The sequence below is a fragment of the Prionailurus viverrinus genome, chromosome B4, assembly GCF_022837055.1.
Source record: "Prionailurus viverrinus isolate Anna chromosome B4, UM_Priviv_1.0, whole genome shotgun sequence".
NCBI classification, from domain to species: domain Eukaryota; kingdom Metazoa; phylum Chordata; class Mammalia; order Carnivora; family Felidae; genus Prionailurus; species Prionailurus viverrinus.
In genome coordinates this window covers 114,466,037-114,538,125 of record NC_062567.1, presented here as the reverse complement: position 1 = coordinate 114,538,125, position 72,089 = coordinate 114,466,037, and the positions used below count along the sequence as shown (strand labels likewise).

General features: G+C 41.6%; 2 protein-coding genes and 1 non-coding gene across 3 annotated transcripts; 2 read left to right on the top strand and 1 right to left on the bottom strand.

Annotated features, from left to right (window-relative positions):
- Window positions 1–18,037: 18,037 nt before the first annotated feature.
- Window positions 18,038–18,358, top strand: LOC125170770 (40S ribosomal protein S24-like). Its single transcript, XM_047867520.1, has one exon. It carries the CDS (start codon window positions 18,038–18,040, stop codon window positions 18,356–18,358), a length of 321 nt encoding a protein of 106 aa, XP_047723476.1.
- An 11,464-nt stretch (window positions 18,359–29,822) lies between these two features.
- Window positions 29,823–29,894, bottom strand: TRNAD-GUC (transfer RNA aspartic acid (anticodon GUC)). Its single transcript has one exon. It is a non-coding gene; the product is annotated as a tRNA-Asp (tRNA).
- A 415-nt stretch (window positions 29,895–30,309) lies between these two features.
- LTA4H (leukotriene A4 hydrolase) lies at window positions 30,310–65,547 on the top strand. The gene is made up of 19 exons (XM_047867980.1): window positions 30,310–30,557; window positions 37,184–37,314; window positions 38,821–38,941; window positions 42,154–42,222; window positions 43,843–43,947; window positions 45,220–45,272; window positions 47,159–47,231; window positions 47,500–47,640; window positions 48,424–48,447; window positions 49,136–49,206; window positions 49,882–49,993; window positions 50,543–50,687; window positions 52,050–52,153; window positions 52,508–52,578; window positions 54,689–54,743; window positions 61,716–61,811; window positions 63,760–63,842; window positions 64,520–64,624; window positions 65,316–65,547. The coding sequence occupies exons 1-19, from the start codon at window positions 30,399–30,401 to the stop codon at window positions 65,431–65,433; spliced, it is 1,836 nt and encodes a 611-aa protein (XP_047723936.1). The 5' UTR covers window positions 30,310–30,398; the 3' UTR covers window positions 65,434–65,547.
- Window positions 65,548–72,089: the final 6,542 nt, after the last annotated feature.

The following is a 72,089-nucleotide window of genomic DNA, read 5'->3' as shown; positions in this document are numbered from 1 at the left end:
TGAGAGAAACATATCATATTTACAAGATTTCTGGATTAGCGAACATCGATTTGAGGGTACGATTTCAGTCAGTTGCCGCTGGAATCATTGTGAGTTTTCAGCAAAACACTGTTTAGTGAGCAAACCTCTGAAAGTATGCTTTTATACTTTCCACTCACCCCCCAGAAAGTCTCCAAAACCCAGCTATCCTAAAGGGAGTTAAGACTTCCTGAAGCAGTAGACAAAGAATTGAGTGTTAGCTTCTTGGCCAGGTTTGGATTACCTCCGAAGGCAACTGGGCCATCGTACGTGGCATATATTTTTAGAGTTAGATGGGGAGAAGGGGAGGGCCTGTTGTCCCGGGAAAGGCTGTGCTGTGGCTGGGTGTGGTAGGAAGTCACCCTCCCTCTTTGGGGACAAAGTGTCCCACCCTAAGCCGGATTGTGACATATCACAGCTCAGCCTCCCAATTTCACCCACTGGCCTCTTTCCCATATCATCCAAGGTCAGAGAGACCCAAACCAACAGAGGTGACTCCACAGCCCACAGGAAGCTGAAGCTGTGAGAATAAGGATGTGCCACACCGTGCACGTCCCCAAGGAACTGTCTGTGCACTGGGCCGGGGCTGCTTCCAGGCCGGCGTCCAGGTCTACTGCTGAGGGCCAGGTGGTGTTGGAGTTGACCCATTACCCCTCCTCCATCACATTTTCCAGGAAGGGGTGGGTAGGGACTGGTGGTAGGTGGGGACATTGTCGGCAATGAATGTTGGTGTTTTTTGAGTGGGAGCCAAAGCATTGTGTGTTTCTGGGGGTCTGGCAGACTGCCTCCATTGAGGGAGACACACATGACAAGATCGCCACCTCGGCCTCTAGCAGATTTGTTTGAACTTTGCAGGGTAAGACGGACACTGGGGTGAGTTCCATCATGAGGGTCAAGCCTTTCTCCCCCTTCAATCTTCAAGCAAATGAAGGAAAGGGGCTGGATGATGGGCTTGATGAAGTGGGAGGGTGCTGTTTACTACCAGCCCTGTCAATTATTTCCAGGGGTTAGATATTGACACAGAGTTCTTCTCCTTCTATTGCCCTATACGTGAGTCTAGATCTTAGCTGAAGCAAGTGGGCATTAATAGTGGTCCAGGGCCACGTGAGTGTCTCAGTTGGTTAAGCGTCCAACTTCGGCTCAGGTCATGATCTCGCAGTTCATGGGTTCAAGCCCCACGTCGGGCTCTCTGCTGACAGCTCAGAGGCTGGAGCCTGCTTTGGATTCTGTGTCTCCCTCTCTCTCTGCCCCTCCCCTGCACTCGCTTCCTTGCTCTCTCTCTCTCTCTCTCTCAAAATAAGTAAACATCAAAAAATATATTTTTTAAATAATGGTCATCCAGCCCACAGCCAGGGTAGCATAATCAAGCTGTGTTGAGTTCCTAATTGTTTGTCAAGCCACTTTCCCACTGTGATTAGACTTCTTTCTCACATAGACTTCAGTGGCCTAAGAATAACTCAGGAGAACAAAAGCAGGAGAAGAATGTCAAAGTCCAGAATGGCCAGCTTCTAGCAACTCTCCAGGATTTTTTCTTTTTTATTTTTTTTTAAGTTTATTTATTTATTTTGAGAGAGAGAGAGAGAGAGAGAGAGAGAGAGAGAGAGAGAGCATGCATGCACATGCACCCAGTGGAGGAGGGGCAGAGAGAAGGAGACGCTAAATCCCAAGCGGGTTCCACACTGTCAGTGCAGAGCCCGATGCAGGATGCAAACTCAGGGACAGTGAGATAATGACCTGAGCCAAGACTAAGAGTCAGACGCTTAACCCACTAAGCCACCCAGGCGCCCCTCTAGGAAATTTTCTACCAGAAGTGGGTCTTGCCAGCACAGAATGTTCTTCAGGAGCTAGGTTGCTGTGGGATTTGATTGGCCCCTTCTACACTCTGCCTGATCACAGCTTGTTTGCATTTGGAAGCTTCAATGCTGCAGGCTGTTGCCCACCTGATGTACATCACAGGGGCTACTACTGCCACCAGGCCTGGCATTTGTTACAAATTTGAGGCTTGTGGTCTTTGAAGCCAGACAATCATTTGGGAGACTGAATATTCATGGAGTGGAGGTGGGGTTTGGTGAGGGAGACTGATGTCGTAGTACAAGCCCCAGAGGAGACCGTCCCTGCTCTGAACTCCCGGTCTGAGCATAGCCTACAACCCTATCAGTCAGAATTTCAGAGAGTCCTTCAGAGGTTGCCAGATGTAACAAATAAAAATATAGGACATCCCAGTAAATTTGAATTACAAACAGGCAACGAACACATTTTCAATATAAGTATGGCCCAAATATCACATGGGATATACTTACGCTTAAAAAAGTATTTGTCCTTTATCTGAAATTCAAATTGAACAGGGCACCCTTATTTTCTCTGAAAACCCTAACCCAGGTGCAGGATGCCTCCAGAAGCTTCTACTAAAGGCGGAAGTGAAAGGAAACTCTGTGAATGCTGGCTTTTTAAAAATTTGATAATTAGCCTTTAGAGGCTAAAATTAACCAGCTTAGAGGCTGTTGTCAGACTCCAGCAGTGTTTGCTTATGGGATGAACAACTTCATGCAGAGAACCTGAATGGCCAGTTATCACCAACGCAGCCAAAGGGACTGTCACAGAAAAAGAAATGTTGTTGCCCTTGTAGAAAAGTTAAACCTTCAGGTGTTTTAGCTTTATCTCAATGGCTGGCTGAGGCCTTGGCAAGGAACTGCCTCAGCCCACGCCCTGGGGCACCTGGGCTTGTCTTCTCTTTTTTCTTTGCCCTCTTGGCCTCTGGCTGTGAGGAAGGCAAGCCCTTGGGTGTCTCTCCTCATTCCTCCACGTACAGTATTTCCCTAACCCTGGTTACCCGAGAATCTGAACCATTACTTGGCCGGAAAAGTAATTTAAGTTTTGTAGCGAGGTGAAATGCACATAACATTAACCACTTTAAAGTGTATGACTCCACAACATTTAGTACCTTCACAATACTGTGCAACCACCCACCTCCATCGGGTCCCAAAACATTTTCATCACCCCAAAAGAAAACCCCATCCCCATTAAGGAATCTCCAGCGACTTACTTCTGGTTTCTTCGAAAAACAGAGTGCTTCCCGCTGCGAGGCTGGAGTAAGGGAATGAGAGAAAAGCAGGCAGCACAGCACGGCTGTTAGGAGCCTAATCACACACCTTTAATTGGTTTGTAAAATGGAAGATTTCACAGTTAAAGGGCCCCAGAAAGACAGGTGTGAGAGCAAGTGAGGCTGTGGTTGACAGGAGAGGGTGTGATGCAGGGCAGGGCTTCCCAGGGAGAGTTTGGAGAAGTTGCCAGCCTGTGAAACAATGGGAAGGGAGCCTTCCGGCAAGAAAGGGTGTGAAAGGTATAAATCTGCTCACGGACCACATTCTTGGGGGATAGAGTAAGGGAAGGGGCACCACAAAGGTGTAGAAATGGGCCTGACTTTCCGGGCTCCGCGGGAGTAAATGACTCACTTTGGGGAGGTGCCGGGCCTTCCCTTGGACCGTCAGTACTTTGACGTTTCCTGATTTACAGAAGTTGGTTCCTTCTTGAAGGAACCCTTGACTGTCTCCTCTCCAGAGGGACCAGCCCTCCCTATTATATATAAAATCTGGTGCAATGGCATTTTTGGAGCCAGCTGCTACTTCCTGCAGTGACTTGCGGCAGTTTTATTATCCAGATGCTTCCAGTTTCCTTTATTCTTTTGCTGCCAACAGGGGTCCCCAGCTTACTGCAAAGTCAGAAGCTTCCTCGCTTTGAACAGAGCTGCAAGGGGAGCCCTTTGTTCAAGATTTAGCTCAGGTATTGAGCAAATGCCCCTTTTGTTAAGGGAGGCAAGAAAAAGAACCAACCGATCTCCCAAAAGGGAGATCTTCTGAGACAGTTCAAGCCACCAGGGTGCACAGAGTGGAACGTCCATCCACTCGGCAAACACCTGTCGAGTGCATGTTTGCATAAGGCACTGGAGGAGAGGAACGAAGGCAAGGGAACGGTGTTGCATTCTTAGGTGTTAGGTGTTGCATTCTGTGTACCAGGCACCGTTCTGAGTGCCTCACTGATATTCACTCACTGAAGTACAACTATCCTGTGATTATTGACACGAAAATGAGCTCGTCTCAGGGTGGGGGTTGTCCTCAGTGTGGTTCACCCTATGTCCAGGCCTTAACCACCACCCCAGCCACCAAGAGGAATTCAAACCCCCTCCTCTCCCATCTGAGGTAATTACAGGACCCAAAGAAGTTGCAATAATGACAGAGAAGGGGAGGAACAGAATACTCCCACCCTTGTGTGCACAGAGTTTGCCCTACAAATATCTTTACCCCGTCCCCTTGCCCCTGTGTCCGTGGAGTTGAAACAGTTGCCCACTCTGTACAGCCTATGGACACTTTGCTCAGGTATCAGAGAAGTAACAATATTCAAATAGATGCCCTAGATAACTGAACCAGGAGAATCTCTGGCCCACTCTACAAGGTAACCAATCATTCATCCTGGGTTTGGGGAATGAGAGATGTAATTATACTTTGAAATTAAGAACTAGAGGAGGATTTAGTAGTAAATTGAGAATAGAGAGCTCAATTGAATTGGGCCACTTATTTCTAATAATTTATTAAACGTATAACAAGTTGAGGGGTGCCTGGGTGGCTCGCTTGGCTAGCATCCAACTTCGACTCAGGTCATGATCTCACAGTTTAGTTCCTGAGCTCAAGCCCCACGTCGAGCTCTGTGCTGACAGCAAAGAGTCTGGAGCCTACTTTGGATTCTGTGTCTCCCTCTCTCTCTGTCCCTCCCTCTCTCGTGCTCTCTCTCTCTCTCAAAAATAAATAAACATTCACAAAATTTTCAATGTATATAACAAGTTGATTTTATGCCCTTATACAATTTCTTTCATACTAACATCCATAAATTAGGAAAAAGTCTTTATCGTGCCCAGTAGTGCAGATCAAGAAATATAGTCGCTATGTTTTGCCTTCCACACTGTATTTAGGCAGAATTGTGACTTCTCAAAAGTACATTCCAACTGAAATTAAGTCTCACTTTCAAATGTACTCTTGAATGCTGCATACTCTTACCTTGTTTTCCTACCTCGGATCAGGGTATAGATGCTGTGTGTGTGTGTGTGTGTGTGTGTGTGTATGAAAGAGAGACACAGAGAGAGAGAGAGAGAGATTGAAGTCTTTCAAGGAAGGGTTAAAGAATATGTGCATATCAGCTTCTTTCTCATGGTGGACACTTGGAATCACAGTGCTTAGAAGAAGTGGGATAATGAGGGAGTTGCTGGTTGTGGAATTGCTTCCCTGGGAAGCTTCAGGAAGGGTGAAGAGACTAATTGGCTGGTCTGGCAAACAATTCAAGATGAGTCCAAAAGGAGGAGCCAGCTGCTGTTAGGAAGTGAATGGAAATTCATCTTCCCACTGGCCCTTCAGTGGTGGGTACGCAGATGTGAAAAGCAGAGCACTTAGGGAGAGAGCAAAGACCCTTCTCTAAATCACCTGCCAAGAGGAAAGCAAAGAGGATTTGTCATTGCCTCCGGGGAACAGCCTTTGCTGTCATTTCAAGATCACCTAAGGAGTTTGCCTACATTGCAAGCCCGTTAGCATGAGCTTGATGGCTTCAAGGGAGTCTCAAGGCAGCATAACTAGGGAAGGGTTATGAGTGAGGCTTTAGTGGCAGCAAAATAGATGGATGTAATTAGTTTAAAATACTGGACATGGGGGACGCCTGGGTGGCTCAGTCAGCTAAGCATCCAATTCTTGATTTCAGCTCAGGTCATGATCTCACGGTTAGTGAGTTCGAGCCCCACGTTGGGCTCTGTGCTGACAGTGTGGAGCCTGCTTGGGATCTCTCTCCCTCTCTCCCTGCCCCTCCCCCGCCTGTGCTCTCCCAAAATAAATAAATAAAAACTTTTAAAAATTAAAAAAAAAATAATGGACATGGGCACCCTCTAATCTGGGATGACCTAGGGTAGTTACACAGGTCGTGCACTACAGAACACTAGGGGGCACCGTTGACATGGAACCGGCATTCCCTAAAACACCCCACCCCACCCCAATCCTCCCTGCTGCAGCTCACAGCCTACACAATTTCCTGTGGCAGTCCTACTCTTGACTGCTTGGAAGCTGAGTCTCTTATTCAATTTCATTCTACCTGCTCAAAGTGGCTCTTCTAGTTTCCAACCAGGAAGCATTTTCAGGGGCAATGCTGTCCGTATCCTCATTTCCTCAAGGGACTGACTGGTAGTGTATGTTTTTCCAACATATTCACCTCCAGCAAAGAAATCTCACAGATTCAGATTAACTTGAGAGTGGATAGAAAATAAGGAAGAAGGCAATAGAAGTTAACCAAAAAACATCTGAGTACTTATAATGACATGTAATATCTTTATGCTTGAGTACATAAAGGGAATTAATTAGGACAGGGCTATAATTTTTTTTTAAAAGTTTAAATAGTTTAAATGATATTGAGAATGTACTATGTTGCTTAAGAAGAAGTCTTGTGGTAGGGCAGAAGCGAAGTTAGTTAATTTAATGCTTCAACAATGTCTAGAAAGATGGGTTTTTTACAACCATCCCATACCATTCTCACTTGGAAGGTCAGCTTTGTCCCTCTGGCTACCTTACCTCATGGTAACAAGATGGCATTCATGGTTCCAGACATTCTGCACAAACCCCACCCACATCGTCTTTTGGACAGAGTCATTTCCTGTGTGTGTGCAGGTGTGTGTGTGTGTGTGTGTGTGTGTAGGTACATGTGTGTCTTTTATCAGAGCGGAAAAGCTTAGTCAGAAGCACTCCATATTAGAATACAAGTCAAGCTGCTAAAACAGAAAGTCTCAAAAATATGATGGTTTGAATAAGAGAGAAGCGTGTTTATCTCTCATGTACCAATCCCAATACGAGTAAGTCTGTCTTATTACTCTTGAAGTCACGCTGTGTCTTCAAGTTGAATCACCAATATCACCTCCCAGTCTGCGGTAAGTGGAAAAGAGAAAAAGTGAAGCACAGCAATCCCCTTTTAAACACACGATCTGGAAATGAGACTCAACACTTCTTCTCATATCCCCTTGGCCAAAACAGCCACATGGCCATACCCTGCAGCTAGGGAGGCTGAGCAGTATGGTTTTGTGGATGGGCATATGCCTAGCTCACACTGAAGGGGTGTTACTACTAAAAAGGAAAAATGAATAAGGGCAGGTAATCAATATTCTCTGCCCCATTCCCCTCATGGATTTCTGCTCATGTCTTATTGACCAGAATTACTTCACATGATCAGATCTAAAGCACTCACTGCATGAGAAATGGAAACGCCGCGATTAGCTTCGACCAGGGTTTCTCAACCTCAGCACCGCTGACATTTTGGATTTGATGATTCATTATTGGAGGAAGCTATCCTAGACTCTGCGAAATGTTTAGCAGAATCTCCGAGCTTTACCCACTAGATGTCAGAAGCACAACCGTCCCCCTATTATGACAACCAAGAGTGTCTCCAGACACTGCCGAATGACATTTACTTGAAAATCCCTGGCTTAGAGCAGGAATAGGATGCCTCTTCCTTGAGTCATATTTGAGCAAGATGGACACAATATCAGAGCTATTCCAACTGGAGTGATGGAAGAAATAGCAACTGACAGTGCCTGTGATTGTCAGTAACACAACAAATGTCAAACAACATGTTACCAAGTGGATGTCCTGTCAGATCATTTTAATTAAATAATTTATTTATACTACATATATATGTCTTAAGAGCATACATGGTGGCAAAGTGTTCCAGGTACACTCTTGGCTCTGGAAATACAGTAATAACAAAGCAAAGTATAAAATCCCTGCCTTTGTAGATCTTGAATTTTAGCACATAGCTACCTAATAGTTACAAGTCAGCTCTGGGGGCAGTATAGGGTAGTATGGCATTGGAATTAAACACTCCTGCACCCAAATTCTGATTCTGCCACTTATCAGATACGTGACCCTGGTCAAGTTACTTTCAGCCCCCTGAGTTACACTTTAGAAGAGACTTATACTATCACCTCTTAGCATTATTTGGAAGATTAGTTGAGATATACTTTGTAGCCCAGCACCTAACACAAGTCTTAGATGTGTGATAGCAGAAGAGCACTGGACTGGGAGTCAGAAGTCTTTCATTCAACAAACATTTATTGAGCAGCTACTATGTGCCAAGCTCAGTTCTAGATACGGGGCATTCTGAGAGTCAGGTAGCTAAGACATACACTCTGTGCTTAAAGGGCCCTCCAGGTTTAATACCTACTGGGATGACACGGTGGGGGTGGTGGTGGTAAGAGGATGAATATAACCTGTTTATAGGTCCCAGTTTAATCAGACCATTTTCTTTCTAGCACCTGGAGCAATGCTTGGCACATAGGAGGTGCTCAATAAAATATTTATTAAATGAAGAAATGAATGAATGTCTCTATACAGTGAGAACAAAAATTCTGACTCACAGAAATGTTTTGTAGACTTACAAAGTCCAACGTAGATATCAGTGAAGTCAGGAACCTTGATAGTCATTTGTCAAAGTCATTTGTCAAAGTAAATGACTTACATGCAAATTGAAAATGTCAAAGCTTTTTCAAGTACTTGGAAGGCATTTGACTTCTTAAATAGATTGAAATCATATTTATATTATTTTCCTAGTAAACCCTTTCCCCCAGTAACTGGAAAAGTAAACTTTAAACCAACTTGTATCCAAATCATGGCAAACATGGGCGAAATCCAAATGAATGGGATTTCACTACATAATTTATCTGGATTTAAAAGTTTTAAAAAATGATCATGTTAAATTCATTGACTTCATCTATAAAAATACATTCAAATGTGCTTAGAACTTGTTTTGGCTGGAGATGTGGAAACAGAGAGTAATAACAAATGACACTCTACAAATTCTAAAAATTATTGGTGACAAAATTGAGTCTGTTCTTCCAATTTGCTTATAATTATTTTACTCTGATTTTTATTATTTTTTATTTAGAGAATCAAGCTGTTTCCACTTAGATTACCTCTAAGTCTTCAAATGTAGGTATATTTAATATAAATCAGGGGGCAATTCCAAAGTTTGAGTGAAAACAGAGGTCCAAATTAATGTCATGCTGTGGGGAAGGGCTGCAGGAACTGTTATCACATGCTTCATTTCTCTAAAACATTGTATTTAAATCTAGACAATTAAAAAGGTAAGGTGTTTGTTGGCTGGGGGCAGAGGTGGAAAAAGAAAAGATAAGTTTTACAGAGAACTAAAGTTGGCAGGAAATTGCAAGATGAGATTCGGCTTGAAATATAAATTTATTTACCAAGAAGGAAACTATGAAAAGATCAAAGTACCCACGTCCCCTTGCACATTCCCCCAATTGATTCTAGGTATGACTTGCAAGATCAGGGTAGCCACTACCTATGCACTATATTAAAACTAGAGACACTTGAAATATTCCCCTTGCTACTTTGCTTGAAATATGGGTCACTGCCCCAAGGTGCACGGAGGTACTCAGCTTACAGCTTTGGCCAATGAGCTAAGCTTTTGCATGCATGGATAACTGCATTTCTTTTTATACCCTATAATCCATTTATATATATTTTTTTTTCCACTAAAAGGATGTATTGAAATAAGAAGCATAAGTCATAATCACTAAAGGCATTTTTACATATGCAAGACAAAGAATAGGCTAGAACAAGAATGAAAGACATAAAAATAAGGGAGTCTAATGGAGAACCTTCCTCATTAAGTGAACTCTAATATTGTCTGATTTGACCTCAGAGATTGAGGAATTCATTGTGAATCTTTTCTTAGGGACAAAAGAATTCTTTGCCGTCAGAGCTTACTGTACCTAACAGACACCTTTGGTAGATGTGCCCAACCCACAGCCCAGCCCATGTGGCCTCAGCTTCTTCTTGGGTGTCTTCTCCATGGCTCTAGTTCTGCCGGTCTTCAGTGATGCCCTTCTTTCTTCCATGCCCTTCAGGCCTCAGGATGGTACTGGTTTCCTGCTGTTGTTAATCTCTTGGTGCTTCTCCATCACTTTGTGGTGCCCTTGACCTCCATAAAACTATTACTTACAGTCTGTTCATGTGCCACTTGTGTCTCTCAGGGACCCAGACAACCACACTCCTTGTATAAGTAGTTCCTATTGCTAAAAAAAGTACCACAAGGTTGGTGGTTTGAAAAAATGTATTATCTCACAGTTCTGGAGGTCAGAAGTCCAAAATGGGCTTGACTTGGCTAAAATCAAGATGTTGGCATGGCCTCATTCTTCTGGAGGCTCTGGGGGAGAATTTTCCTTGGTTCATGGCTCCTTCCTTCCTCTTCAAAGCCACAGTGTACCATCTTCAAATCTCTCTTTCTCTGACCTCTGCTTCTGTCATCCTCTTGGCTTCTCTGACTCTCCCTCTCCTGCCTCCCTCTTTCCCTTATGAGGCCCCCTGAGCGTAGACTGGGTCCACCCAAATAATCCAGGATAATCTCTCTAACTCAAGATCCTTCATTTACCAAATCCCTTTTGTAGTGTAATTTACTCACAGTTCCAGGGATTGGGACATGGATGTCTTTGGAGGGTGGGTGGGTATTACTCTGTCTACCACACCTTCTTTCAAGGCAAAGGATTCTTCTGTTTCCTTCCTGGACTCTCTGTTCTCCCATGCTCTATTTTACCCGCCTCCCTTGTGGCATTCCATTAAATTTTGTGTGTCCATTGCTAGGAATTTACCCAAGGGATACAGGAGTACTGATGCATAGGGGCACTTGTACCCCAATGTTTATAGCAGCACTCTCAACAATAGCCAAATTATGGAAAGAGCCTAAATGTCCATCAACTGATGAATGGATAAAAAAATTGTGGTTTATATACACAATGGAGTACTATTTGGCAATGAGAAAGAATGAAATATGGCCCTTTGTAGCAACATGGATGGAACTGGAGAGTGTTATGCAAGTGAAATAAGCCATGCAGAGAAAGACAGATACCATATGGTTTCACTCTTATGTGGATCCTGAGAAACTTAACAGAAACCCATGGGGGAGGGGAAGGAAAAAAAAAAGAGGTTAGAGTGGAAGAGAGCCAAAGCATAAGAGACTCTTAAAAACTGAGAACAAACTGAGGGTTGATGGGGGGTGGGAGGGAGGGGAGGGTGGGTGATGGTATTGAGGAGGGCACCTTTTGGGATGAGCACCGGGTGTTGTATGGAAACCAATTTAACAATAAACTTCATATATTGAAAAAAAAATTTTTGCGTGTCCATTATCCCTTTCTGTCTCAACCTTGACAAGTCAGATAGCATGAGGAATTACCTAGTACCAAGAGTTCCATGGTTATAATGGATTTTTGTGTTGCCCCTCCCACATTGTGTTTACATTTTAACCAGATCTCTACTGCCCCAAAGAAGGGAATGATCATGGGGTTTCCAGGTATTCAATGAAAAGATTATACAGTTTGTGTTTTACAGCCCATTTGACTGTCCTTCAAAGCCCAATACAAGGGGTGGTCTTGCCTGGAGATTATGAACTTTTGGAGGAATAAGATCTTATTATACAGTTAGTGGTTAAGCTTAGGCTTTGGATTATTGTACAATTAGCTTGGGTTCTGGATTCAAATCATTACCTGAGTTAAAATCCTTTTGCTGTCATTTATTACCTTTGTGATCTTGGGCATGTTACTTAACTTCTCCATTTTAGTGAAAGAACATGCTAAGATGCTGTAATAAAGACACCCAAACTATAGTGATTCAAACAAGACAAGTTTACTTCTTGTTCACATAATAATCTAAAGATAGATTTAGGGTCAGCATGTACATGGCTTTGTCCCATAAGCTCATCTACAGACCAGGTTCCTTCTATGGCGTTGCTCTTCTCTTCTTCATCCTATGCTCCTTGTTTCCATGGTCAAAGCTGGCTCACTACTGTCCAAGCATGGGGACAAGGAAAAGAGGACAGAGAGAGCAAGAAGCTTCCTTTCAAGGATGGAACACTGAAATTGCAGCCCTCTTTTCTATTCACATCCAACTGGCCCAAATTAAGTAATGTGGCCACATCAAACTGCAAGGGAGGCTGAGAAATGTGGCCATTCTTGGGCACCCCTGGGTCTAGCCAAAATCCATCAGCTTCAATTACTTAAAGAAAAATAGAGAAGACAGAAATTAGGGAACAATTAGGAGTCTCTGCCCGTTGTCTACAGCTTAGTTTTCTCATCTAGAAAATGAGAGCATGGTTTTGATGATTAAATGTAATACGCAGAGAGAATTAGAACTGTGTGCAGCGCATGGTAAGTGTTCAATAAATGCTAATTTACATTACAATACTACATGTCTCCTCTTCCCTTCCCTACCTGGGTCCTAATGTCTGTACAAGGGAAAGGCAGACAGTGAATGATCCAAGGACTGTTGGAGGCTCATTCCATTGGGTGTTGTCCTGCTGGGTGTGGATGGACTGGCTGGTTAAAGGTGCAAGGGTAGGGTGCACCATTTGGTATCCACAAGACAGCCTGGCCCTAAGGTACTGAATAATGTGTGCCGTGATAAATTAATCTCTTTATGAACATGGAGCAGCTTCAGCCTAAAGAGGAGAGTAAGGAAGGAGAGAAGCTGAAGCAACAATGATGAGAAGGACAGGAACACAGTGGAGGGGGCCAGCACCTTTGTGTGAATTTGAAAAAGACTCCTCTTCTTCAACACATCTTACTGCCATCTGCCTCAATGCTGCCATAATATGCAAATGTACGCTATGATATGAACGATGCCCCCTAGAGTTGTTCAGCTACAACCTGTACAAGTCCTAGAAAAGCCATATAAAGATTCAAGGATGGGTGAATAACAGGAAGTAAGAAAGAAAAGCTACATTAGTAAGAAGTATGAGAACAGAGTTTATAAATAAAAGTGGTATTATGGACTGAATTGGGTCTCCCCAAACTCATATGCTGAAGTCTTAATACCCAATGTGATTGTACTTGGAGATAAGGTCTTTAGGGAAGTAATTAAGGTTAAGTGAAATCATAAGGGTAGGGCCCTAATCTAATATGGACTGGTGACCTTACTAGAAGAGGAAGAAATACCAAAGCGCTCTCTCTGCATGTGCCTAGGGAAGAATCACGTTAGGATATAGTGAGAAGGTAGCCATCTACAAGCCAAGAGAGGGGCCTCACCCAAACCAACCCTGAAGATATCTTGATCTGGAACTTCTAGCCTCCAAAACTGTGAGAAAATGTCTGCTGTTTAAGCCATCCAGTCTTTTGTACGGTAGCCCTAGCAGGTTAATACACGGGTGGGGCGGGGGGCAAGGGGAAGGAAAGGTTTATCACAGTAGAGAGAGGGCAGATATTAGAGGAAAAGGAAGGAAGGACAGAAGAGGAAAGGGGTTCAGTTCCTCATACCGCATCTGGGACTTCATGAAGGAGGGAGTTTCCCCGACTCCAATGAAGTCTTCTGGTGGTTTGGTTAGTCCTTATAAGTGAGGCACTACTGCCACCTGGCGGCAACACACTTAATCCAGTCCTTATTCTCTCAAACTTCTTTTGAGCACCTGCTCTGTGCAAAGAAGGTTGCCAAGAAGAGGGAATAATATTAGTAAATGTTGATTGACACCTGCTATGTGCTGATCTCTGTCCTATGTGCTTTACACACACACACACACACACACACACACACAATTTAAGATTCACCACAACCCACCACAATAATATAGCAATATTATTATTGCTATTTTACAGAGGAGGAAACTGAGATACTAAGAAATTCAGTAAGTTGCCTAAGAGTCTACAGCTAATAAGTGAGAGAGTCAGATCTTAAACCAGGAAGTCTGGCTCCAGAACTCTTTACAGGCATCTTTCCTGCTCTTATAGTTTCTTCCTAATAAGAAGTAAATAACCAGCTAAGGGAGTTGTGTAAAATACTAACAATTTGAAATGATAGCATACCATTTTATTTTTTATGTTTTTGAGTCATGATCAAGAATCCTCAGGGTGCCTGGGTGGCTCAGTCGGTTAAGCCTCCGACTTCGGCTCAGGTCATGATCTCGCAGTTTGTGAGTTCAAGCCCCACGTCAGGCTCTGTGCTGACAGCTCGGAGCCTGGAGCCTGCTTCAGATTCTGTGTCTCCCTCTCTCTGGCCCTCCCCCTCTCACGCTCTGTCTCACTCTCTCTCTCAAAAATAAATAAACATTAAAAAAAAAGAATCCTCCTCTTTAGCTAAAAGACTGACTGACTCATTGTGTATCCCCTGGGTTAGGGCACTGGCCCAGAATGTGAAAGTCCATATCCCACAGAAGCTATTTCAGCAGAAGGGAGAGGGACGGGTGAAGAAATAGGTAGAAGAGGCAAACCAAGAGAGAGGAGAGAGAAAGAAACTATAGAGCTGTGCTATCCAATACGGCAACCACTGGTCCTTGTTTAAATTTTCATTTTAAACATTAAATTAAAAATTTTAATGCTTCAATTGCACTAGCCATCAATTCATCTCAAGTGCCCAGTAGCCACTGTGGCTGATGCTGTCATAATGCACTGCATACAGAACATTTCCATCATCACAGAATGGTCCATCTGTACTGCTATAGATCCTTTATCCCGGAGAATGGAGTCTTCTCCATGGCTGATCTGGGCATAAGTTATCCAGAATCCACCTTGCAGCTGGCAGTCTGCAGGTCAGTGACAAAGTAGGAGGCCAAAAGTACAATAATCCCAGAGCAAAACGGATGGTACCTCCCTTGCCCTCTGGCCTGTCCTGGGGCAGGCTGAGAGTGAAGATGTTGAGGCTAAGTAGGACTTAGCTCCTTTTTTAGGTGAGCTGATGGGAAGCAAAGAGGCGCCTTGTTCCTCCCTTCCGCTGGGTCCTGGAGCTGGCTGTAGGGTGCTGTTGCACATAACTCTCAGGGTCTCTTACTGGATGTCCTCTTAGCTGGTGGTTAGGGAAGGCAAAGACGTCTTCACCACCCAGTTTCCATTTTACTCAGGGCCTTTGCTCTTAGCTGATGCTCCATTACATTGTCCAGGAGCTGCCTATCACCACACGCTGAGTTGTGTGGGCCTCTCAACTCCCAATCCTATCTCTAGGAAGACCTGAATGTTGTTTAATAAAGCTCCTTTTTTTGTGATAATCACGGTTATTGGCTCATACGTGAACCTCTGTCTAACATTAATTTTTCTACTGTGACAAACTGGCAGAGATGGGTAATTTAGACAGGCAATAACCAGCTAGCAGTATGAAATTTAATTTAGTTGGCTGCTCAAGAGAAGTCTACTAAAACACACACAGAATGGTACATAAATACACAGAATGGGGTAGCACTCGAGCTTCAATGTAACTACTGTGCACCCCATTCTGTACCACTGCCTGGTTCTTTCTTTGATTCCTGTCCCTTTTCTTCAATCCCACTCTTCAGTCCCTCGATTTTATTTTGTACCAGCTAAGTTCATTAGCCTCCATAAAGATGTCCCCGCTCTAGGCTCAGTTCCCTCCAAAACACTCCTCAACTAAATTCATTCAACAAATATTTATTCAGCATCTACTGCCCCCAAAGAATTATGGTCTAGTTCACATTGGTACAGTCAGATAGTTATAGATACATGGTAGAATACATCTACTGGTTAGTATTCCTCTGGTTGCAAATGAGTGAAAATTCCATCTGGAGTAAGCTGAAAAAGGGAAGTCTAGCTCATCGAGTCCAAAGGTGTATCTTGAATTTAGGTGGGGTTTGACCCAGAGGTTCAAACAATGTCTCCAGCAGGCTTTTTCACTCTCCTTCCTTTCTCCCTGTCTTCAGTTTGGCTTCATTCTCGGGCACAGTGTGAAGACAGAAGGCTGCCGGCAGCTCTAGACTTACAATGGAATCATGTGTTTCTCTCCACCAGCTCCTGTCATGTCCCAGGATTCGATTGGATTAGACCAACCTGGTTCACATGGTTGCCTCTGAATTGTGGCATTAAGGAAAGCCTCAGGTCACACGGACCACCCCTAAAATGGGGGAGAGGCGCATCACAGAACTGGTAACAGAGAAGGCAGACAAGAAGCCGAGTAGATTAAAAAATAGCCCATGTCTCAATAAAATGATCAAAGCATATTAAGAACACAAAGAAATAGGTGCATAAATCTTTATGACTTCCAAGTCATGGAAGGCTTCATAGTAGAGGGTAAACATGAATTGACTCTTAGGGGAAAAAAAAAAGCGCAGAAATTGCTGGTCAGGCAAGAGAAGGGGTGAGAATGGGAGGGAGGGGATGCTAGTGGCAAGAAGGGCCTATGAGGTCACAAAAGAGAATGACCGAGGCATCCATATTTTGTTCCAGGCAAAAAGCTTGACTAAACGCCAGGCTCTGCAGCTCTAGTGCCTGGTTGGAACCCAGTCTCGATTCTGAAACTTACTAGCTGTGTAATCTTGGCTGGTTACTTAACCTTAGGTTATTTTGTAACTTGTGTAATGTGGAACTTAACCAGGACAGCGCTTGTGCCTCAGGTTCCCCGTCTATAAAATGGGAAAAGTAATCATACCTACCTCTCAGGGTCGTTGTCAGGATTAATAGAAATATGTAAAACAGTAAAGGTCTCTATGATAAGCCCACAGCTAACATCCTACTCAATGGTGAAAAGCTGGAAGCTTTTCATTTAAGATCAGGAATGAGACAAGGATGACCATTCTAACCACTTTTATTCAACATAGTATCAGAATTAAAATCTTTGAAACCTCTGTACTGTCCAAGGCAAGCTACAAATTCAATGAAATCCCCATCAAAATTCCAATTGTATTTTTCATAGAAACAGAACAAACTATTCTAAAATTTGCACGGAACCACAAGAGACTCCAAGTTAGCCAAAGCAATCTTCAGAGAGACGAACAAAACTGGGGGCATCATGCTCCCTGATTTCAAACTACATCACAAAGTATAGTAATAAAAATAGTATGGCACCGGCACAAAAACAGACACATAGATCAATGGAACAGAATGAAGACCTAGAAGTGAGCCCAAGTATATATGGTCAATTAATTTGTGGCAAAAGGAGCCAAGAATGTACAATGAGGAATGGACAGTCTCTTCAATAAATGGTATTGGGAAAACTGAACAGCCACATGCAAAAGAAGGAAACTGGACCACCATCTTATACCATATACAAAAATAAACTCAAAATGGATTAGACTTAAATGTAGAACCTGAAACCATGAACTCCTAGAAGAAAGCATAGGCAGTTAGCTCCTTGACTTCAGTCCTGATGATGATTTTTTTTTTCAACGTTTATTTATTTTTGGGACAGAGAGGGACAGAGCATGAACAGGGGAGGGGCAGAGAGAGGGAGACACAGAATCAGAAACAGGCTCCAGGCTCTGAGCCATCAGCCCAGAGCCTGATGCGGGGCTCGAACTCACGGACCGCGAGATCGTGACCTGGCTGAAGTCGGACGCTTAACCGACTGTGCCACCCAGGCACCCCAGATTTTTTTAAATTGGACACCAAAAGCAAAGACAACAAAAGCAAAAATAAACAAGTAGGACTATACCAAACAAAAAAGCTCCTGCACAGCAAAGGAAACCATCACCAAGATGAAAAGGCAACCTGCCAGATGGGAGAAAACATTTGCAAATCATGTATCTGATAAGAGGTTAATATCCAAAATATATAAAGAATGTATTCAACTCAATAGCAAAAAAAAAATCTGACTAAAAAAATGGGCAAAGGATCTGAAAATCCGTTTTTCCAAGGAAGACATCCTGATGGCCAGCAGACACATGAAAAGACGCTTAACATCACTAATCATCAGAGAAATGCAAATCAAAATCAAAATCAAATGCAAATCAAAACCACAATGAGATATTACCTTACACCTGTTAGGATGGCTATTATCAAAAAGACAAGACATAACAAGTGTTGGTGAGGATGTGAAGAAGAGGGAAACCTTGTGCACCGTTGGTGGGAATATAAATATGATGCAGCCATTATGGAACACAGTCTGGAGGATCCTCAAAAAACTAAAGATAGAACTACCATATAGTCATTCTCTTTTCCTCCCTGGCTGCTTGAAGCTCAGCCACCATCAAGAAGGACACAGTACCTATCTGGGCCAGGAAGTTCATGACCAACCAACTACTTCAGAGGAAGCAACTGCTCATTGATGTTCTTCACCCTGGAAAGGCAACAGTACTTAAGACAGAAATTCAGGGAAAACTAGCCAGAACGGACAAGACCACACCAGATGCCATCTTTGTATTTGGATTCAGAACCCATTTTGGTGGTGGCGAGACAACTGGCTTTGGCATGATTTATGGTTCCTTGGATGATGCACAGAAAAATGAACCCAAACATAGACTTGCAAGACATGGCCTGTGTGAGAAGAAAAAGACCTCCAGAAAACAGGGAAAGGACCATAAGAACAGAATGAAGAAGTCAGGGTGACTGCAGAAGCCAATGTTGGTATGGGCAACAAATGAGCCGGAGATTGGAAAACAGAAGGAATAAAGGTTCTGCAGTGACTTTATCTGTGGTGATGGTGCATATTTTTCATGAGAGGATTAATCAGCTAAGAACTTAAAAATATATATGGGGCGCCTGGGTGGCTCAGTCGGTTAAGCACCTGACTTTGGCTCAGGTCATGATCTCATGGTTCAGATAGTAAGTTTGAGCCCCACATCAGGCTCTGTGCTGACAGCTCAGAGCCTGGAGCCTGCTTTGAATTCTGTGCCTCCTTCTCTCTCTGCCCCTCCCCTGCTCTCTCTCTCTCTCTCTCAAAAATAAATAAACATTAAAAAAAAAAAAGAAAGAACTTAAAAAAAATAGAACTACCATATGATCCAGCAATTCCACTCTGGGTATTTATCTGAAGAAAATGAAAACACTACCTTGAAAAGATATATGTACCCCCATGTGCATTACAGCATTATTTATAATAGCCAGGATATGAAAACAACCCAAATGTCCATCAGTGGAAGAATGAAAAAGAAAATACAGTGTGTATGTCTGTGTGTGTGTATATATGTATACATACAGTTATACACACATATATACACATATACCTACACTTACACACACACACACACACACACACACACACGCACGCACACACACATGGTTCAGCCATAAAAACAATCCTGCCATTTGCAACAACAGGAATGGACCTTGAGGGCATTATGATAAGTGAAATAAGTCAGGAAGAGAAAGGTAAGTATATACCTACATACCATATGATCTCACTTATATATAGAATTAAAAACAAAATCAACCTGAGAGTTACAGAGAACAGATTCGTGGTTGCCAGAGGTTGGAGGCAGGGGGAGTGGACAAAATACATGAAGAGGGTCAAAAGGTAGAGACTTCCAGTCATAAATAAATAAGTCACGGAAATATAATGTGCAGCATGGTGACTGCAGTTAATAATACTCTTGCATATTTTAAAGTTGCTAAAAGAGTACATCTTAAAAGTTCTCATCACAAGAAAATAAAATCTGTAGGTATGGTGACAGATGTTAACTAGACTTATTGTGGTGATCATTTTGCAATCTACACAAATATCAGATCTTTTTTTTTTTATTTTTTAAAAAAATTTTTTTTCAACATTTATTTATTTTTGGGACAGAGAGAGACAGAGCATGAACGGGGGAGGGGCAGAGAGAGAGGGAGACACAGAGTCGGAAACAGGCTCCAGGCTCTGAGCCATCAGCCCAGAGCCCGACGCGGGGCTCGAACTCACGGACCGCGAGATCGTGACCTGGCTGAAGTTGGACGCTTAACCGACTGAGCCATCCAGGCGCCTCCTCAAATATCAGATCTTTATGCTGTATGCCTCAAATTGTTGTAAAAAAGAAGTTTAAAAATTATGTTAATATGTCTAAAGCACTTAGAATAGGGCCTGACATAGAGAAAATGCTAACATAAATTACTAAATAAAACAAAATGTGTGTATTGATGAATGCCGTGCCATATCTAGTTTAAAATGATGGCCTACAATTCAGCGCAACTACAGATTTGGTTAAGAAAAGATCATAACAAAAGAACAACAAAACTTTACCTTTCTCATGATCACTTATACAGATAACATTAAACATCATATATAGTCCTACTCCTTCTCACACATAGATCGCCCTCTATCCAGTCATACTGTTGGCAAGATGTTATCCAATAGTTCCACTTTTTATAGGAAATGTAGTTTCTCTTTCCGGCTTTTGTTTCCTAAGGTCTAATATTGCAGACTTATTTTAGCAAAATGTTGCTCAATTTAGCCCACCCAGACTCGTGAGACAACCTGACCGAAACAACCAGGAAGGGAGAAATGGAACAGGATGTACACACAACCCACTACCTTGTGATCATTTTGTAAATGTCAGATTCTGAAATCGGGTCAATGGTCTTGTTATTCTCAGTCTCTGGATGACATTTTCTTAGTTAATTAATTAACGTGTACATGTTAGGGACTTTGGCCAGATATTCTCATTGTATTTCCTTCTTTGGAAACCCTCCAACCTCCACCCTTAAGAAACAATGACTTTTGAAATGGTCTAAGCAAAAGGAAATCTATCTCATTTGCAATGTTTCATGCAGTGGGGTGAAGAAAGGAAGTTAGAAAAAGGCCTGCGGTGAGATCAGGCTACAGTGCTGTGCTCAAAAAGGATGTGCTCTGGGGTCACACTCCCTGGTTGGAACCCACGGTCTGCTTTTTCCAAGCTAGTGACTTGAGCAAATTACTTATTTATCAGGCCCTCGGTTTCTTCCTTTGTAAAATGGGGATGATAATAATGCCTACCTCGTGGTAGTAGCCAGCTCCAACAAGGCTCCCAATGTCCTCTACCTCCTTGTATTCATGTCTTTGTGTAGTTCCCTCCTATGGTATCAGGGTTGGTCTTGTGTGACCAATCAAATATGGCAGAGGTGAAGGTACGTCACTTTTCAAGGCTCAGTGATGCTAGTTTAACCTGGAAAGGTAAGTTTCCAGTGGCTGTGATTTCTTCCGGTTCTAGGGGACAGAAAACCTCAGTGAATCCCTGCCCTGATCACTAGGCCAGGGTGGAATGCACAGCCCCAGTGCACATAGGCATCACAAGTAAAATGTGATGGATTCGTCCTTTGGAAATACATCTGGGGGTTCAAGAAGTGTGAGCTATTTTTCTGAATTTGCATTTGGTTTCTGACTATGCTCTTAACCATTAATGTCTTAGGAATTACTGTCCCTTTCAGTTACCCATCCAAACTTTACACATTCACTCAGGAGAGGTTTCCAAAGCAGGATAGACAATGCATGCAGCAATCATTTGGGTACAGGCAGGAAATACTAAACCTCTAATTTTATTTATGAAAGTGGTCTGCTTCACAGATACGACTTGTGAGATGTAATCATAAACAACTGTATTTTGTTCTTCTACTGTTCCTTTAACTTTTCTCAGTGGGCTGGCATTATTTCTGTTGCCCCTGGCCAAACCACTATGCAGGCTCATGACTTTTCTGGAGGCTCAGGTAATTGGAAATGCTATGCTTAGGTTTCACAGATTGCAGCCTCAATGCAGAAGTTACCGTGTAAGTATAAGTAAGCAAACGAAAATGGCAGAACTTATGCTTCTATTCCAAGATAAGGTAGGTTACCTCGATTTAACGAACAAAATGAAACAATGATGATCAAATCAAATCTGACAGGAAGGTAGCTCTATATGATGCAAAGCAAAATTATGAAGATGATTATTTAAAATTAAGGATTTATATTCACTATCATTGACCATGACCCTTCCTCCAATGTATTTTGTTTCATGAGATATTCATTAGTTACATTAGCACATGTAAGGAATTTATAAACAAGCAAAAAACCCCACATTTTTTGAGGGTGTGCCCCCCCAAATTTTTATTGATATTGGTTAGCAATTTAAAAAAAATGAGACCTCTGCTTTATGTTTCCATGCATGCCTCACTGCTTCCAGAAAGATGCCCACAGACCTCTCCACTGAACTCCTACAGCATTTGTGGACCGGTCCACCTGAATACCCTTTAATTATTCAGTCACCCACTCTGTTCTCTAGCGGTTTCATTTTATGGTCTTCATTTGCCCAATAAGGTAATGAACTTCCCAAGGACAAGCCAATATCCATGCTGCTTGCTACCCATGAAAGGTGTCTGGTAATATCTCAGAGTTGTATTTAAGCCTGCCTTGAGTACAGTTCCTTTTGGCCTAGAGTTGGGGAATTACAGGGCTTTCCTGCTCCAAGTGAACAATGGGTGAAGAGTGGGTAGAAGGAGGAAAAGGAAACATTTTTTTAAAATTCCAAAGAATCTGGAAGATTTGCTCTGTGTGATTCCTTAAAGAGCAGAAATAAAAGCCAAAGCCATCACAAAATAGCACTTAATTTCTAATTTTATGTTATTCTAGTTCAATGATTCCTCTCGGAAATAAAGAGGAAGCATTTGAGGACTGTGAAATTCCGGGAATCCAAGCTCTCTTTGACAAGCAATAATCTCAGCTTCCACTGTTCCTTCCTTCCCCCCACCCCCACCCCTCCTTCCTTTGTCCCATCCTCCCTCCCCTCCTTCTTGGATTCCTTTCCCATCTACGGAGGACCCATCTACCACATTGTACTGAGCTGGGTGCTCTGAGAGAGTAAGGTATCCCCAGGGAAAGCTTGCCACCTTAACTGCTTTGGGAACAGAGAGAGGTTGAAAGAAACAAATGTGAACTGACTGGAAGGGCAAGAACATGTACAGTTGACTCTCCTTACTTGCTGTGGTTGTGCTCTATATAAAGTTGCAGTGAGCACTGAATTAGTGAAACCTGAACCACTGCTCCCAGGGGAAACACAGTGGGGTTCTGTGAACTTTTGGGGGCATTTTTCAATCAATACGTAACTTGTTTTAATTTTTTTTAATGTTTATTTTTGAGAGAGAGAGGGAGGGGGGGAGAGTGCAAGTAGGGGAGGGGCAGAGAGAGAGGGAGACACAGAATCTGAAGCAGGCTCCAGGCTCTGAGCTGTCAGCACAGAGCCCGACACGGGGCTCAAACCCATGAACCATGGGATGATGACCTGAGCTGAAGTTGGACGCCTAACTGACTGAGCTACCCAGGAGCGCCTTAATACATAACCTTGTTTTATGTGTGCTTCTGTCCAAAGACACCTTATCTAATACAGGGTTGATTCATTAATATCAAACTCATAGCCCCCAGCAATGTGAGTCATGCCTGAACTAAGCTTCTCTAACACATGTATGTTCTCCATGGGGCACATCATAGCCTTCCTGTGCTTCGGAAAACAAGACAGCACTTCAGCATGTGCTTGGAGGATATTTAGAACAGTGAAATAACCCCCCGCCCCCAAAAGCACAAAAATGTGAAAAACATGACACTAAACACCACGAAAAGGACACTTGTTTACAGTGTAAGCTGTAGGCAGAAACAAGAAGGCTCAGCTTTGCCTTGTTCAGCTTCAGCTGAGAATGTGAGCCTCAGGCAACTCAATTTTTTCACTGCTCTGCATGTGTCCACAAAGGACCATGAAAGGGCTTCAAGTATTGATTTGGGGTAACAACTAAATTTTAGTGAGTGGATGAACTCACAAATATGAAATCTGCAAATAATGAGGGTTAACTCTGTGTGTTGTGTGTGTGTGTGTGTGTGTGTGTGTGTATAAAGTTCCTATTCAGAAAACTTCAGGACCAACAAGGGAAGGACAATACATTGGGAAGATATTTCTGGAGAAGGGGGCCAGCAAACAGGGGAGAGAGGAGTGAGCAGGGAATCAGTCCAGCACCTTGGCCTGGGGGAGAACAGTGGGGTGCACCCCTGGGAAAGAGTAGAGTCTGTCTGGAGAAGGGTCTGTGTTGGATGCCCAGAGGAGGCAGCACTTGGAAGGGAAGTGGAAAGCAGGGTGGGAGGTGAGGGGACGTGCATGGCTCAGCTGGAGAAGTACTAAGGCACACACCTGCCGGAGAACGTGAGAAGTCAACTATATGAGCCTCTTACTTGGGTTTGCTCAATTCCAAATACAAAGCACAAGAGGCCTTTTATAAGAAATGACAAAATACTAGTTAGTTCTTCAAACACAAATTTGTAAAGGAGAAGAATGTTTAGAAGGAAAGACTTTTAGGTAGGTCTTTGCTGCAAACGTATTTTACAAGCAAATAGCAATCACCCCTGCTCTGCAGGCAAACAAGAGAAACTGGGCTCAACGCCAACCAACCTGAGACAGAAATACTGTTTTTGAAACCAGTAATGACACTTGTCAAACCCCACACATGCTTTAAGCCATCAGAACAAAAGGTGTAAGTACCTACTTTGATGAAATACCACTGGCTACTTAGCAGGAAAAATGTAAGTAGAGCCGGAATCTCTGAGTCAGAAAAAACCCCAGTGCGGCTGAATCTTGCAATCAGGTGCACCTAGAAAAGAAACGGTAGGGACTGAGAAGAAAATAAAGTATGATTTAGATCAGTATTTGGGAAGAATTTTTTTAAGTTTATTTATTTATTTTTGAGAGGGGGAGAGAGCGAGCAAGAACACACACTGGGGAGAGGCAGAGAGAGAGGGAGAGACAATCCCAAGCAGGCTCTGTGCTATCAGTGCAGAGCCCCGTGCAGGGCTTGAACTCATGTGAGGCTTGAACTCATGCGGGGCTTGAACCCAAGAACCGTGAGATCATGACCAGAGCTGAAACCAAGAGCCAGCTTAACTGACTAAGCCACCCAGGCGTCCCTGTGAAGAAAATTTTTTTCTTGTAACTTGAAAACAGCCTCCCTTCCTGCTTGATCCACCTTTCCCTACTCCAGCTGGGAGCTTGTTGGGTTTGAGTCCATAATGAGAGAGCCTGGGTTGCTGCAATGAATGAGTTTTGGCTTGGTGCAGAGGTCCCAAAGGAACGGGACCTGGCATGGGTCAAAGCAGCACATCAAAACCTGGCGGCAATATGTCCACCAAAAGACATGTTCTGGAATGTGCTATAGCAGCACCATTCACAGTAATGCAGAAATGAAAATTATCCTAATGTCCATCCACACTAGGACAGATAAATATATCGTGGTCTACCCACACATGTAACACTACACAGCAGTGAGGACACATAACCCAGAACTATACACAACAATATGGAAGAATCTTACAAATATAAGAGCTAAAGAATCCAGGCATGAGAGTACCTACTGTACATTTCTTTTTAAGTAAAGGAAATATAAATAACAAAACAGGTAGAAATAATATGTTGTTAGCAATCAAGCAGTGATTACCTCCAGGGAGCGAGGCTTATAAAGAATAGGAGAGAATTTGAGGGGGCCATCTAGTGGGGTGGTGGTGATGCTCTGTATCTAATCTGGGTACTGATTGCACTGGTGTGTGTTCAGTTTATAAAGCTCAGTGAGCTATGCACTTATGATATGTGCACTTTTATGAGTAGATTCTATGGTTCAATGAAAATATTTGTAAAGGGTTTACCATTTACAAGAGGACAGTAAGTGCATTTTCTGTTGCAAGCAAACATATTGCCTGGTGACATCAGAGGACAAGAAAGAGTTCAAGAAGCAGCTTTTTCTTTGCTTCAAAGCCAACAAAGAGTAAAGCACTGAATAAAAGTATCCCTGGAACCTCATATGAAAGCTTCATTCATTTGTACATTTATTCATCCATCCAACAAACATGGTCAGAGATGGAAAATATACCATCTGGAAATTCAGGACACTCCATTGAGTGGGGAAAAAGGACAAATAAACTGATATTTATGCTGTATTGGGGATGACATTAGACTATTAGAGGAGTACCGATTTGAGGATCCAGGGCCAGGACTCCAAGAGAAGGAGTCCTGATATGTTTGATAACTCTTGAACTGAATTTCCTCCAATCCCAAAAGTATCCTTTGAGTCTCTAAGGCAGTGGTTTAATTTAATGTTCATACTGATCCCTGGGAGTATCTTATTAAGATGCAGATTCTGAGCCAGCAAGCCAGGGCCAGGGCCTGAGATCTGTATTTCTGGTGAGGCTTTTAAGAGACACTGATACTGCTGGTCTTGGAACCCTACTTGGTGTGGGGGAAACAGAGAAGGTCATGTGACCAGCAGTCCCACCCAGCACAGCTTGACAATCTATCCTGTTCTGGCCAGTCCCTCCTGTGGGCACAAACAGAGAAGCAAATGGCAAATCTGTGTGAGAGGCTCTCCAGACCCAGCCTGCTTTCAACCAGGGATAGGGGCCAGGGAGGAGGTAGAAGGAGTCAGGGCAGGTGGAGAGGGTCGCTTATGCTATTTTACTAACTGGGAAGAACTTTGTCTTGTGCTCCCTTCATTTCTGGCCTCCCCAGCTGCCCTCACCTTTTCTTGGCATGACCAGACTAGAGATGTGAATATTAAGTATAAAATTCTTGAACACACAAAAACAGATTTCATAGAAAAATGCAGAAATGGGTCAGGGCTGCCTCAACCATTTTGTGAACTAAACATGAAAAAAAAAAGTAGCTAAAATAATTTCTTCCACTTTCTCACCCACTGGAAGGAGAACAGGAAGGGCGTCACGTACACTTCTGTTCTGTCAGGAAAAGAGATTCTGCTAGACTCCTGTCCAGATTAGAGGGACGGGAGAGAGCTCCTGGGAGAGAACTCTTTCTAGGAGCCCTAGGGACGGGTGGAGGTCAAGTCTTAAGGAAGAGCTCCAGAGAGCTGAGATCTTTCTTGCACAAGCTACTCTGAGCTTGGCTGAAGTTTGGCGTGTGAAGGTGACCCTGAAGAGCTCGACATGATGGAAATAGGAAGTCATGTGTTAATACACCTATTGCGATTTTCCCAAATTTCCTAAGTGTAAATATATTTCAAAAACAGGTGATCATCACTAATGTTGGGAACTCTCTTTAGAGGTCTCTTTTGGCACTATCTGCTGATTTCCCATGTCTTGGTTGCTTCTCATTTTCCAGGTCTTCCTAAAAACTCTTGCTAACAAAATAAGGAAAAACACATATTAACATGACCAAAATGGACAAAATAAAAACCAATAAAAATAATAGCAGCAAACATGTAACAAATGATCACTATGCCAAGTACAATGCTTAGCACTTCACATGCATTATTTCATTTCATCCTTCCAACAACCCCATGAGGCACAGGTATCTCAATTTTCCCGAAAGGATTGAGGATTCTAGGGATTAAGTAATTTTTCCAGGTGAGCAGTAGAGCTAAAATACTCCCTGTTCAAATGGCTCTGTAAATATATTTACTACTTCTTTTAATAAAACTTTACATTTAGGGGCCCCCAGGTGGCTCAGTCGGTGGAGCGTCCGACTTCGGCTCGGGTCATGATCTCACTGTTTGTGAGTTCGAACCCCACATTGGGCTCTGTGCTGACAGCCTGGAGCCTGCTTCCGATTCTGTGTCTCCCTCTCTCTGCTCATGCTCTGTCTCTCAAAGATGAATAAATGTTAAAAAAAAAATTTTTTTTAAATAAATAAATAAATAAAATTTTACATTCATCCTTAATAAAGTCTCCTTTTGTATATCATTCTTATTGTTATCATTCTTTTATAGAAGCAATGGAAAAGTTCATGTTTTTATTTTTTTAATGTTTATTTATTTTTGAGAGAGAGAGAGAGAGAGACAGAGCGTGAGTGGGTTAGGGACAGAAAGAGAAGGAGACACAGAATCCAAAGCAGGCTCCAGGCTCTGAGCTGTCAGCACAGAGCCCAATGCAGGGCTGAAACCCATGAACCATGAGATAGTGACCTGAGCTAAAGTTGGATGCATAACTGACTGAGCCACCCATGTGGTCCAAGCTTCATGTTTTTAAACCTTCCCAATCCACCACTGGATATGAAGAAAACTTCTATTGTTTGTGAATTGCTAATTTTGGACACTGTATTTGGGGTCAGTGGTATCTTAGAAGGTAATTGCGACTGAATATCTTTTGACTAATCTATTAATCAATTCGAGGAATGCATTTGTGGTTGCCTGTGACTCCCTCTTTTTGCACACATTGGCATAAACCCTGTGGGCTCCTGGTAATCGATAATAGAAGATGATGATATTGACATTCTTTTATTAAAACAAACTATCCTTTCTCCATGAGGAAGATCATTTGATCTTCAAATGTATGCAAATGTCAAAAAATGCAAACCTCAAAAAAATGTGTGCAAATGTCAACTATGTCACAGATTCTTAGGTCCTATGAAATTCAGACTTTTGCACGTGTAAAATATTGGATTTCATAGTTTTGGATGTTTTTATTTTATTTTGTTTTCCTTTGGCTTGCTTAAGCCAACACCAACCACACTTGGTGGTGTGACTTGCTTAAGCCACAACCTCCCACACTTTTTAAATCTTCAATTTCTTCTTCTCTAGAAACCCGTTCACATCTATATCTAAGCATGTTAAGGAATCTCTTTCCCTAAAAAAATAAAACACGCTCTCAATGCCACATTCTTCTCTATTCCTTTTGTCTTCCTTTCTCAACTTGGCCAAACGTCTTGACACGTTCTATCTCCCTGTTCTCTTTAATTGCTCAACCTATTGCTCTCCGGCATCCACCTTCCACGAAATTACAAACCTCAATAAAACCACCATCCTGCCTACTTCCACCCCGTTGCTGAATCCAAAGGAGGCTTTTTATTTTTTATTTTAATGGCCCTCCAGGCTGCATTTGACATTGCTGGTTGGCTCTTCCTAGTTTGTTTCATGAGTTCTTACTCTCCTTGACCCTCAAATTTCAGCTTTATTGAGATATAATTGACAAATAAAACTGTAATATATTTAAAGTGTACATTGTGGTGATTTGATATATGCATACATTGTGAAAGGATTCCCTCCTTCCTTTAGCCTTTTTTTGTTAAAACCTGCTGTTCTCCCAGCTTTCAACCTGTTTTCACTGCTGTTCCCTTTACACACTCTACTTGGACTGAGCTCATTCACTGCCAGAGCTTCACCTGCCACATTCCCGGATGTTCTGATATCTGCCATAAACTTCCCCAGATCTATGGATTTAAATATCCAAGGGATTCACAGACATCTCCACTCTGACTCCTATACATTCTAAAACTCTGAGTGTCCAAAATTAAAATTAGATCATCCCGCCTAAATCTGTCCTCTTAATATGGTTGCTCACCTTAATGATTGCTCACACACTGAAGCCAAAAATCTGAGAAACACTTTAGGCTGCTTCTTAGTCTGTGAATCCGTTTATCTCTTAAGTATTCCTTCTTTTCTATCTTTACTTATTCTCTTTTGTTAGGCCCCCTGCATCCTCTTCCTGGACTATTCTAATAGTTTCCTAACTCACCTGCCTCTGTTTTTGATAACTCATAGCCATTCTCTGAATAACCACCAGCGTTCTCTCCATGACGTGAATCTGACCATGTCCCTCACTTGTTTAAAATTCTTCAATGCCCCACCTCCCCCCCCAGCCCCCCCCCCCAACCCCGCTCCATGAATTCAGGATTAAAGAACCAGCTATTTAAAGTCCTCTGAATCCTATCGTCTCCCAGTTTTTCCAGCTTCAACTCTGAGGTCCCATCCCAAAGGAAATCATCCTTCAATCTTTCCTCACCTTCTGGAAGAGCCCCAGAGCCGAGCTAGATGTCCCAGCTCCAAATACTCAACATCACAGAATTCTCTCATTACAGTATATTGAAATGACCTTCCTAAATTTCTAAAACGGGAATATTGGCTTATTCTGTTTTTGCTCTCCAGGGCTTGGAAATGTACCTAAGAAGCACTAAAGAAAATCCTGTTGAACTGATACAATATTTAGCTCACGTGTATTGGGTTGCCGACACGGCAAGCCAGCAACCAAACAACTCTTAAAAAGTAACGCTTACAGGTAATTTGACATTGGTTATTTCTTCCGTACTAACTTTTAAAATGTTTGAAGGTGCACTTTTATCACAGTTGTTGTAAAGGTAATAAAAGAAGACGAAAAAAAACCTCTCTGCGCCTCCCCGTCGGGGAATCGAACCCCGGTCTCCCGCGTGACAGGCGGGGATACTCACCACCATACTAACGAGGAACTGCACGAAGGCAGGCCTTCTGCTAGGCCTCTTATTGCTTCTGACCCTGCCCTATCTTTACTGCCCGCTACTACCAACAGGTCTGACATTCTTCAATTGCCATTGCAATTTCTACCGAAGTTGGACGAAACTAAAATGGAAGCATTCACTTGATCTCCCCACTACACTTGGGATCATTTCCGTCGGCCCACCCCTCCACCGGCTGCTCCCACTCCCCTCCTCTTCCTCCTCTCCTTTCAGGAATGTCCCCAGTCCTTTCAGCACCCCCCCACACACACTCCCAGGGAGCATAGCGCACGCCTCCTCGCTCTGCATCACGGAACTTGTAGTTCCAGCCACGGGGCAACCTACTCTTCTCTCACTCTGAGAAACTTCCCTTCCCGGCGGGCGCCACGAGTCCTTCAGCTCTTCTTTACCTCCCTCCCTCCTCTCGCTCTCAGTCGAGTAGTCTGGCAGCTGGGTTTTGGGGTGCAGATCGGCGTGCGGAGGGACTCCCCAGAGCCATGCCCGAGGTAGTGGATACGTGCTCCTTGGCCTCTCCGGCTTCGGTGTGCCGGACCAAGCACCTGCACCTACGCTGCAGCGTCGACTTTACCCGCCGGGTGTTGACCGGCACCGCCGCGCTCACCGTGCAGTCTCAGGAGGACAATCTGCGCAGCCTGGTACGGTGGGACGAGCGCCCAGTGTCCGCCTCTCTCCGGCCGCCCGCGTCGCGTCCCTTTCCCCGCTGCCGCCCCTTCCCAGCCCCGCACCTCGGTCCGTCTGCAGCCCTCAACTCATATTCCACACCTCCCCTTCAGCCCTCACTCATTTCTCAGCCTCCACTTCCTCAGCCCCCACTCACCCTATATCTCCTCCTCCCAGACCCACTTATGTCTCTGCATCCCTCCGTCAGCCCCTGAATATACCTAAGTGTCTCTTCCTGCGCGCCTCTCCCCAGACTCCTCTTCCCAGTCCCTGGGCACATCCTAGCGCCCCATCCGCGCCCTGCTCCTCACCCAGCGCTCAGGCTTCATTTTAGCACGAACCCTCCCTCCCCTGTAATCCTAGTTTCTGGCGCTAACCCCCTTGTGGCCTCCCCATTTCCTCGGCCTGCAGCCCAGAACTCCCTCCTCGGGCCCCAGATTTCTTCCAGTCCCCCAGCGCACCTTCCTCAGTCCACAGTCTCATCTAAGTCTCACACCCGATGTCCTGCGGATGCTGATCCTTTGCTCCCAGGCACCTTATTTCAACCTGCACGTCTGCAGGACGGGACCCATCGACCTATCGTAGTCTTTCCTCAGCCTCCCTACCAGTGTTTCTCAAATCCCTTAGGATTTCCAGCTCCAGACCCGTCTATCCCTACTGCTTTGGTATTTCCAGTCTCTGCTAACTCTAGATGCAGCTCTTTTTCTCCAGGGTCATGGTCCTTCTACCTTTGATTCTTATTGCCCTTCTCTTCAAATAATTTAAGGACCGTTGGGCCATTCAGGCTTTCCAAGCGTATCTCAATGCAGTGTATTATAGTTGGTTCCAAGGAGCGAGTAATTATTGCGCTTCTTAGAAAGTAATGTACTTTCACAAGATCGCTAGCCACTTGAGTGATGAAAAGTCTGTTTAGATTTATGGAGCATGATTAAATTATTTTATGTGTACAACGTAACTTGTTTTCAGTGTTCTTACTCAAAGTGATAGTATTTGGATTGTGCCTTCCGCCTGAAGAATTTCATAGGTGAGCATTTTAGAAATAAGAGGGACAAGGGTTTAAAATGCCAGGCCCAGTGTATTTTGCATAGAGTATTGTGGCATCTACTAAAGCACAGCATTAAGCAACCTGATCACCATACGTTGTAGGCTTGATGGTGGGAAATTAGTGGGGTCAATTAGTTGGGTATAAGTTTAGATAAGAATTGGTGGTTCTCATGACTCCTGTTTGTGTAATAGGCCTGTGTTTTGAGTTTATTAATATGAACTAATGTAGCAGGTAACCTACTCTTTGCCCTTTACCATCTTGCTAGACTGATTCTGATTTGAAAAGTAGGTGGACTCCTCTATATATTGATATTTAGTCACCAAAAATACTACAAGGAAGAAAATTAATATCACAGGCAAGAAGATATCTATTTCCTTGTAGGTTGTACTTTGTTCTGCCTGAAGAACCATGCTATCTTTTATTGCAGGCAGCTTTGCCCTGGTAGGATTGGCCACTTCAATGCAATCTCTCTTTTTATTAAAAGAAAGTCGATTTTGATAGTTTATCGCTGCTTAATACGACCTTGCACTCTCACCTGTTTTGTAAAAATAAAGACTGAACTCTGATCCTTGAGGAAGCACAAGACAGGATGCTTCAATTTGGAAAAGAATGTACATTCAGTGTTCCAATCTAAAAACTTGCCCATTGTTTTCTTCATTCCCCAAATCTTGAGAGAGGTAAGGTTTTTAAATCAGGATGTCTGGCTGGCATGTCTGTTTAGTAAATTAGAGCCGAGAATTATAACGTTAGATTTTATGCAAGGAAGTCTAGTTGTATACAGTGGCATCTGTTTGTAATTTGCTTATTTATCACAACAACTTGAGGCCAAGAGTTTGGTTTTATTTATTCAACATTAGCATCTTTCCTCCGCTAGATTACAGGCTCTTGAAGGTAGTTCTGTGTTTCATGGCTCTTTGTATCTCAGGTTCTTAGTATAGCACCTGGCAGGTAGAGGACGTGTTGTTAGTTTGATGAACCAATGGACGTGTTGTTAGTTAGAAAGCAGTGCCTAAAGTTTACATGGGCTGCACTAAAAATGTGCTAAGTGTATCTTGAAGGTGAGAGGACCTCATCCTCACCACCAACCACCAATAGAGAGGACCCAGTGGCAGTGCTGGGTGAGGACATCAAGTGTCCTTTCTCACTTCATTCTCGGAGTCCTTGATCCTGGGAATGTTGAAGGAACCCTGCTAGGACTAAATCCCAGCTTTTCTGAAAATCCTTCTGAAGTTTTGGGTTATTTGCACTGAAGTTTAATACTCATTTGTGATAACTTCCAAGCATTTGTTTCTTGTATTAAAATTTTCAATTTTTTTAGGTGTTCTGTCAGTTGATGGCTCAAAGAGTTTTTAATGTCTTGACCAAGATCATTCACTAGTAAGTTGCAGAAGCCAGGATGTGAACACAGATCTTTCTGACTGCAAACCCTTAGTCTTCACTAAGTAAATAGCTGAGCTGGGAATCAAATCAAGGTGTTGTTTTAGTTTTGGTTTTAACAATAACCCCATGCTTTTTTCGTTATAGCATCCTGCAAATAACAAATAGAAAATGTAGAGACATAATACTGAGGCATAAAGCTTTTTAACTTAATTTTTTTCATGTTTATTCATTTTTGAGAGAGAGAAAGAACATGTGCGTGAGCAGGGGAAGGGAAGAGAGAGAGAGAGACACAGAATCCAAAGCAGCCTCTGAACTGTTAGCAGAGAGCCTGCTGAGGGGCTCAAATCCACAAACTATGAGATCATGACCTGAGCCAAAGTCCGGTGCTTAACCAACTGAGCCACCCAGGCGCCCCATAAAGCTTTTTAATTTAGAGCCATGCTTTGTTGAAGAAAGAATTTGAGCTTGCTTTAAAAAAAATATACAGTATTATAAGATTAAAAATACTTTAAGAATTTGGAGGAAGAGAGGGGCACGTGGGTGGCTCAGTTAGTTAAGCATGAGACTTCAGCTCAGGTCATGATCTCGCGGTTTGTAGGTTTGGGCCCCCCATCGGGCTGTGTGCTGACAGCTCAGAGCCTGAAGCCTGCTTTGGATTCTGTGTCTCCTTCTCTCTCTGCCCCTTCCCTACTCACGCTCTGTCTCTCTCTCTCAAATAAACAAACATTAAAAAAATTTTTTTAAAGAATTTGGAGGAAGAGAGAATAAGGGTAGGGAAACCAAATGTATGGCACAAAGTCCTAAAAAAAGAGAAGTGGGTTGCGAGGTTTAACATGGAGCTTCCCAGCAGCCTGTGCAAAAGGGAATTGGTTATATATTCCATGGCATCTAGCCAGCTGGTTTTGGGGGTGTTATTCAAAGAGGATACTGTGAGATATAGTAAATCAGTAACTTCATAGTAACTTCCTACCATTAGTAGGTCTGTTTCTTACAACTGCATGTGGGTATCTTGGTCTTATACACAGTTGGTGTTCAGTAAAACTTTATTGAAAAGTACTATTTCCAGCTTTTCAACTATCCAGTTTCCTTTTTGTCCTATTACTATTTTTGATCAATTGTTTAATAACATTTATTAGTGAAATTTGAAGGGGAATTTCTTAATTTGAGAATGATAGCTGAGGTTAAGACTTGAGATACATAGCTTAACCACTGTGTTTTGTATTGTCTCTTGGCTCAGCACTTGCTTCATGCTGATATCAACTGATACCTACTACTTTTCAGGTACTGTGCTGAACTCTGGGAATGCAAACCTAAGAAGGTTTCTGTCTTTTTAAGAACCCTCAAGCTAGTAGAGAAAACATAGCAATATAATATGGTACAATAAATGCTATAGGAGAGATTTGGACCAACTACTGTATTAAGTTCAGAGGATATGAAAAAGATTAAAAAAATAGTCATAACAGTAATCTGACTCTCTGATTCTGAATAGATTTGAAAAGTTTAGGCGATACAGACAATAGAGTATGTTCCTCTGGGAAATGAGCCAGTTGAGTCATCCTTTTGGTTATGAAAGTCATGTAAACATGAGTAGTTATATACATAGATATTCAAATTAAGTTTTTAAAATAAATCAGATAGCCAGAAATAGGTACTGGAATAGGAAGGCACAAAGGAGTAACCCTCTCATTCTCAATAAGATATAAATCTAATAAAACCAAATATTCTGAATATGCAAGTGCAAGAAGATAAGTCAGTTCTACTAATTTAGAGTAAGGGAGATGGTTGAGGTGCCCCCAGAAGAAAGTAACCCAAAAGGAATAATTACCTATTAGCAGGAAAACAGGTGGCTCCCCTAACAAATATGGCTGCTTTAAAAAAAAGATCAAACCAGAATGGAGATTTTTTCCAACCAAGTATCATTGACTCTAGAAAGGTAGACTGCCTCTTGTGACTTTTCCTGAGTTTATAGTTCAGTTAACCAACTTGAAAGAGAAGCAGCTGGTCCTCCAACTCCCCATGCCACTGCAGCCAGATTTCAGTAAAAAGATGCCAGAGGTAGGGAGATCAGACCTCAGGTGGTTCTAAGGCAGGGTCTGGCCTACAGTGGTGATAGAAGGACAGAGAAGAAAGTATGAGGATGGCGTGAAAGAAAAATTTGTTAATTGGCTGTGGGGGATTGGGAAGTGGGATCAATTGTGGATTATTTGAATGTCTCAAGCCTTAGGTACCTTGAGGATTCTGTTAACAGAACAGAAATAAAGGGAGAGAGCTGATTTCAGGGACATCCAGGTAGCTTCATTTTTGGAATTTTGAGAAGCCCACTGACTATGAGGCAATATTTCCCATGGAAATGTCAAGCAGACAACTCAGAAACCCGGCAGCAGTCCTGGGGAAGAGGTAACAACTGTAGAAACAGACTGTAGTCATCAGCACAGAGGTATTGGTTGATGACACGGGATGAGTGAGAATGAGAGAGTGACGAATATGGTAAGAAAATGTAGGGATCAAAGCTAGAACATTGGGACATATCCATTTTTAGGAGCTAGAAAGGAGGTGGAGGAAATGGCATTAGACAAGGAGGAAAACCATTCATGTTTAAACTCAAAGAAGCCAAGGAAAGGACATCGAACAGATGAGGTGGCCCATAAGGGCTATGAGTGGATGGGGGTCCAGATTACAGAGCAGAAAAGACCCCTCGATCAGGAGGAGTGCCCTGCCCTCTCAGTAGCAGAGGATGGAGAAGCCAGACTGAAGAGGGAGAAAGGAAAAAAGGAGGAGAGATTGATGAGGAAGAGGAAATAGCAGCCGTAGGTTGCCCATAGAGTTTAAGAATGGAAGGAGAGGGGCGCCTGGGTGGCGCAGTCGGTTAAGCGTCCGACTTCAGCCAGGTCACGATCTCACGGTCCGTGAGTTCGAGCCCCGCGTCGGGCTCTGGGCTGATGGCTCGGAGCCTGGAGCCTGGTTCCGATTCTGTGTCTCCCTCTCTCTCTGCCCCTCCCCCGTTCATGCTCTGTCTCTCTCTGTCCCAAAAGTAAATAAACGTTGAAAAAAAAATTAAAAAAAAAAAAAAAAAAGAATGGAAGGAGACAGGGGTGCCTGGGTGGCTCGGTAGGTTGTGTCCGACTCACGATTTCAGCTCAGGTCATGATCTCAGGGTCTGTGAGTTTGAGCCCCATGTCAGGCTGTGTGCTGACAACGCGGAGCCTGCTTAGGATTCTGTCTCTCTCTCTCTGTCTTCCCCTGCTCATGCTCTCGCCTGTGGGTGTGCATGCTCTTTGCCGATCTCTCTTCCTCTCAAAATAAATAAACTTTAAAAAAAGAAAGGAAGGAGACAAGGTATCAGGGCAGATTGATCAAGTGAAGTTTAAAAAGTAACATTGGGAGACTTGTTCAGGTTGTTTGGAAACAGTCTTGTGGCATAGGAAGGTTGAAGATTCTAGAGCAAGAGAGAGATGATGAAAGGTATGGTCTCTAGGGCTCGGATGGAGGATTATGGGGATGGAAAGCACTCAGACACCTGCTGCCACTCCCTTCCTGCCCCACGCAGTTGTCCTTGATGGGCCATGGCAAGTAGACACCCTTTCCCAGTCCTTGGTAGGTCATGTGGTAGGAGCTGTCCCCCACCCCACCCCCCCGCCGCCCAGGTTGGGCTTTTTCAAGGTACATAATGGCAGTATACAGCCTGCGTATTTGCCCAGCAAGTGCCAGGGTTTCTTTTAATTTGGGGATAGATGCAAGTACATAGGAGTTGGAATTTCAGGAAGAAATACATGGTGAGATACATCAAGGAGTGGTGATGAAAGAAACTTTTAAGTTCGAGGTGAATTTTGTTCATAACAGGGAAGTTAAGTTTTAGGAGATAGGAACAAAGGCATTTTAAATTAGATTTGACTTCCACTTAAAACCTCAAATTTGTGGGACTATCCCGGAATTACCTAATGATATATATGCAAACTTTAGAACCAAAAATTTTTCAGGAAGCTTAGAGCCCCAAGAGACGAGACCTACACTAACTTTTGACTTCTTTAATTCTTGTAATTTCACTCTGTATTTTACTCTCTATGAGCAACTAGTTCTACTCTGTAATCATTATAGTTAACCCATAACTAATATTAGTTTTCTCTGGTGCATATAAAACAATTTTCTTATCACTTAAAAACACTAATTTAATTCTAGATTTTGGATACAAAGGACCTCACGATAGAAAAAGTGGTCATCAATGGACAAGACGTTAAATATGCTCTTGGAGAAAGACAAAGTTACAGAGGATCACCAATGGAAATCTCTCTTCCTATTGCTCTGAGCAAGTATGCATGTTATTATCTTTCTCTTTTACGTAGCTAAATAATAGAGAAAAAGTATTTTTAATGTAAACAATTTTCCTTTCCTATTTCTAGTTTGACTATAGGTAGTAACTGGTGCTCTTACTGATCTCCTCAGATTGAAGTTTATGGTAAAAGTTATATGTTCTTAAGATACTAAAGAAATTCATTGTACAAAATCCTGAAGAATAGGAGTTTTGCTAACTGTTACTTCTTTACTGATCATTTTACTAATACCTAGAGTGATGATGGGAGCATGCCATCTTAAGGAGGCATTTCAGGATCACCTGGGAAACTTTTACAAGCTGCACATTTTTCACCTTTTCCCCAGAGGCCAGCCACTTTTATTAATGGAATAATGGCAATGACAAACATAGAACCGTTTCTGTATACCAGTCTTGAGATAATGCTTTAAATACATTTATCTAACTTACCGAATTTACATAATTTATCTAATCCTTACAATAACCGTTGTGGTGTGATTTCCATTTTACAAATGAGGAAAGGGAACCTCAGAGAAATAAAATAACTTATTCAAGAAAGTGGCAGCCACAGTTGTCATATCAGGGGTGTATCCCACTCCTTGGTAAATTGGGAAGGGGAGAAAGGGTGGAAAACCATTGGCCTAAAACAAGAGTGATCTACCCTCACCTTCCGGTGGCCAGTATTTTCATGCTTCCTCTTCGTGTTTAAGAAAAAGAAACAACCACATGTAACTTGTCAGGTAGATATCATTGACCTCTTTCTGCAGATAAAGAACTATGGCAGAGGGTGGTCGAATAACTTGCCCAAGTTCCCTGAACCAGTAGGTTGTAGATTCAGGATTCAAACACAGGCATGGCTGCCGGTCTCCACAACTCTTACTATTTCCTCATGATGAGTGCTGCTCAAACTGAGGTAAAGGGCCAGTTCTTGGTATTTCCAATCTGTCACAGGCTGATTCTTTTATAAAATGCAATAAAGATGAATTGCTAGGAAGAAGAGATTAAAAGCAAGCACACATTTTTGATTACTAGATTCAGCAGATGTAAAAATGACTCCAAATTTCTAAATGCTTCTTCTCAGTGTCGACCTGTCCGGTAAGTTTGCAGGCCAGTACAACTCTGTGTCGTGCTGTGGCATCCACTGCTGGAGTAGTCACGGTTCCAAAATTATTTCTTCCACTTTCCCATTATCATAAAAGATTACATGATACCACAAGCGCAAGTGTGTGACAATCAGTAGTGTACTCCACGAATATTAGTTCCTGTTCCTGTTACATCTTCATAAGCAGTTAGCATGGTGGAGTGAAAAGGACCCGGAAGCTGGCATTCAGGTAAGAACGTGAGAGGCAAACTTGACCTACTTAGGAGGCAGCATTCTAGAGCTTACGCTCCATCAGTCACGAGACCTTGTAAAATATTATTTATAGTATATACTCTGTGTATTATGAACCCAAACTGTAGTTAGATTGAATTATATGCTACTAATGTATTTGTTTGTTGCATACAGAAATCAAGAAGTCATTATAGAAATTTCTTTTGAGACATCTCCAAAGTCTTCTGCTCTTCAGTGGCTCACTCCTGAACAAACTTCTGGGAAGGAACACCCATATCTCTTTAGTCAGTGCCAGGTAAAAGAGATCTGGAACGATTCATTATACATAGAATTCCCAGCACATTCAGTTCAATGAAGCAAAGTGGACAGTGGTCTCAGGTCTCACCTAAGATAGCATTTTAATGTATGTTATAACAACAATATGTATTTTCATTGATATCTCTCATTATTAACACATTCATATATTATTTTTAAAAAGAAATTCCCTTCAGTTTGAAATCATGCCTCTTTGAAGTAGACTATCTAGGTCATATTTATATTTTTGTCCCCAGCACCTGGCATAGAACTTGGCATTCTTAAGTGGGCACTCAAGAAATGGTTATGAAATAGAAAGGAAAAAATTAATAAGGCAAAAGTAATATGTACTGGTTATGAAAAATGTTAATTATAAATGGAAAGTGAAAGCTCAGATTTTTCAGTCTTCTGCAGACATCATTGCCCAGAAGTAACCACCACTGAGTTAGGTTTGCATCTATTCCAGATTTTTCTTACGCATTTACAACTGTATATGTTTTGTAAATATATTAAAATACTGTTAAAATGACACAACTTAAACTATTTCTCTTTAAAAACTAAGAATGTGGATGGAACTGGAAGGTATTATGCTGAGTGAAATAAGTCAGTCAGACAAGGACAGGTATCATATGTTTTCACTCATATGTGGATCTTGAGAAACTTAACAGAAGACCATGGGGGGGGGGGGTGAGGGAAGGGGAAAAAAATAGTTACAAACAGAGAGGGAGGTTAGGCAAACCATAAGAGACCCTTAAATACAGAGAACTAACTGAGGGTTGATGGGGGGGTGGTGCTGGGGAGAGGGAAAAATGGGTGATGGACGTTGAGGAGGGCATTTGTTGGGATTCCCCAAAAACCAAGAGAATCTACCCCGAAAACCAAGAACACACCTTACACACTGTATGTTAGCCAATTTGACAATAAATTATATTAAAATAAAAATAAATAAAATAAAAACTAAGAATAAAGAATCCTATAGAGACAATCTGTCACAAGGATAATACATATCAAACTATCTTCTAAAAAGAAAAAAATCTAATTCTGTTAGTAATCAATTTATAATTAAAGGAACTCACTTTGTTAAACACTTACTGTATTTTCCAGCACTGTGTTACGTACTTTGCATACTTAATCCTCTCAGTATTCCTCTGGAATAGATACTATGTTAGGCTCAAATTTGAATACAAGTCTATTAAAAAAGAAGCAATAGTGGAACACAAAATAGACATGTTTACTTTCTATTGGCAATTGGAATACCTTTTTAATCCAGGAAACCCTTAGTTCAGTAATCTGAAAGAGATACAGTTTTCTAGGCACGAGTGTACAAGTTGTGTGCGCTCTTAGAAACATCTGATTTTCAGTCAGTACTTCTTTTAGAATGTCCATAATCTTGGGGCGCCTGGGTGGCGTAGTCGGTTGAGCGCCGACTTCAGCCAGGTCACGATCTCGCGGTCCGGGAGTTCGAGCCCCGCGTCAGGCTCTGGGCTGATGGCTCGGAGCCTGGAGCCTGTTTCCGATTCTGCGTCTCCCTCTCTCTCTGCCCCTCCCCCATTCATGCTCTGTTTCTCTGTCCCAAAAATAAATAAACGTTGAAAAAAAAATAAATAAATAAATAAAAAAAAAAGAATGTCCATAATCTAAAGTTGGCAACATGTGCAAGATTTGAGAGTCACAAGAATGCGAATTTTCAATATGGTATTCCACTTCTTATTGGCAACAGTGTTTGAAATACAGGAAAGAGATTGCAGTTAAATTAAGAAATGACTGCGGGGGCGCCTGGGTGGCGCAGTCGGTTAAGCGTCCGACTTCAGCCAGGTCACGATCTCGCGGTCCGTGAGTTCGAGCCCCGCGTCAGGCTCTCGGCTGATGGCTCAGAGCCTGCTTCGGATTCTGTGTCTCCCTCTCTCTCTGCCCCTCCCCCGTTCATGCTCTGTCTCTCTCTGTCCCAAAAATAAATAAACGTTGAAAAAAAAATTAAAAAAAAAAAAGAAATGACTGCGGTTAATGGGGAACCTGGACGTGATTTTGTTCGACAAGTTTGCTATGGTTGCCCTCCACACGTGTGCCTGGGTGTGGGCTTTTCCAGTGAGACACTTGTCAAAACCACTTTGGTGCTGCTGAGCCACCAACTAGAGATCGTTAAGGAACTCCAAAGACATGGTCTTAGAGGCCTGTTTTCGGAGAATCAGGTGGTTCTTCTAGTCTTACTTAATCCAGGTAGAAGTCATTTAGGATCCCATGTCCTTGGAGACGCTATTAGATAGGAAGTGAAAAGGGCTAGAGTTTGGGGGTTGTAAGGAGCGTGCAGTGGCAGCAAGTATGTCTAGGATCTGTAACAAGTTCAGGCAGAGATGTTAGTGTCCATGCTCCTTTAAGCTCAGGGGACTGTCTCAAGGAGCCTGGGGCTGCTTTGCTCACCAGCAGTCAGTCCAGAGTTGTTTGTCGGCCAGGGTACAAAATTATGGGTACTCTGGCCATTCTTCTTGATGGAACCGGCACTCGTGACAGATGGATGGGGAAGCAGAAAAACACTGCATCTCATGCGAATGAATCTGTCTAGATGGTATTGAGGAAGACTGTTCTTTCTCCTTTTCATCTTCGTTTTTACTTTCCAAGTTTGCTGCAAAATTGAAATGTCAAGACTCTAGCGACATTCCCCAAGCTGTTTTCCTCAGAACACAGACGTCCCATGAGATGTTAATAACTGACCAGAGAAAAATAGTTCCCCGTCAAAAACAATTGTAAGAATTCAAACAGGTTTCTTTATTGTAGGTCTTTTCAGAGTCTTCAGGAGGCTATGTACCAAATGACTCATTAAGACAGGGATGTAGAATGCATGGTTTGCCATTTTATTTCACCAACGAGCCTTTTTTTCTCAGGGTCCCTAACAGCTTCTCACTGGGCACTACTGTTACTCTAAGTAGAGAGTAGGAAACAACTCTAAGTAGAGAGTAGGAAACAATGTTTAAGGTTGCTTCCTGCTTCAACTGAAATGTGACGATTGACCATACATTAAAATGGAAAATCAAACTTTTTTGTCCACAAGTCTGTTTTTGCTACTTCAATAGATCTGAGCAAGTGTGAGACATACTTTTAAAAAGAATGTGTCTAAGGACAGTGCTGCAATTTTAACGATTTCTTAATGACTTGATTTATAAGAAAGGAGAATAGCTTTCTCTTTCTTCCCCTCCCCCCCCCCCCCCCCCCCTCCAGGCCATCCACTGCAGAGCAATTCTTCCTTGCCAGGACACTCCTTCTGTGAAAGCAACCTATAGTGCTGAGGTAAGTATCACAAATTATTAACTGAATTAAATGACTCATGTAAGTAAATGTGGTAGAAATGATAAGCAGAGAAAATAGTTGGATTTTTATAGTTAGTAATACTTTACTTAAATTCTATATGAAATATGTACCAAACAAGCTGGGGTCCTCATTTTGTATCTCTCAAGATTTTATTTTTAAATAATCTCTACATCCAACATGGGGCTTAAATTTACAGCCCCGAGATCCAGTGTCTCATGCTCTACCGACTGAGCCAACCAGGTGCCCCTGCATCTCTCTTTTAAATAAGTTCTTTTTCTTTAATTTTTTTAATGTGTATTTATTTTTGAGAGCGAGAGAGGGAAGGGCAGAGAGACAGGGGAACACCGAGTCTGAAACAGGCTCCAGGCTCTGAGCTGTCAGCACAGAGCCCAACATGGGGCTCAGACCCATGAACCCATGAACCGTGAGATCATCACCTGAGATGAAGTCGATCGCTTAACCGACAGAGCCACTTAGGTGCCCCTGCATCTCTCTTTTAAAGGCAGTTTTGAACATAAGTGTAATAAAAGGAAATGGGTACTATTTTGATTGTAAAAGAAATTCAGAATAAAGGACCTCAAAGCAAGAACTTGGGGACAGTGTCTTTTAACTTTTAAAAATTAACATTTGCAGGATTAAAGGTTCTAGAAACGTGCTCTGTAGCCACGTAAACTTCTATCTAGGTATCCTAACAGGCATATATTGCAGATTTACTGAATACATTTCCGTCTTGTTCTTGTCATAGGTACTGCTAATCGTTTTTCAGAAAGGACTATGATAATAAATACATACTAAATAAATAATAAGCGCTAAATAATATTAAATACATACATACATTCATACATACATACTAGCTCCCGGGCCAGACCTATTTGGACCAAGCAAATAGAATTGAGGACCAACCTGTCTTAACGGGGCCTTCTTGATTCTGAGATCATCCCACAACCAGACCACACCTACTGTGTATAGGGCTATAGAACACTATATACTTGGAGGCAAAGAATCTCAGCTTCTAGACTCTCCTCTACCACTTAATAACTGCATGACCCGAGGCAAGTCTTATGACCTCACGACCTCAGTTGTCTCATCTGTATAACACATCACTGCCTAAATAGAGGAAGCAGAACCAAATTAATTCCCAAATGCTTTTCAGTGCTAGAATTATGGTTGTTGTAGCACTGGTTCTGGAGCTCCTGCTTCTGTATCTGCCCCAGAGATAGCTTTAAATACTGGGCATGCAAGAAGAATATGAAAGTCTAGAACTTGGAATGGATGTTTCCTCGATCGTTAATACTGAGGGGATAGTCCTTGATTCCAGCAGTCCAGGCAGTTAGTAAGTAGCACACTTAGAATTTTAAACTAGTTTCTACCTAATGCTTGTAATATGGATGGATGAATGGATAGATACTTCACATTTGTTTTGAAAGAAGCCAGTTTTATGTATTGCTAGCTTTATTTATAAACCTGATATGTACAAACTTACCTGGCCAACAGTCTATTGCATAGTTAAGAAGGGGAGAATACATTATTTTACATACAGAGTTTAAGATACATAGCATCTTTTATTTATAACCGGAAATGACTTCTCTTCTTGATTAGGTGTCTGTTCCTAAAGAATTGGTGGCACTTATGAGTGCCATTCGTGATGGAGAAGCACCTGACCCAGAAGACCCGAGCAGGAAAATCTATAGATTCAGCCAAAAAGTAAGTTCTTAGGGTCTAAATTTTTGGTTTAATTGGTGGTGAACTACGAATAGCTTTTACCCATCCGGAGAGAAAATTACATTTGAAATATTTCAGAATTTAGGAAGCAGCTTCTTTTTTCTTCATTTCTTTTTCTTTTGTGCCTATAAAATGGTGTGTTCTACTTACAGAGTTGTACTAAAGAAAGGGGTTGCTGGATAAGCAAAGTGGGGAGCATGGCCTGATCCCATTTTCTCTTATCCCAGTTAGTAGCAGATTTTCTGTTATTTTAAGCTACACTTTTGCCCGCCTTGGTACCACAGTACAGGCATGTGGTTATTTAGTGTTTATAAATGGAAGGGCTATATTAGACCAAAAAAAAAAAAAAAAAAAAAAAAGAAAAAAGAAAAAAACCAACAACACTGTGTTACAATCCTTAAAGTTAAAATTCCTGTGTAATTTAAGCTGGTAATTTGACTTGCATCTTTGACCTTTGATGAATTGTGTGTGTGTGTTTATACATAGTGCTTTTAGTTTTTGTTAATGTTTATTTATTTTTGAGAGAGACAGAGACAGAGCACGAGCAGGGGAGGGGCAGAGAGAGAGGGAGACACAGAATCCAAAGGAGGCTCCAGGCTCTGAGCTGTCAGCACAGAACCCAACGCGGGACTTGAACCCATGAGCAATGAGATCATGACCTGAGCCAAAGTCTCACACTTAACCAACTGAGCCACCCAGGCGGCCCTGTGCATGTTTGCTTTTTTTTTTGTTTTTAATTGACCTCCTTCACAGTACATGTAATTGAGCCACAGCGGACCGTTTTGCTCCTACACCAGCATCTGGGATTCCAGGCTCCCAAACCTTCAGCATCCTCTTACTGCTGGATTCTTTTATATGTCTCTCAAATATACCAGGAGCGGTTTTAAAAAAGAAAGTAAAATATTGTTTTAGATCAAGGAAAACATTGAAAACTTAAGAGAAAAAGCACAGTTCCTTCTTACAGATTACTTTTTGAGAAATGCTTGAACTAGACCTTGTGCAATCATGATTTTCACACTTCAGAATCTGTCCTTCCTAGTAAACTGAAAGAGAAATAGATGTTTTGAAATGTTTTACATCACAATTTTGAACTATTTGACCCCCTAAAAATGAGAACTGTGAAATTTGAAAAGGAATTTATTTACTTTTAAATATGAATTGTCTTACTCTATAACATTTTTAAGCACTAATTTGAGCATGTGTGTGGGTTGTTTTTTATTGTTTTTCGTTGTGTTTTTTTTTCACTCCCTTTAGGTTCCGATCCCCTGCTACCTGATCGCTTTAGTTGTTGGAGCTTTAGAAAGCAGGTGAGCTTTCGAACAAATCTTGAGGTTTATGAAAAGGTTAAACTTTAGGCATCTTGAATCTCTGGCAGGATTAACTAATAGCTCATTTGTGCATTTCTCAAGATACCAAGCTGACAGCTCTGGAAAAATCAAATCTAATTATAAAATGTAAATAGCAACTAATTTTAAATTAAAGTCTTTACCAGTTGCCCTTCAGATTTTCCAAGTATTATAGAATAAGCATGCTCTTACCTTTTTTTTTTTTTTTTTTTAATTTTTTAATGTTCATTTATTTTTGAGAGAGACAGAGACAGAGATAGAGCATGAGCAGGGGAAGGGCAGAGAGAGAGAAAGACACAGAATCCAAAGCAGGCTGCAGGCTCTGAGCTGTCAGCACAGAGCCCGACGCGGGGCTCGAACTCACAGACCACGAGATCATGACCTGAGCCGAAGTCGGACGCTCAACCGACTGAGCCACCCCGGGACCCCCCACTTTTTTAAAAATGTGACTACTAGGCAATCTAAAATTAAATAGGCAGCTTATACTTGTGGCTCCCTTTAAATGTATTAGATAATGTGAGTTACATTTCTACTCAGTGTGGTCTAGAAACCAATAGCTTTGGCATCACCTGGGAGTTGGTTAGAAATGCAAATTCTTGGGCCCTATCCAGACCTACTAAATCAAAGTTTGCAGATGAACAAGCTTCCCAGATCATCTGTATGCACATTATGCAAGTTTGAGAAGCAACAACCTAGAATCGACTGCCTCTCTGGGACGGGACACCTAGGCAAAATCTTGTTGTTCGGGGTTTGGTGGTGCTACATAAAATTTTTAAGATGAAATATAGATGAGAAAAATATTTTTGAGTTCTAGCCCTATATAAATGATATATGTAGTTCCATTTGTTTCTTCCTTTTTAAAAAAAAAAATTTTTTTTTAATGTTTATTTTTTGAGAGAGAGAGACAGAGACAGAGGTACAGCGTGAATGGGGGAGGGGCAGAGAGAGAGGGAGACACAGAATCTGAAACAAGCTCCAGTTCCGAGCTGTCAACACAGAGCCTGACGCGGGGCCTGAACTCATGGACCATGAAATCATGACCTGAGCCAAAGTCAGAAGCTTAACTGACCGAGTCACCCAGGTGTCCTTCTTTTTTTTTAAATTGTGGTTTAAAAAACCCCACAAAATTTACTATCTTAATCATTTTTACATGTACAGCTCAGTAATCAGTAGTGTTCAGTATATCCACATTATTGTGAAACAGATTTTCAAAACTGTTTCATTTTGCAAAACTGAGACTCTATAGCCTTTAGAAAACAACTCCCATTTCTATTTCCCTCCACACCCTGGTAACCACCATTCTACTCTGTTTCTATGAATTTGACTACTTTAGATACCTCATGAGTGGAATCCTAGAGTATTCATTCTTTTGCAACTGGCTTGTTTTATTAGGCATAATGTCCTCAAGTTTCAGTCATGTTGCAGCATGTGACATGATTTCCTTGTTTTTCTACTTGTTTCTTCTTGTATGAGTGTTCAACCTGTACATGCATAACAAAGTTTACATCTGGCCCTGTTCTGGAATAACGTCTTACTGAGCCACGATTGGGTTTCTATAGCTGTGAGATTGTGGGAGGAAACTAGGTCCCCAAAGTTCTTACCAGAGCCAATCAAGGCACTTTATGTCTCAGTTTTCATTTGGCTTAGCCTGTGCCTCCTTCTAGAGCTGCATATACAACAGCAGGTTTGTATCTCAGAGAAGCCATTTAAACCTTACCTCCTCCCCATAAGCACATGGTAAATCACACTAGTACTGCAAGGATTTGTGTATAGTACTTCAGCTCTTTCCTAGAACCAGGGAGGTAAGCTGTCTTGAATTTCACTTATTAAGCTTTTTAATTTTGCAGGAAGATTGGCCCAAGAACACTGGTTTGGTCTGAGAAAGAGCAGGTGGAAAAGTCTGCTTATGAATTTTCTGAGGTTGGTCATCTAGTTCCCCTTTTTAATAATCGTGGTAGACAGTAGATTTAAGGTTTTAAGGACGAAATGTTATGGTGTTAAGTGATGTAGTAAGAGAATCAAATACACCTTATTTTATGTGAATTTGTAGTTGCTGCATTTTTTGTGCCAATATCATTTAAAATGAGCATCATTAACTCATAACCTTCATAGAAAGCAATATACACGTTTAAGAAATCCATCATTGTGATGACTAAGACATACAAATATATATGCATTAATTTTCCAGACTGAATCTATGCTTAAAATTGCAGAAGATCTGGGAGGACCGTATGTTTGGGGGCAGTATGACCTGTTAGTCCTGCCACCATCCTTCCCTTACGGTGGCATGGAAAATCCTTGCCTCACTTTTGTAACTCCTACTCTGCTGGTAAGTATAAATATTTCTTTCTTTGAAACCGAGTTCTCCCCAAACATAAAGCTAGACACGAAGAGCCTTAGACTCCTAATAATGTTTTTTAAAAACGTATTTTCTCTTATTTATGTAACTCCTCTTCCTTCCTGATTTTATTGCTTATTATGGCTATTTTCATCATCTTATTTTTCAAAAGAAAATAATTTGGCCCTTAGGGAGAAAAGAATATTATGTCCAAGGTGTGCGGGGACGTTGGGGGAGGGAAGGCTGTATAACAATAATCTGTTGATGAATGATGCAGCCAGACAGAGAAACTAGACCATTTACACTTGGTGTAGAGGTACTGGTACAACAAAATAAACAAAAGCTTACCTGACCGTGCATAGGGAAGGATTGGACCTACAGTATATAGCTATAGCTGATATGCCTTTGTAAGCTGCTTTAAATCACTACAGACTTTTCTTAAAATACACTGTGGGCAATAAGGAGAGAATAAGGTACATGAGGGAAATTAGGGCAGATATCAAAAATGGAAGTAGGAGACATGTTTCCCGAAAGTTAATCAGAGATAAGTATACTGGCCTTCCTGGTCCTGGAAAAATTCCTGAGATGAGGGAGAGAAAGCATTACGCTATTTTTTTAGTCCTGCATTTTTTGTTTAATTTTCTCCGTACAAACCCTTTGGAGTGCCATAGTAGAAATACAGTGGACTACTGATACCACAATACATCCTGATGCAGGCGGCCTTCTAAATATAGTCTGTAATTTGAATACTAAGATAACTTTCTTCTTTTTTAGGCAGGAGACAAGTCACTCTCCAATGTAAGTTAAAACTTGTTATCAGGGTCTTACCCTCAAGACCTATTAAGTCAACTGATTTTTCTAAAATACCCATTGTATTGTTACATTGAAGATATGGCTATAAAAGATAATTTGGGGATTGTTGTTACATTAACAGTTAGATTTAATAGATTTCATAACTTTATGGTCTGATCTTCATACGTTTATGAAATATGTCTTAATGGAGTGATATCTCCACTTAATATTTTCTAAATAGTTTTTTGTTTCTAATTTATTATTTTTTTTAACGTTTATTCATTTTTGAGAGACAGAGATAGTGCGCAAGCAGGGGAGGGGCAGAGAGAGAGAGAGAGGGAGACACAGAACCCAAAGCAGGCTCCGGGCTCTGAGCTGTCAGTACAGAGCCTGACACGGGGCTTGAACCCATGAGCTGTGAGATCATGACCTGAGCCGAAGTTGGACGCTTAACCAACTGAGCCACCCAGGCATCCCTGTTTCTAATTTTTTAAACTGTACTTTTGTCCTTGGCCAAATTATGATCCATATGCTGAACTAACTCCCTGAATATCTCAGCTGATACTAAAAAAAAAAAAAAAAATTGAACATGGAATTAAAAGACCTAGAGTACCTACTTATGGAGTTTAGATTAAAGTGATCCATTTCACTCCTAACCCCTTCCACTATTTACTCTGAATCATTTCCATTTTAGGTTATTGCACATGAAATATCTCATAGTTGGACAGGAAATCTAGTGACCAACAAAACTTGGGACCACTTTTGGTAAGATTTTTTTATTATTTCTTTTTATTTTTTTAATTTTTTTTATTTAGAGAGAGAAAGATGCGGTGGGGGTGGAGAGCAGAGAAAGAGGGAGAGAGAATCCCAAGCAGACTCCATACTGTCAGCGCAGAGCCTGACATGAGGCTCGAACTCACAAACTGTGAGGTCGTGACCTAAGCTGAAACCAAGAGTCAGATGCTTAACCAACTGAGTCACTCAGGCACCCCTATTATTATTATTTCTTTATTGGTCCTTGTTATTAATTTATTTCCTTACTTCCTGGCCCTCTGAATTGTTTTGTGGAAACATCTTGTTGTTCTTTGTTATCATCTCTTTGATAGACAGTTAAAAAAAAAAATTCTGCAACACTTGTCACAATGTTAGGGAGAGTGGAGTATTCAGCTTATGCTTGTTATTTAGTTCCTGGTATGGTCACATTTTAATACACACATCAAACAAGAACCAAGGCTTAACTTTCCCCTAGGCTATCTGCTGGGCTGGGCTTCCCATTGTTCTGAATGGAATGCAGAATAGCCACTTAGGCAATCTGCTTTGACTGTAGTGTTTGTGCTTTACAATGCTTTACTCTGGAAAAGCCAAAAGGAAATTTTTGTTCATTAAAATGCTCTTTTGACTGTGTCACTGTTTTTATTTACAACAAAAAATTTTTTTCAGGTTAAACGAAGGACATACTGTGTACTTGGAACGCCACATTTGTGGACGACTGTTTGGTGAAAAGTTCAGACATTTTCATGCTCTGGGAGGATGGGGAGAACTACAGAATTCAGTAAGTGAGTCGTGATGTGAAAAGCATTCATCCAAGGTTATACAGGCATTCAAGTATAGTTTGTAAACTAACTTTACTAGGTAGCAACAAGAAAGCCATTTTTACAGGTGTGGAAAATCAAGCAGATCTGGTATAATATTCTATTGATACATGCTAATCATTATGCTGTGTAAGGTCATGTTCATGACCAGTAGGACCTCGTTGGGTCTTTACAATTAATGTAGTCAGTTACTTAGTTTGAATTTTATTTGGTATATTTATGTCATTTTTCAGTGCTCCCTCCTAAAGGTTGAATTTGCTGACCAGGAATTGAAACATCTTTCTAGTTTTTTATAAGGATAAAACCCACTATTGGGCAGGAAATGTTATGGAACATGATACAAGTAGCCATTCCATTAATAGACTACCAGAAATTTATGCTAACATACCCTACAATTTCTAGTCTCTCAGTTTAAGTTCTAGACTGTCCTACTAAAGTTATGCCTCTGGGCTTGCATGGTGGTAACCAGTCTTCATATTTGAACATTCATCGAATTCTGTGTCTTGCAGATAAAGACGTTTGGAGATACACATCCTTACACCAAACTTGTGGTTGATCTGACGAATGTGGACCCTGATGTAGCATATTCTTCAGTTCCCTATGAGAAGGGCTTTGCTTTACTCTTTTACCTTGAACAACTTCTTGGGGGCCCAGGCAAGTAGTTGGCACTTTCTGATTTTTTTTTTTTTTGAGAGCAATTAAATTTTACTTAAAATTAAATAAAATTGTGTTGCTTGTCTTTAAAGAAAACACATCAGTATTTTAAAAATTATGAAGGGGCGCCTGGGTGGCGCAGTCGGTTAAGCGTCCGACTTCAGCCAGGTCACGATCTCGCGGTCCGTGAGTTCGAGCCCCGCGTCAGGCTCTGGGCTGATGGCTCAGAGCCTGGAGCCTGTTTCCGATTCTGTGTCTCCCTCTCTCTCTGCCCCTCCCCCGTTCATGCTCTGTCTCTCTCTGTCCCAAAAATAAATAAACGTTGAAAAAAAAATTTTTTTTTTTAATTATGAAAATAGTATGTACTTATTGAAAAAAAATTATGTGGTACAGAAGTTTGTGAGAGTCCCTCAGCCCCTTTCCACTCCCCAGCTGACCACTGTTAGCCATTTGGTGTGCATGGCTCCAGATTCTTTTCTAAGTATAAATGAACAAACAGACAAATATATTTTAATTATAGAAAATGGATCATATTATATATATATATATATATATACATATATAGATATATGTAAAATTTGTTCTACCTTTTTTTTTTTAAATTCAGCAGTGTTCCACAGACATCCTTCCATGTCAGAACATACAAATCTGTCTTAATGTTCTTTAATGCCACCATACTCGTTCATTATACAGATGTGCTGAGTTTATGTAACCTTCCCCTATCAATGGGTGTTGAGGTATTCTCCTTTGCTCATGGACTTTGAAGGCCCTTCTTCACCCATACGCATTCTGCCAGTCCCAAATTCTTCTTCTCCTTTCGGGTCACACCGAGGCCATCGCTTTTAGAATTTGTGTTGTGGGTTCTATGTTTCTTTTTTTTTTTTTAAATATTTATTTATTTTTGAGAGAGAGAGAGAGCATGCGCATAAGAGCGTGAGCAGGGGAGGGGCAGAGAGAGAGGGAGGAAGCGGGCTCTAGGCTCCGAGCCCCATGCGGGGCTCAAACTCACAAACCGTGAGATCATGACCTGAGCTGAAGTCAGACACTTAACCGACTGAGCCACCCAGGCGCCCCCTATGTTTCTTCATTGTATCTTCCTCTTAATTGTAATTAGGATTTCTCTTCTCCCTTCCACTAAATTACATTTACTTTTCAAGGCCCAGCTTAAGTCCTACCTCCTTTTTTGAACATTCTTTCACCACTGGAGCCCTTACTGGTTTTGCTATTCTCTGAAAATTCTCTGTTCTCTATGGTTAATAGTACTACACTAAGGACCCCCCCAAAATATTAAATAGTTACCTTTCCATTAATCAACTTTTCTTTTTCTCTTTTCTTTTTCTTTTTTTTTTTTTTAACTCTTAGAGGTTTTCCTAGGATTTCTAAAAGCTTATGTTGAGAAGTTTTCCTATAAGAGCATAACCACTGATGACTGGAAGGATTTCCTGTATTCCCACTTTAAAGATAAGGTTGGCTTTTAAAAACTTCCTTATTTTTCATGCCCAATATATCTTCATCTAATGGCTATTTGTTAGGCTGATTTGAATTACTTAATAGTAGTACTGGTCTAGAATTTAAGATTCAACCTTTCATTGTATTTTTTCCTATTTAAAATGTGATCTCAACAACATGAACTAATGTGTATATATTTCAGAGAGATCTGCAATAGCATGTTTCAGAAATGCATTATAATTTTCTTATTTTAGTTATGTCAGTATAGACAAAATTACAGATTTGAGGACCTAAAAGTCTGTTTTAGATTCTTTTTGTTTCCAATGGAAAAGCCTATTCTGTAGCAAACTGGGTGCCCTTCCTGTTCGCAGGTTGATATTCTCAATCAAGTTGATTGGAATGCCTGGCTGTACTCTCCTGGAATGCCTCCTGTAAAACCCAAGTCAGTACTTACCTGTTAACGCTTTCCTTCTCATTCTCCTAAATCCTCAAGCTCCTCCAAGATACCGGGGAGGGTTTTATCACTTCCTTAAGCTGTAACTAGTTAGCGAGTAGACTTCATAGGTGTTTGAACCTTAACCCTGAGGTCAAAAGAATCATTTCCGTGATATAAATCAATGAATTGCAAGTAATTACGGAATGCCTCCTTTTAGCTGAAGGTTGGTGATACAGAGAAGAGTACGATATTTCCCTTTCCTTCAAAACCTTTGTAATGAGAAATAACTTCTATAAGTATTATGTTAATCGTTACAACAGTGTTATACGTTGTCATCCCATTTCCAGAGAAGACACATTAGGCTTAGCTAGGTAAAATGTCTTCCCTAAGTTTGCACAGTAGGTAGTAAGAGTTGAGATTCAAACCCTGGCAGTCTTTACTCCCCAGTATACTGTTGTTGTTCTTGTTGTTTGTTGTTTTCTAAGTTTGTTTATTTAGGGAGAGAGTGCACATGAGTGGGGGAGGGACAGAGAAAATCCTGACCCACGGCTCGAGCCCACAAACCGTGAGACCATGACCTGAGCCAAAGTCAGACACTGAGCCATCCAGGTGCCACTCCAGGGTGCTGCCTTTTAAACTAAATACCCTCCTGAGATCAGAGACCTGAACTGAGGTTGTTCACTACTATTAGCCCTTCCCGCCACATGGCGTAGTCTTGACCCGGGTAATTACAGTCTCAGCTCAAGAACCACTTGCTCAAAGGAACATTCCTTGACCTCTATGACCAGGTCAAGTCCCCGTATAGGGTTTTCTGGTGCTGTGTATGGCCTCTTCATTGTTGTTACCACAGTATTCATTTCAAATTGGTTTGTGTGATTACCAAAGTCTTTCTCCTTCACTACACAGAAGCACCATGCAAGCAAGGCTCATATCTGGTTTTGCTCACTACTGTTCTTAGGACCTTGCCATAAGTAAGGGTTGCTTCTCCTCCTGCCATAAGTAAGGGCTAATTCTTACAAGGTTCTTTTTGTGACACAGAGAAGGACGTTTCAGGGCACAAGAAAGAGATAAGCAGAGGTTTTGTACTGCCCTTTTGTTCCTTAGAAATCAGTGCTAAGAAATATTCTAGCTGAAGGTGATTTACTGCCTGAGCAGTTTACTGCCTCTGATCCCCTTTGGTTTTGGGGACAAACAAGAGGCTTTCCCTGCAGTCCGCACCCTGACTACTTTATGGAGATTGACTGGCAGCTGCTTCAAAGGAGTTCCCTGCTTTAACCCATTTGTAATTTCCCCTAGGGCACAAACTCTCTTTAAGCAGGTTCAATGGTAACTTCTAATCAAAACTTATTTAATTTAGACCCTCAGGGGCAAGTTCCCTACTGTTCTCTCATGGAAACATGTCACAGCAAGCAAGCATGATTTATGGACAAATAGGGATGTTTTGCAAGAATTTTGCACACATTTTACAGTCTCTTCCATCGTTGCAAAACATGTGGTTTATCTTCTAAGTTGAGAACTCACAAATTTTAATGCAGTTTGCTTTGCTTTACAATCAGAGTTTATTTCCACTTTCTTCTGAGAAGAAAGAAAATCATCACATTGTTTCGGAGTCTCCCAAGGGTCTCCTGGGACACCGTTATTTCCCCGGTGTCTAGAACAGTGCCTGTCACGTAGGCACTCGCAGATTTGTGGGATGATTAGATAGCTGGAACAACAGAATGTAAAATCCACGAGAGCAGCGTGTTGTCACATTGTCATGAACACCTAGAACTGTGCCTGCCATACAGCAAACACTAGATCTGCCCAACTGAGTCCCAGCTCCTTCAGCACACGCTACTGAAGCATCTCTCTTTGCGGAGATGTTGGGGTGTGCTCTCTGAAGGATAGTCAGGTGCTTCACTAATTTGGTATCCACGTGGATTTCCAGGTTCTTAGATGATGCCAGAATATTTAAGTCAGGTAGAAGATTTCCTGTTTCCATCACTCTGGTGTTCCTGATCTTTATTTAAAAAGAACTTTGAAAGTTAAGTGCATTCTGTAGTTTCAACGCTGCATTTATGGAAAAGCATGTACATCTTTATGAAATTTAATCTCCAGTATTTTTTCATCTTTGCAGCTATGATATGACTCTGACAAATGCTTGCATTGCCTTAAGTCAGCGGTGGATGGCGGTGAGTACTGATGTGCGATTTTGGGCTCCTTGTTGAAATGTACAAATATGTCTCTACTCATCAGGGACTTTACTTATAAACTCATGTATTTGGAAAGGTTATTCATAGATCAAGTCTGGGGGTGCCTGGCTGGCTCAGTCAGTGGAGTGTGTGACCCTTGATCTCAGGGTTGTGAGTTTGAGCCCCAAGTTGGGTGGAGAGATTGCTTACATAAATCAAATCTTAACAACAGAAAATAAGTCAAGTTTGTCCCAAGTGATACCAACCCTCAATGTGTAAAGTTAAGTTTTGGGGGGGAGCAAATAGATGTTTGGTACTAGTTCTCATTTTTCTTGCTCCTTTTTCAAGTCTTAAAAAAGGTATGCAAAAATATTTGCATTTTCTCTTTCTTTTCCTCATAAATCACTTGTAAGATACTGTTTCAAATATAGCCCTTACCCATACCAGGTAGATCTAAACTTATCTCAGGTGAGTGCTAATGCCAGCTGTTAGGGAAGAACCGAGGCACGTTTGCTCTGTCGGTCGGTGTTGTTCACATCTATGGAGCCTCCTAAAGAAGAGCCTCTCTGTGTATATACTGAAACATAACCCTTAGAGAAACCCGAGTGAAGATGTACCCTGGACAGCGCTTTAATGAAAAATATCAGAAAATGTAGGAGCAATCCTTGTAGGGGAAGAAAAGTACTTTTCCCTCTGCTCTGAGTTCTTAGCTGAGAGTCCTGTAATAAAATGCAGATTACCAAGAGAAAAACAAATTTATTAACATGTATATCTCATGCATACATGGGACAGGCCCATGGAAAAATGACTAGCTCAGATGTGCCTCATTCAGGACTAAACACCATTTCAGTGGGGAAAATAAATGATTTTTAGGAAAGATAAATGGGCCCTCAGGAGAACAGATGGAAGGTATGACAGTTTGTGACAAAGTTTGGCTGTGGTGTCAACTTTTAGTTTCCTTTTCTGTGATAGGAGTCAGTCTTGCCTGATTGATGAAACAGTTGAGCTCCTTTTGGAAGGTCTGTCTTTAGGCAGATGAGCATAGTGCAGAGAAAACCTCTCCTTGCCCTTCCTATTTTTCAAGAGCCTACAACTGAAATAATCAATATACTAAAGTGGCATATTTGGGAGTAGTGTATTTTGCTACCCTTCATCCTGTTATCTGCAGCAAATTTAGATGTTGCCTTTTGACACTTGTTTGTAAAGTTTAGTTATAAGTAACTGATGCTAAGCAGTAAGTGATGAGCAGCATGAAAAAGATACAGGGGCACCTGGGTGGCTCAGTCAGGTAAGCCTCTGACTCCTGATTTTGGCTCGTGTCATGATCCGAGGGTTGTGGGATGGAGCCCTGTGTCAGGCTCCACTGAGCCGGAGCCTGCCTAAGATTCTTTCTTTCTCTGTGTCCCTGTCCCCCCCACCAACCGCTTGCGTATGCACAGAAACAAATGAAGTCACAAGAGGTCACCAGAAAGAGCCAGTACCTCCACCTGGGGCGGGGGACAGTGGATTGGGGTTAGCTGCAGCATGGAGGAGAGCTTTGTCCAGAAGAGGGTATTTCAGCTAGGACTGGATATGGTTTGGGCATGGATGAGGTAGAGGAGGACATTCTGGGTGGAAGGGACAAAGTCCAAACAAAGTTTTTTTTTAAGCAGCAACAAAACGTGGAACCTACGCAGATAGGTGAGTTCTGCCTGGTTAGAGCTTAGAGCCTATTCATCTGGTTCATCTCCCAACCTTCCTCTTCCCTTCTGACATGGGGCCATAGCCACAATGACTTCTGTTAAGTTCCATTGGGTTTCATTAAGATAGTGTTTTTCCATTCCTTCCTGCCTTCTATAATGCTGCCCTCTCTGCTTCCTCCCACCCCTCACTCTCTCCTCATCCCAGGCTAAGTAAGGCTTTCCTTCCTTTTCTCCCATAGGATCCTAAACAGCCTTATCACACCATTTCTGGCTTTGTGTGTGTGTGTGCGCGCGCGTGCACGCGTGTGTGCTATCATTAAAGTACTCTTATCAGATTGGAATGAATCAGTTAGCCAGTCCAGTGAACCAGTTAATTGAAAAAATTGGCTAAAGTATGGTGTCATAAAAACTAATCATAAGGAAGACATTTTATTTTAAAACATAAATTACTCAGATTTTTACTATGGGGCCAAAGCTGTGTATCAACTGCATAAACTAAATTCATGATGCACCTGTAACTTCCAATTTTAGTTTCTTTTATTTTTTATCTATTTTTTTTAAATGTTTATTTATTTTTGAGAGAGACACAGTGGGAGCAGGAGAGGGGCAGAGAGAGAGGGAGACATAGAATCCGAAGCAGGCTCTGAGCTCTGAGCCGTCGTCAGCCCACAGCCTGACACAGGGCTTGAACTCACAAACCGTGAGACCATGATCTTAGCCGAAGTCAGACACTTACCCAACTCAGCCGCCCAGGTGCCCCAATTTTGGTTTCTTTTAAAGTGGGAATAGAATTTAAATACACTTGCAAAGCAATCGGTAGCTCCTTCTAGATTTTTCTGTTGTTATTCCCATGTTTACAAAGATCTTGTCTACAAATTCTGTAGCAACATTTTTTGTACAGCACTTCTTAAGTTAAAGTTGACTTAGTTTGTCCAGAGCAATAAACTTAATATTTATAGAGACTTCTTTTTTTTTTTGGCACTCCTCTTTCATCAGTATACCTATTATTTAACAGGATTTCCTGCTTACAACTACAATTGACATAAACACATTTGGAAACAAGTTTATGTAGTTAACGCATAAATCAACAGGTGGGAGAAGAAAAGCACAGGTATTGAAGGGGTGGCCCACCCACTCAGAGCAAAGGGCGCACCCTGGACACGAGTCCACTCATTTTACAGAGAGGGTAGAAAGTATCGGTTAATCCAATGAGTGGTTTTAGTGGAGCTCATTTTTTTGTTGCTGTTTTTGAGAGAGAGGAGAGAGAGCATGAGCAGGGGAGGTGCAGAGAGAGGGAGGGACTGAAGATCTAAAGCGGGCTCTGCGCTGATAGCATTGAGCCTAACGTGGGGCTCAAACTCACGAACGACAAGATCACAACCTGAGCCAGACAGAGTCACATGCTCAACCAACTGAGCCACCCAACTGCCCCAGTGAGGCTCATTTTTAAAAAGCTTTTACTGTATTTGTATTTTCTTACAGTATTGCTTGTATCTGTTTCTTTCACCAGGCGATAAGCTCCTTGAGAGCAGAAATTGTTTTTATTCATCTCTATATCCCCAGTGCCATCCCCATTTATTCACTGTTGGATAAATACATGAATTAGTAGAGGGAAAACAAGGTTGGAGAGATGTATTAGTTTCCTATTATAGAGAATCTTGATTGTCAAACTAAGGAATGTAAAACAATCTGTAAACAGCAGTGGATCCTTAAAGGTTTTTGAATAGCAAATGAAATGATCAGAGTTGCTTATTAGGACCATTAATCAAGCTGTGTAATATATAGGATCAATTAATATGGAAAAGTGAGAGTTAGTAAGAAAGCCAGCTAGTAGGTCAGATAAGATGGTAGTTCAGACCAAAAGGCTTGTGGGGTTTGAACTGGAACAGTGCAGGAGGAAATAAAAATTTTGAAACGTTTTTGAGGTTTAATTTTAAATAGCTAGTTAAGATCTTGAAAACATTAAATGTGGAGAATAAGAAAGAGGAATAGAAAGTTCCAGGTTTTGAGGGAACCCTCTTAGAGCCAGAAGAAGGAAGAAAAACAAATCAGAAGTAAGGCAAAACAGAACAATGGAACAAGAAACCAAGGGAAGGGGCACCTGGGTGGCTCAGGCAGCTAAGTGACCAACTCTTGAGTTCAGCCTGGGTCATGATCTCACAATTGTGAGATAGAGCCCTGTGTGCGGCTCAGTGCTGATGGTGTGGAGCCTGCTTGGGATCCTCTCTGTCCCTTTCTCTCCTCCTCCCCCTCTTGTGTGCATGCACACACACACACTCTCTCTCTCAAATAAATAAATAAACAAATAAACTTAAACCAAGGGAAAAGATACTGTAATTTAAAATAAAATATAAACATCTTTCTGAAGATTCTGATAACATCATGACCAAGTTAGAACATTACTAGCCCTTTAGATCTAGTTCACGATTTTTTTGAGGGGGTAGAAAGTGTCTAGGCAGCTCCTTACCCAGCAGGGTAGTTGTGCACATACGTACGTTCACTGTCAATACTTTGCCTGGAATACTTCCTGCGTTCAGTGTTGTAACAAAAAGGACCAGAGGTGTTGAGTTATGATTGGAAAAGTGGTTTAATCCTGTATGCTAAATAATTTAGAAAGGTCTAATTATTCCTATGCAGGGAGGGAAATCTGGTGGCACATCTTTTGCCACAGATGATGCTTTAGTTCTTCTGTCTGTGTCTTAAATTTATGTTTTGTGTAGTTCACAAACATGTCATGGAGAAAAGCACGAGGGATCCATGCTTGGATGGATCTTCGACAGCAACGTGATATATTAAGACCTCTGGGTTTTGTTTTGTTTTTAATGTTTATTTATTTTTTGAGAGAGAGAAAGAGAGACAGAAAGAGAGGGAGACACAGAATCCAAAGCAGACGCCAGACTCTGAGCTGTCAGCACAGAGCCCAACGTGGGGCTTGAACTCACAGACTACGAGATCATGACCTGAAATGAAGTCGGTCACTTGACCAACTGGGCCACCCAGGCACCCAGGACCTCTGTGTTCATTTGAAAAATGTATGCCAGCCCACCTACTAAAACTGCTCCTGCTCTTCATTTCTGCTTAGATATTCCTTTAGGCTCAGCAGCCAACACGGATGATTATAAATAGTTCACTATCAATAGGAGCAGGTCGTGTCAGAGACAGACTGAGGACATTGTGATCACTAGTTCTCCCTTTGCCTTGTTTTATTGTTCAATTGTTTTTCTTAAATATTAAAAAAATACAAAAGAAAAAATGTATATCACCTATCGGAAGGTGTAAAAAGGTGTACCCACCACTAACATAAGAAAGAAAACCTCAGTGGGGCACCTGGGTGGCGCAGTCGGTTAAGCGTCCGACTTCAGCCAGGTCACGATCTCGCCGTCCATGAGTTCGAGCCCCGCGTCAGGCTCTGGGCTGATGGCTCGGAGCCTGGAGCCTGTTTCCGATTCTGTGTCTCCCTCTCTCTCTGCCCCTCCCCTGTTCATGCTCTGTCTCTCTCTGTCCCAAAAATAAATAAACGTTGAAAAAAAAAATTTTTTAAAAAGAAAGAAAACCTCAGTGGTACTTTTGGAGCAACCCTCCCCATCTCATTCCCCTCTCTATCCACATTGCCTTCCCAGCAAGGTAACCGTTACCTTGAATTTTGGCTTATCATTCCATTGCTTTTAATGTTTTTACCACTTACGACGTGGCCTTAATAAATATTTTAAATTTGCATGTTTTTGAGCAGAGCATGAGATCTGTAAGTTTTGATAACCAAGGTGAGGTTCCAAAGAGAGATAGTAAAGGGGGTTCTGAACAGGGAGGAAGGTGTAAAATAATGTTTCTTTACAAGGATATATTTATGCATTAAATTTCCTGGAAGGATATACGAGGAACTATTCATATTGGTCACTGGGGAGTAGGACCTAGAGATGTGGCAAAAACAAAGGAATTTTTCATTCAGTCCTATCTGATTTTTTTAAACATTGCATATGTTTCTTTTAAAGTTAAAAGAAACCCTAGTTTATGTGGAAGATAGTATGGAGGTTCCTCAAAAAGTTAAAAATAGAAATACCCTATAATCCAGTAATCACACTACTGGGTATTTACCCAATAAATACTAAAACACTAATTCTAAGGGATACATGCACCCCTGTGTTTATAGCAGCATTAATTTACAATAGCCAAATTATGGAAGCAGCCCAAGTGTTCATCAATAGATTAATGGATAAAGATGATGTGCATGCACACACACACACACACACACACACACACTGAGGAATATTATTCAGCCTTAAAAAAGAAAGAAATCTTTCCATTTGCAATGACATGGATGGAGCTAGAGAGTATAATGCTAGGTAAAATCTGTTAGAGAAAGACAAATACCATATGATTTCACTCAATGTGGAATACAAGAAACAAAACAAATGAGCAAAGGAAAAAAGACAGAAACAAACCAAGAAACAGACTCTTAACTATACAGAACAAACTGATGGTTACCAGAGGGGAGGTGGATAGGAGGATGGGTTAAATAGGTGATGGGGACTAAGGAGTCCATTTGTCATGATGAGCGCTGGGTAATAATGTGGAATTGTTGAATCTCTATATTGTATACCTGAAACTAATATAACAGTGTAGGTTAACTATACTAGAATTACAATAAAATAATAATAATAATAAAGAAACCCTAGTTGAAAGGAATTCAAAACTACTTAAAGATTTTTTAAATAATTACTTTGATGATCTTCATTTAATATCTCTTAATCGTATCTTCAAAGATTTTTGGCAGTGAATCCTAAATTAAAAAGTACAGACTCATTTTTCTTTTTCTAAGATGATTTCCAAGATTAAGTGGGGGAAAACAGAATGTGTGGGGTCGGAGGGAAACATCAGTTTGTGGCCTTACCAATTAATTAGTGTAATATTTAAAAGATATTATTATGCAATTTGATCCTTTACCCAAATTTTACAATTAGCCTGTAAATTAGTTGACATGATGTTTGTAACGTTTCTTTACTTTGACAATCTGTACATCTTGAATGGTACAAAGGATGTAAAAATTTTTTTACTATTAATAGTCTAATTTCTCTTAAGTAATATAAATTTTAGGAGTCATGTTAGCTCTTTAAGTTACAGTAACATCATCTCAAAATTATGAAAGTAGCCAAGGCTTAAATTTATTTTTTGCCATCTTGTACATCCTTGTATTTGTGTCTTTTTCTTAATTTTTACTTTTATGTTAGGTGAACCAATAAATATTATTAACTTGTACATTTTATACAAAATAACCATGAAACATTTTTTTTAGGCCAAAGAAGATGATTTAAATTCATTCACCGCAGCAGACCTGAAGGACCTCTCTAGTCATCAGCTGAACGAATTCTTAGCACAGATGCTCCAGAAAGTAAGTACTAGCTCAAAACATGAGACATTACAATGGATATAATAAAAGCACAGGATTTAGGTCAAACCCAACTTGGAAAAAAAATGTTAATGTGAAAACTAATGGGAAAAAAATTTATAAAATTCATTTGTTTCTTTAAAGACATTTGTTGAATGCTTATTATGTTTAGTGTTATTATAAATATGAAAATATTCAAGAAAGAAAGAAACCATGTCCACAAAAGCTTATAATCTAGTAGGAAAGGTCACACATACAAAATCTGGCAATTAAAGGAGACATACTTTAGGTATCATTTGAGAAAAACTTAGTAAAGAAGGACTCCCTTCTAAATGGCATCATCAAGGAAAGGTTTTGTGGGAGTGGAGCTAGCTTTGAGGAGAGCAGCATCATAATGCAGAGGTGGAAATTCAAGTCCGAGGGAGTAGCAAGCCACCGTGTTGCCGAAGTTAATGAAGATCATTCTAGAAAGCCTGGTATAGGATGTGATGAATCTTGAATGCTAAGCTAAGAATCAGATTTTGTAGGTAGGAAGGGATCTAACATTTTTAACAGGAAAGGATGGATTATAAAACAAGCCTGCTGGTCGATCAACATGAGGAACATGGGTGGTGGAGTTATCTGGGAGACAGTACCAGGGGGCACTGGTAGGAAAGGAGGGGGTAGGGGTGAAGGGGGAAAGGCATGGGTTTGTGCCTGGCTGGATCTGGCGGTTAACAGGAATGAGTCCAAGCAGGTCTTAAGGTTTCAAACCAAGGCAATAAAAAGAAAGGCAATAAAACAGAAAGAGGAGGCTGCATTTTGAGAGGGAGGGAAGGACTGGGTCTTGGCTTTCACATTAAAATGCTCTGGTGGGCCTGAGGACCTTGAGAGGGATAAAGAAGACTGGACGGAGTTTCCTAAGGAATCAACACAAAGGGAGGAATGGATTTTAAGCAACAGGGGCTTGGTGAGAATCAATTTTTTAGGGCATAAAGTCGCCATTTTTCATAAATGTCTTTAGCGCTGCCTTGGGGCCAGGGAGAGGGAGGACCTGACGGGATGTTTCCAGAAAAGGCATGGCAAAAATGGGGGAAGATTGGGGGTCCAGGAGGGGACCTTAACCAGGGGACCTACCAGGGCGGACTTGGAGGTTAGCTGAGACCAAACAGTTTGGGAAGGGTCTGGCACTCAGAGCAGAGATGCTTCCGGAGCGAGCATGGGGTGGGTTTTGTAAGAGGAGTCGTGGCAGCAGAGGAGAGTCACCACCCACCTAGCAGCACCTCAGCCTCCCTGCTTGTCCAAACTGAACTTGTCTTCCTTCTTTCCTCACCAGACTTGCTCCCCATTTTAGCTTAAGGTTAAGCCAGGCACAGGCACAGGAGGTTCATGAACTCCTGAAATTGTAGAGAGACATTTGTGTTTGTATGGTAAATGTATCTCTTTTTCCTAAGGAAAGGGTCCATATTACTCATCAGGTTCTCAAAGGACCTGTAATATAGAAGTTTTAAAAGCTATTTTGTAGGCATATAGATCATTTAAAAGGGATTTCAGAGGAAATATGCAAAGATAAAGCTCAGGGTAATCTGTGAGGAAACAAAGAACTGTGGTTTAATACAGAGAATGGGATAAATTTAAGATAGATAAAGTATAAGGAAAAACTTGAAGGACTCTGGGAAGAGTTAGAAAGTTAGATTTTATATATACCAGAAGGTCTGAGGAGAGAAATTCTCATTTAATTCTCTAGGTACCTCACAAATTAAACTATCCCTTCGCTTCTAGCAGAACATCCTTATCCAGAATAAGTTGGCACAAAATTTATTGTAGTGTGCATTTGTTTTCATTTTATCTAACTTATTTCTATATTTGAAAATATTTAGGATTTTAATCTGGCTAAGAATTTCCCCCCAGCTCCTTTCTTCCAAGGAATCCTGTTGAAATGATATGTCATACTTCTTTATTTTGCTCTTAGGCACCTCTTCCATTGGGGCATATAAAGCGAATGCAAGAGGTGTACAAGTTGAATGCCGTTAACAATTCTGAAATACGATTCAGGTACATCATTTTAACTTGTCTCTGTGGAAGAAAGTAGAAACTAGTTTAAAATGTGGAGAAAGGGAAAGCAGAGTCGGAGCCATACATGAGTTTTAAGAAATCCTATGAAATCTTCTGCACTTGTATAAATAATCATAGGAATACTTGCAGTATCTGTAAGATGAGAGTATTAATCTTTTTCTTAGAATTTGTTCGAAGCTTCTCTTGGCCTTAAAACAAAAAGGAGAATTAGGAATCCAGAGGTAAATAGTTCTTCCACAACTAGCCAAACTGACTCTGATAAGGGAATAGTTAGAAATCTCTGATTCTGTTATGTGGCTAATCTTTCTTAATTCTGATTTGTAGTGTGAGTCTTAAACCAAAGTTTAATTTCCTTTAGAAACTGCACAGATAAGGTACATGAACACCAACGTAAACTAGCCTTTTAAAATGTCTGGTCTTTTTCAAGAACAAACTCCTCTTCCTTCTCTTCTCCAGTTATTGAATTGTATATAAAAGGATTTGAAAAAAAAAAAAGGATTTGAGATTCTCAGAATAAAGACATAATATAAAGAGGTGTGCAGTAGAATTATAATGGGATTACTTATCACTATGAAAGTAATCTTCAGATGTGACTGTATATCCCGCCCCTTCCTCCTCATTTCCTACCCCACGCCCCCTAAAAATCTTCCTTTCAGATGGTTACGGCTCTGCATTCAATCGAAATGGGAGGAAGCAGTTCCTTTGGCTCTAAAAATGGCAACTGAGCAAGGACGGATGAAATTTACGCGGCCCTTATTCAAGTAAGAACCCACTCAAATGGTGCTTTGAATTTAGATCAGGAATGGGGAAGAACAATCTTAAGTTTTTCCTGTTGTTAAAATACTTTGTAAAATGCCATCTAAAAATAATTTTTAAATTTGTTAAAGATTACAGGTATAATTTTGGAATAGGAATGAACACTTCTAAAATATTTAGAATTTGAGGTAATTGGATTAGCTGTTTTAGAAACCTTATATATCAATTACCTATTATGGGCCAGATAGGTTTAGACACTGGTGAAAAGGAAGTAAATAGAAAGCAATCTTATGTGCACCGGTCTTTAAAAGCAAGTAGGAGATAATTGGTGGATAGGCATGGACAAGAGAAAGAGTCTGAAGTTATTCAAATGCAATAAGAAATGAACAGATAAAGCCAAACCTTTTGATTCAAACAGATAAAGCCAAGAATAGGTTGCTTGACATATAATAAAGCAATGCGCGGTAGAGGGGGAAAGTTGTATCTTGGCTAAAAGCTAGAATTTAAGAATATCTTAATGAAGTTATTTTGACTGTGGATTTGGCAGGAATTCTGAAAAATATATAACCGTGACATAGTCATAATTAATCTTTTCATTAATTTCACAAGAATAAAATTATACCTGCCAAATAAAACATTCCTTGCCAAAATAATAAGTCATTATCCAACTTTCTTCCTTTTTTCCCGCTCCCACAGAGACCTTGCTGCCTTTGACAAATACCACGATCAAGTCGTCCGTACCTACCAGGAGCACAGAGCTAGCATGCACCCCGTGACGGCCATGCTGGTGGGGAAAGATTTAAAAGTGGATTGAGGACCCACCAATGACGATTTCAGACATTTTTCTTTTTTAAACTGAAGTCACAAAGAAATGGAAAAACCTCAGCTCACATTGTAATTAAAATGTTTTGGTTTTCGGTTTTTATTATTTTGTCGATGATTTTCATAAATAAAGCTGAGCTACCTTTTTTTTCCTCCCTGCCAGTGGCATGTTCTTTGTAAAGTACATTTTAACAAAGTTTGGTCTTTTAATTTATAAAAGTAAAATTTGTAATTACATATTTATTTTCCCCAGCACGATCACAAAAGTGTCAACATATTATTTACCTGACATTTTAAGTTCCTTAATATGAAGCTGCTACACACCAAACATTCAACATGATTAGGGTTTTGCTCTTTAAAGGTTTTATTTTTTTAAGTTTGTTTATTTTGAGGGAGAGCAAGCGCAAATGGGGGAGGGGCAGAGAGAGAAAGAGAGAATCCCAAGCAAGCTCTGCACGCTCAGCACAGAGCCTGATGCAGGACTTGAACTCACGAACTGTGAGATCATGACCTGAGCTGAAATCAAGAGTTAGATGCTTAACCCACTGAGCCGCCCTAGCACCCCAGGTTTTGCTTTTTAAATAACATGAACACTCCGTTGGATTTGCTCCCCCACCCGCCCAGTTAACATAGTATAAATGCCCTTTCCAAACTGTATAAACTCTAGAGGGAGCATTGTTCCCCCCACCCTGCATCCACCTGCTGATCCACTGGACTTGTCCTGCTGTCCTGTCTATCAGGGTCAAATGACCACTCCGAACACCAGTATTTCCCATCAGCCTTTCAGAGTCTCTCCCGTCTGTTCAACCTTACTCCTCTCCTTAGTGGTCACCAAACATTCTTCATCCTTGTAGAGCACAAAGCCCATAGAAAGAATACAATTATAGTATATACTGTACATATAATACACACTGGAAATGATACGACTTGAACCAAATGTAACAAAGCATCCCATGAGTGTAATGTACCCTGGGGCGCCTCAGCACACGGTTTGGGAACCACAGTTGTATTAGAATTCTTTGATTGTAAGTGACAACGACCCATGACTAGAAGTCAGAAAAGGAAAAGGAGGATTATTTTAAGGATACAGGGCAGGGGCAGGTTGTCAGAACCTGTGGACAAACAGAAGGGCACTGACACCCAGAATTGCCAAGCAAGCAATACTCTTTCTTGTCTCTCATTTCTGCTTCTCTCCTCCAAACTGTAGAGTCTGGCTACCCTCCAGCTTTGCTGTTGTAAATAGTTCTTGTCACATGGAAAGACTGTCTCAATTCCAAATTCCGAGAGGTGAGACTCTGACCCAGTTTGGGTCCACCCATGGCCAGATAAACTTTAGCAAGAGGAGTGATGTCTCAGAGTATAAATGTGGGTGGAGGTCTATCAGTAAATACACAGAAATAATCCTGAGATTCTCCCTGCTCTCTCTCTCTAGCAGTTCCCTGCTTCTAGACACATCTACACCGCAGTGATTCTGTTTCTCAAGGCTCTGCTTTAACGTGTCTTCGATACCAGAAAGTCCATAGGACAGAGTTCAGCTCACATCCCTGGTATATAATCAGGTTCTGAATGATTAGACTTTAGCAAATCTATGGACCCAAATGATGCTTTTGAAGCCTTCTCCTGGCCCATAAGCTTTCCCACACTGTAAGTTAAGGTCACGTTTCAGTTACCATTGATGAACGAACCTGGAAGGGAATTGGGACAAGGGACACTTCAATTGAAGGGTGGTGGTGAAGGATGAGATGAAGAAGGTAGAGGGCGCTAGAGACAAACATCACAGCTTTACCTGGGCCAGAGCTCAGTGGAGTCCACATTTACACACTTCAGCTAATAAGCATATGTTGAATATATTTGTGCTAGGCTGGATATACACATAATTTCTGGGTGAACAAAGATAATTTCTATACACTGCTAAAGAAGAGATATGCTAAAGCAACCCGGGGAAGGGCCACTTAACCCATCCAAAGGGTTTAGGAGATGCTTCCTGGGGAAGAGAAGGCCTATACTGAGTCTTCAGGGATAAGAAATATCTAACTTAGCAAAGAAAGTTGGAAATGTGTTCCAGATGGATAAAGAATGACCCAAAGGTCATTGGGAAGTGAAAATAGCTTGACTCTGCTCCATGTTGTCTAGGGCATGAGTTTGAAATCTTCAAATGGCTGGGGGTAACTCAATTTGCTGGGTGGTATCATCCAGATGCTTCCTCCCTCACATGTCTGAAGTCTGACCTGGGATTAGTCACAAGCTGGGCTCAGCTGAGCCTGGCAACTGGAGTGCCCAAGTGGTTTGTGTTTTCTCACCACACAGTGGATGGCTGGACTTCTTAGTAGTCTTCTTTGTAAGTGCATCCATCACCAGAGTAGCACCATGAAACCAGAGAATGTCCCTTATTTCATTCCCAGCACCTGGCATAGTGCTTGGGATAGAACAGGTATTCAAAAATATTTGTTGGCTGAGTGAATGGAGGAGGGTAGAAGGTTAAGGTGTTTCACCTCTAAGGGCCTCAGTTTTCTCAGAGACGTAAGAGGTAAGGTCTTCCTCTGAAACCTAGAGGAGATGGATGTTGAGAAGTGGGTGAATGTTTTAGAAACCTGCTGAGGGGGAGGGGCAAGTAGAAGGACAGTGCCATGATGTACGTCATCACAGAACTTTCTATAGCAGAGCTTTCCACCAGGGTGAACACAGATAGCAGTTTGTTATGATGACCCAGGGGGTGAATTTAACTCAGGGAAGGCATAGGTTTAGGGTGATAAAGGGATTTCAAAGTGCTGAAGAAAGAGTGGCCCAGGTGAGCAACCAGGACACCAGCTTCCTAGGAAAGAAAATGAGGAAGCTGGTGGGAAATGGAGGAAAGGAGGAGCCAACCAGAGGTCAGGTCCAAGGGCAAAGATGACTAAAGTAAGGGGGGAGCTGGAAGGCTAAAAGAGCATGGTCAGAAGACAGGGTACTGGAATTTAAGATTTCTTATGTGCATCAAATTCAGATGGTGACAACAAGAACCATATGATCGTCTCAATAGATGCAGAGAAAGCATTTGACAAAATACAACATCCTTTCTTGATAAAAACCCTCAAGAAAGTAGGGATAGAAAGATCATACCTCAAGATCATAAAAGCCATGTACAAAAGACCCAATGCTAATATCATCCTCAATGGGGAAAAACTGAGATCTTTCTCCCTAAGGTCAGGAACAAGACAGGGATGTCCACTCTCTCCACTGTTATTCAACATACTATTGGAAGTCTTAGTCTCAGCAATCAGACAACACAAAGAAATAAAAGGCATCCAAATTGGCCATGAGGAGGTCAAACTTTCACTCTTCGCAGATGACATGATACTGTATATGGAAAACCCAAGAGATTCCACCAAAAAACTGCTAGAATTGATTCATGAATTCAGCAAAGCTGCAAGATATAAAATCAACGCACAGAAATCGGTCGCATTCCTATACACCAACAGTGAAGCGACAGAAAGAGAAATCAAGGAATTGATCCCATTTACGATTGCACCAAAAACCTACGAATAAACCTAGGAATAAAATACCTAGGAATAGGAACTTTGGCAAGATGGCGGTGTAGGAGGACGCTGGGCTCACCGCGCGTCCTGCTGATCACTTAGATTCCACCTACACCTGCCTAAATAACCCAGAAAACCACCAGAGGATTAGCAGAACGGAGTCACCGGAGCCAAACGCAGACGAGAGGCCCACGGAAGAGGGTAGGAAGGGCGGCGAGGCGGTGCGCGCTCCACGGACTGGCGGGAGGGAGCCGGGGCGGAGGGGCGGCTCACCGGCCAAGCAGAGCCCCCGAGTCTGGCTTGCAAAAGTGGAGGGGCCGGGCAGACTGTGTTCCTACAGCAAGCGCGACTTAGCGTCTGGGAGGACATAAGTTAGCAGCTCTGCTTGGAAAGCGGGAAGGCTGGAGGACAAAGGGAGGGAGAGCTGCTGAGCCCCCAGACGACAGAGCTCAATTTGGCGGGGAACAAAGGCGCTCGCCACCGCCATCTCCCCCGCCTATCCCCCAGCCAAAATCCCAAAGGGAACCAGTTCCTGCCAGGGAACTTGCTCGCTCCGCGCAAACACCCAACTCTGTGCTTCTGTGGAGCCAAACCTCTGGCAGCAGATCTGACTCCCTCCCGCTGCCACAGGGCCCCTCCTGAAGTGGATCACCTAAGAAGAAGCGAGCTAAGCCTGCCCCTCCTGCCCCTGTGCACCTTGCCTACCCACCCCAGCTAATACGCCAGATCCCCAGCATCACAAGCCTGGCAGTGTGCAAGTAGCCCAGACGGGCCACGCCACCCCACAGTGAATCCCGCCCCTAGGAGAGGGGAAGAGAAGGCACACACCAGTCTGACTGTGGCCCCAGTGGTGGGCTGGGGGCAGACATCAGGTCTGACTGCGGCTCCGCCCACCAACTCTAGTTATACACCACAGCACAGGAGACGTGCCCTGCAGGTCCTCACCACACCAGGGACTATCCAAAATGACCAAGCGGAAGAATTCCCCTCAGAAGAATCTCCAGGAAATAACAACAGCTAATGAGCTGATCAAAAAGGATTTAAATAATATAACAGAAAGTGAATTTAGAATAATAGTCATAAAATTAATCGCTGGGCTTGAGAACAGTATACAGGACAGCAGAGAATCTCTTGCTACAGAGATCAAGGGCCTAAGGAACAGTCACGAGGAGCTGAAAACGCTTTAAATGAAATGCAAAACAAAATGGAAACCGCCACGGCTCGGATTGAAGAGGCAGAGGAGAGAATAGGTGAACTAGAAGATAAAGTTATGGAAAAAGAGGAAGCTGAGAAAAAGAGAGATAAAAAAATCCAGGAGTATGAGGGGAAAATTAGAGAACTAAGTGATACACTAAAAAGAAATAATATACGCATAATTGGTATCCCAGAGGAGGAAGAGAGAGGGAAAGGTGCTGAAGGGGTACTTGAAGAAATAATAGCTGAGAACTTCCCTGAACTGGGGAAGGAAAAAGGCATTGAAATCCAAGAGGCACAGAGAACTCCCTTCAGACGTAACTTGAATCGATCTTCTGCACAACATATCATAGTGAAACTGGCAAAATACAAGGATAAAGAGAAAATTCTGAAGGCAGCAAGGGGTAAACGTGCCCTCACATATAAAGGGAGACCTATAAGACTCGTGACTGATCTCTCTTTTGAAACTTGGCAGGCCAGAAAGAATTGGCACGAGATTTTCAGGGTGCTAGACAGAAAAAATATGCAGCCGAGAATCCTTTATCCAGCAAGTCTGTCATTTAGAATAGAAGAAGAGATAAAGGTCTTCCCAAACAAAAATTGAAGGAATTTGTCACCACTAAACCAGCCCTACAAGAGATCCTAAGGGGGACCCTGTGAGACAAAGTACCAGAGGCATCACTACAAGCATAAAACATACAGACATCACAATGACTCTAAACCCATATCTTTCTATAATAACACTGAATGTAAATGGATTAAATGCGCCAACCAAAAGACATAGGGTATCAGAATGGATAAAAAAACAAGACGCATCTATTTGCTGTCTACAAGAGACTCATTTTAGACCTGAAGACACCTTTAGATTGAGAGTGAGGGGATGGAGAACTATTTATCATGCGACTGGAAGCCAAAAGAAAGCTGGAGTAGCCATACTTATATCAGACAAACTAGACTTTAAATTAAAGGCTGTAACAAGAGATGAAGAAGGACATTATATAATAGTTACAGGGTCTATCCATCAGGAAGAGCTAACAATTATAAATGTCTATGCGCCGAATACCGGAGCCCCCAAATATATAAAACAATTACTCATAAACATAAGCAACCTTATTGAGAAGAATGTGGTAATTGCAGGGGACTTTAACACCCCACTTACAGAAATGGATAGATCATCTAGACACACGGTCAATAAAGAAACAAGGGCCCTGAATGAGACATTGGATCAGATGGACTTGACAGATATATTTAGAACTCTGCATCCCAAAGCAACAGAATATACTTTCTTCTCGAGTGCACATGGAACATTCTCCAAGATAGATCATATACTGGGTCACAAAACAGCCCTTCATAAGTTTACAAGAATTGAAATTATACCATGCATACTTTCAGACCACAATGCTATGAAGCTTGAAATCAACCACAGAAAAAAGTCTGGAAAGCCTCCAAAAGCATGGAAGTTAAAGAACACCCTACTAACGAATGAGTGGGTCAACCAGGCAATTAGAGAAGAAATTAAAAAATATATGGAAACAAACGAAAATGAAAATACAACAATCCAAACGCTTTGGGATGCAGCAAAGGCAGTCCTGAGAGGAAAATACATTGCCATCCAGGCCTATCTCAAGAAACAAGAAAAATCCCAAATACAAAATCTAACAGCACACCTAAAGGAACTAGAAGCAGAACAGCAAAGGCAGCCCAAACCCAGCAGAAGAAGAGAAATAATAAAGATCAGAGCAGAAATAAACAATATAGAATCTAAAAAAACTGTAGAGCAGATCAACGAAACCAAGAGTTGGTTTTTTGAAAAAATAAACAAAATTGACAAACCTCTAGCCAGGCTTCTCAAAAAGAAAAGGGAGATGACCCAAACAGATAAAATCATGAATGAAAATGGAATTATTACAACCAATCCCTCAGAGATACAAACAATTAT

Bases quoted from the DNA above. Each gene is read 5' to 3' on its own strand.
- LTA4H (XM_047867980.1), top strand. From the start codon at position 30,399: ATGCCCGAGGTAGTGGATACGTGCTCCTTGGCCTCTCCGGCTTCGGTG. The intron at 45,273-47,158 runs GTGAGCTTTCGA...TTAATTTTGCAG, and splicing joins GTTGGAGCTTTAGAAAGCAG to GAAGATTGGCCCAAGAACAC. The intron at 52,579-54,688 runs GTCAGTACTTAC...TCATCTTTGCAG, and splicing joins ATGCCTCCTGTAAAACCCAA to CTATGATATGACTCTGACAA.
- LOC125170770 (XM_047867520.1), top strand. From the start codon at position 18,038: ATGACCAACCAACTACTTCAGAGGAAGCAACTGCTCATTGATGTTCTT.